Raw genomic sequence first — 67,879 nt, forward strand, 5'->3', positions numbered from 1 at the left:
CTGGGAGACAGTGTGCTGGGGCCTGGGAGACAGTGTGCTGGGGCCTGGTAGACAGTGTGCTGGGGACTGGGAGGCAATGAGGTGGGGCCTGGTTGACAGCGTGCTGGGGCCTGGGAGGCAGTGTGCTGCGTCCTGGGTGGCAGTGTGCTGGGGCCTGGGTGGTAGTGTGCTGGGGCCTGGGAGACAGTGTGCTGCGGCCTGGGTGACAGTGTGCTGGGGCCTGGGAGACAGTGTGCTGCGTCCTGGGTGTCAGTGTGCTGGGGCCTGGTTGGCAGTGTGCTGGGGCGTGGGAGACAGTGTGCTGGGGCCTGGGAGGCAGTGTGCTGATGCCTGCGAGACAGTGTGCTGGGGCCAGCGAGACAGTGAGCTGGGGCCTGGGAGACTGTGTGCTGGGGCCTGGGAGACAGCGTGCTGGGGCCTGGGAGGCAGTGTGCTGGGGACTGGGAGACAGTGTGCTAGGGCCTGCGAGACAGTGTGCTGGGGACTGGGAGACAGTCTGCTGGGGGCTGGGAGACAGTGTGCTGGGGTCTGGGAGACAGTGTGCTGGGGCCTGGGAGACAGTGTGCTGGGGCCTGTGATAGAGTGTGCTGGGGCCTGGGAGACAGTGTGCTGGGGCCTGGGAAACGGTGTGCTTGGGCCTGGGATAGAGTGTGCTGGGGCCTGGGAGACAGTGTGCAGGGGCCTGGGAAACGGTGTGCTGGGGGCTGCGAGACAGTGAGCTGGGGTCTGCGAGACAGTGTGCTGGGGCTTGTGAGACAGTGTGCTGGGGGCTGGCGGACAGTGTGTTGGGGCCTGGGAGACAGTGTGCTGGGGCCTGGTAGACAGTGTGCTGGGGCCTGGGATAGAGTGTGCTTTGGCCTGGGAGACAGTGTGCTGGGGGCCTGGGAGACAGTGTGCTGCGTCCTGGGTGTCAGTGTGCTGGGGCCTGGTTGGCAGTGTGCTGGGGCGTGGGAGACAGTGTGCTGGGGCCTGGGAGGCAGTGTGCTGATGCCTGCGAGACAGTGTGCTGGGGCCAGCGAGACAGTGAGCTGGGGCCTGGGAGACTGTGTGCTGGGGCCTGGGAGACAGCGTGCTGGGGCCTGGGAGGCAGTGTGCTGGGGACTGGGAGACAGTGTGCTAGGGCCTGCGAGACAGTGTGCTGGGGACTGGGAGACAGTGTGCTGGGGGCTGGGAGACAGTGTGCTGGGGTCTGGGAGACAGTGTGCTGGGGCCTGGGAGACAGTGTGCTGTGGCCTGGGAGACAGTGTGCTGGGGTCTGGGAGACAGTGAGGTGGGGCCTGGGAGACAGTGTGCTGGGGCCTGGGAGACAGTGTGCTGGGGCCTTGGAGACAGTGTGCTGGTATCTGGGAGAGAGTGTGCTGAGGCCTGGGAGACAGTGTGCCGGGGTCTGGGAGACAGTGTGCTGGGGCCTGGGAGACAGTGTGCTGGGGCCTGGTAGACAGTGTGCTGGGGACTGGGAGGCAATGAGGTGGGGCCTGGTTGACAGTGTGCTGGGGCCTGGGAGACAGTGTGCTTGGGCCTTGGAGACAGTGTGCTGGTGTCTGGGAGAGAGTGTGCTGAGGCCTGGGAGACAGTGTGCTGGGGCCTGGGAAACAGTGTGTTGGGGCCTGGGAGACAGTGTGCTGGTGTCTCGGAGACAGTGTGCAGGGGCCTGGGAGACAGTGTGCTGGGGGCTGCGAGACAGTGTGCTGGGGCCTGGGAGACAGTGTGCTGGGGATGGGAGACAGTGTGCTGGGGATGGGAGACAGTGTGCTGGGCCTTGCCAGACAGTGAGCAGGGTGCTGGGAGACAGTAAGCTGTGGCCTTGGGGACAGTGTGCTGGGGCCTGAGAAACAGACTGCTGGTGTCTGGGAGACAGTGTGCTGGGGCCTGGGAGACAGTGTGCTGGGGACTGGGAGGCAGTGTGCTGGGGCCTGCGAATCAGTGTGCTGTGGCCTGCCAGACAGTGTGCTGGGGCCTGCGAGACAGAGTGGTGGGGCCTGGGAGCCAGTGTCCTGGGGCCTGGCAGACAGTGTGCTGGGGCCTGGGCGACAGTGAGCTGTGGCCTCAGAGAGAGCGTGCTGGGGATGGGAGACAGTGTGCTGGGGAAGGGAGACAGTGTGCTGGGGCTTGGCAGACAGTGAGCTGGGTCCTGGGAGACAGTGAGCTGGGGCCTGTGAGCCAGTGAGCTGGGGTCTGGGTGACAGTTTTGGGGCCTTGAAGACATTGTGCTGGGACCAGGGAGACAGTGTGTTGGGGCCTTGGAGACAGTGTGCTGGGGCCTGGGAGACAGTGTGCTGGGACCAGGGAGACAGTGTGCTGGGGCCTTGGAGACGGTGTGCTGGGGCCTGGGAGAAAGTGTGCTGGGGCCTGGGAGACAGTGTGCTGGAGCCTGGGGGACAGTGTGCTGGGGACTGGGGGACATTGTGCTGGAGCCTCGGAGACAGTGTGCAGGTGCCTGGGAGACAGTCTGCTGGGGTCTGGGAGAAAGTATGCTGGGGACTGGGATAAAATGTGCTGGGGCCTGGGAGACTGTGTGCCTGGGCCTGTGAGTCAGTGTGCTGGGGCCTGGGAGACAGTGTGCTGGGGCCTGGGAGACAGTGTGCTGGGGCTTTGGAGACAGTGTGCTGGGGCCTGGGAGACAGTGTGCTGGGGCCTGGGAGACAGTGTGCCGGGGCCTGGGAGACAGTGTGCTGGGGCCTGGGAGACAGTGTGCTGGGGCCTGTGATAGAGTGTGCTGGGGCCTGGGAGACAGTGTGCTGGGGCCTGGGAGACAGCGTGCTGGGGCCTGGGAGGCAGTGTGCTGCGTCCTGTGTGGCAGTGTGCTGGGGCCTGGGTGGTAGTGTGCTGGGGCCTGGGAGACAGTGTGCTGCGGCCTGGGTGACAGTGTGCTGGGGCCTGGGAGACAGTGTGCTGGGGCCTGGGAGACAGTGTGCTGGGGCCTGGGAGACAGTGTGCTGGGGCCTGTGATAGAGTGTGCTGGGGCCTGGGAGACAGTGTGCTGGGGCCTGGGAAACGGTGTGCTTGGGCCTGGGATAGAGTGTGCTGGGGCCTGGGAGACAGTGTGCAGGGGCCTGGGAAACGGTGTGCTGGGGGCTGCGAGACAGTGAGCTTGGGTCTGCGAGACATTGTGCTGGGGCCTGGGAGGCAGTCTGCTGCGGCCTGGGTGGCAGTGTGCTGGGGCCTGCGAGACAGTGTGCTGGGGACTGGGAGACAGTGTGCTGGGGCCTGCGAGACAGTGTGCTGGGGACTGGGAGACAGTGTGCTGGGGACTGGGAGACAGTGTGCTGGGGGCTGGGAGACAGTGTGCTGGGGCCTGGGAGACAGTGTGCTGTGGCCTGGGAGACAGTGTGCTGGGGTCTGGGAGACAGTGAGGTGGGGCCTGGGAGACAGTGTGCTGGGGCCTGGGAGACAGTGAGCTGGGGCCTGGGAGACTGTGTGCTGGGGCCTGGGAGACAGCGTGCTGAGGCCTGGGAGACAGTGTGCCGGGGTCTGGGAGACAGTGTGCTGGGGCCTGGGAGATAGTGTGCTTGGGCCTGGTAGACAGTGTGCTGGGGACTGGGAGGCAATGAGGTGGGGCCTGGGAGACAGTGTGCCGGGGCCTGGGAGACAGTGTGCTTGGGCCTTGGAGACAGTGTGCTGGTGTCTGGGAGAGAGTGTGCTGAGGCCTGGGAGACAGTGTGCTGGGGCCTGGGAAACAGTGTGCTGGGGCCTGGGGGACAGTGTACAGGGGTCTCAGAGACAGTGTGTTGGGGCCTGGGAGACAGTGTGCCGGGGTCTGGGAGACAGTGTGCAGGGGCCTGGGAGACAGTGTGCTGGGGCCTGCGAGACAGTGTGCTGGGGGCTGCGAGACAGTGTGCAGGGGCCTGGGAGACAATGTGCTGGGGCAGGCGAGACAGTGTGCTGGGGCCTGGGAGACAGTGTGCTGGTGTCTGGGAGAGAGTGTGCTGAGGCCTGGGAGACAGTGTGCTGGGGCCTGGGAAACAGTGTGTTGGGGCCTGGGAGACAGTGTGCTGGTGTCTCGGAGACAGTGTGCAGGGGCCTGGGAGACAGTGTGCTGGGGGCTGCGAGACAGTGTGCTGGGGCCTGGGAGACAGTGTGCTGGGGATGGGAGACAGTGTGCTGGGGATGGGAGACAGTGTGCTGGGCCTTGCCAGACAGTGAGCAGGGTGCTGGGAGACAGTAAGCTGTGGCCTTGGGGACAGTGTGCTGGGGCCTGAGAAACAGACTGCTGGTGTCTGGGAGACAGTGTGCTGGGGCCTGGGAGACAGTGTGCTGGGGACTGGGAGGCAGTGTGCTGGGGCCTGCGAATCAGTGTGCTGTGGCCTGCCAGACAGTGTGCTGGGGCCTGCGAGACAGAGTGGTGGGGCCTGGGAGCCAGTGTCCTGGGGCCTGGCAGACAGTGTGCTGGGGCCTGGGCGACAGTGAGCTGTGGCCTCAGAGAGAGCGTGCTGGGGATGGGAGACAGTGTGCTGGGGAAGGGAGACAGTGTGCTGGGGCTTGGCAGACAGTGAGCTGGGTCCTGGGAGACAGTGAGCTGGGGCCTGTGAGCCAGTGAGCTGGGGTCTGGGTGACACTTTTGGGGCCTTGAAGACATTGTGCTGGGACCAGGGAGACAGTGTGTTGGGGCCTTGGAGACAGTGTGCTGGGGCCTGGGAGACAGTGTGCTGGGACCAGGGAGACAGTGTGCTGGGGCCTTGGAGACAGTGTGCTGGGGCCTGGGAGAAAGTGTGCTGGGGCCTGGGAGACAGTGTGCTGGAGCCTGGGTGACAGTGTGCTGGGGACTGGGGGACATTGTGCTGGAGCCTCGGAGACAGTGTGCAGGTGCCTGGGAGACAGTCTGCTGGGGTCTGGGAGAAAGTATGCTGGGGACTGGGATAAAATGTGCTGGGGCCTGGGAGACTGTGTGCCTGGGCCTGTGAGTCAGTGTGCTGGGGCCTGGGAGACAGTGTGCTGGGGCCTGGGAGACAGTGTGCTGGGGCTTTGGAGACAGTGTGCTGGGGCCTGGGAGACAGTGTGCTGGGGCCTGGGAGACAGTGTGCCGGGGCCTGGGAGACAGTGTGCTGGGGCCTGGGAGACAGTGTGCTGGGGCCTGTGATAGAGTGTGCTGGGGCCTGGGAGACAGTGTGCTGGGGCCTGGGAGACAGCGTGCTGGGGCCTGGGAGGCAGTGTGCTGCGTCCTGGGTGGCAGTGTGCTGGGGCCTGGGTGGTAGTGTGCTGGGGCCTGGGAGACAGTGTGCTGCGGCCTGGGTGACAGTGTGCTGGGGCCTGGGAGACAGTGTGCTGGGGCCTGGGAGACAGTGTGCTGGGGGCTGCGAGACAGTGTGCTGGGGCCTGTGATAGAGTGTGCTGGGGCCTGGGAGACAGTGTGCTGGGGCCTGGGAAACGGTGTGCTTGGGCCTGGGATAGAGTGTGCTGGGGCCTGGGAGACAGTGTGCAGGGGCCTGGGAAACGGTGTGCTGGGGGCTGCGAGACAGTGAGCTGGGGTCTGCGAGACAGTGTGCTGGGGCCTGGGAGGCAGTCTGCTGCGGCCTGGGTGGCAGTGTGCTGGGGCCTGCGAGACAGTGTGCTGGGGACTGGGAGACAGTGTGCTGGGGCCTGCGAGACAGTGTGCTGGGGACTGGGAGACAGTGTGCTGGGGACTGGGAGACAGTGTGCTGGGGGCTGGGAGACAGTGTGCTGGGGCCTGGGAGACAGTGTGCTGTGGCCTGGGAGACAGTGTGCTGGGGTCTGGGAGACAGTGAGGTGGGGCCTGGGAGACAGTGTGCTGGGGCCTGGGAGACAGTGAGCTGGGGCCTGGGAGACTGTGTGCTGGGGCCTGGGAGACAGCGTGCTGAGGCCTGGGAGACAGTGTGCCGGGGTCTAGGAGACAGTGTGCTGGGGCCTGGGAGATAGTGTGCTTGGGCCTGGTAGACAGTGTGCTGGGGACTGGGAGGCAATGAGGTGGGGCCTGGGAGACAGTGTGCCGGGGCCTGGGAGACAGTGTGCTTGGGCCTTGGAGACAGTGTGCTGGTGTCTGGGAGAGAGTGTGCTGAGGCCTGGGAGACAGTGTGCTGGGGCCTGGGAAACAGTGTGCTGGGGCCTGGGGGACAGTGTACAGGGGTCTCAGAGACAGTGTGTTGGGGCCTGGGAGACAGTGTGCCGGGGTCTGGGAGACAGTGTGCAGGGGCCTGGGAGACAGTGTGCTGGGGCCTGCGAGACAGTGTGCAGGGGCCTGGGAGACAATGTGCTGGGGCAGGCGAGACAGTGTGCTGGGGCCTGGGAGACAGTGTGCTGGTGTCTGGGAGAGAGTGTGCTGAGGCCTGGGAGACAGTGTGCTGGGGCCTGGGAAACAGTGTGTTGGGGCCTGGGAGACAGTGTGCTGGTGTCTCGGAGACAGTGTGCAGGGGCCTGGGAGACAGTGTGCTGGGGGCTGCGAGACAGTGTGCTGGGGCCTGGGAGACAGTGTGCTGGGGATGGGAGACAGTGTGCTGGGGATGGGAGACAGTGTGCTGGGCCTTGCCAGACAGTGAGCAGGGTGCTGGGAGACAGTAAGCTGTGGCCTTGGGGACAGTGTGCTGGGGCCTGAGAAACAGACTGCTGGTGTCTGGGAGACAGTGTGCTGGGGCCTGGGAGACAGTGTGCTGGGGACTGGGAGGCAGTGTGCTGGGGCCTGCGAATCAGTGTGCTGTGGCCTGCCAGACAGTGTGCTGGGGCCTGCGAGACAGAGTGGTGGGGCCTGGGAGCCAGTGTCCTGGGGCCTGGCAGACAGTGTGCTGGGGCCTGGGCGACAGTGAGCTGTGGCCTCAGAGAGAGCGTGCTGGGGATGGGAGACAGTGTGCTGGGGAAGGGAGACAGTGTGCTGGGGCTTGGCAGACAGTGAGCTGGGTCCTGGGAGACAGTGAGCTGGGGCCTGTGAGCCAGTGAGCTGGGGTCTGGGTGACAGTTTTGGGGCCTTGAAGACATTGTGCTGGGACCAGGGAGACAGTGTGTTGGGGCCTTGGAGACAGTGTGCTGGGGCCTGGGAGACAGTGTGCTGGGACCAGGGAGACAGTGTGCTGGGGCCTTGGAGACGGTGTGCTGGGGCCTGGGAGAAAGTGTGCTGGGGCCTGGGAGGCAGTGTGCTGGAGCCTGGGTGACAGTGTGCTGGGGACTGGGGGACATTGTGCTGGAGCCTCGGAGACAGTGTGCAGGTGCCTGGGAGACAGTCTGCTGGGGTCTGGGAGAAAGTATGCTGGGGACTGGGATAAAATGTGCTGGGGCCTGGGAGACTGTGTGCCTGGGCCTGTGAGTCAGTGTGCTGGGGCCTGGGAGACAGTGTGCTGGGGCCTGGGAGACAGTGTGCTGGGGCTTGGGAGACAGTGTGCTGGGGCCTGGGAGACAGTGTGCTGGGGCCTGGGAGACAGTGTGCCGGGGCCTGGGAGACAGTGTGCTGGGGCCTGGGAGACAGTGTCCTGGGGCCTGGGAAACAGACTGCTGGTGTCTGGGAGACAGTTTGTACTTGGTTCGGCAACAGTGTGCTGGAATCTTGGACCTGGAAAACAGTGTTATGGGGACTGGGAAACAGTCTGCTGGGGCCTGGGAAACGGTGTGCTGGGGCCTGAGCGACAGTGTGCTGGGGCCTAGGAGACGGTGTGCTGGGGCCTGGCAGACGGTGGGCTGGGGCCTGGGAGACAGTGTGGTTGGGCCTTGGAGACAGTGTGCTGGGGCCTGGGAGACAGTGTGCTGAGGCCTGGGAGACAGTGTGCTGGGGCCTGGGAAGCAGTGTGCTGGGGCCTGGGGGACAGTGTACTGGGGTCTCAGAGACAGTGTGTTGGGGCCTGGGAGACAGTGTGCTGGTGTCTCGGAGACAGTGTGCAGGGGCCTGGGAGACAGTCTGCTGGGGCCTGCGAGACAGTGTGCTGGGGGTTGCGAGACAGTGTGCAGGGGCCTGGGAGACAATGTGCTGGGGCAGGCGAGACAGTGTGCTGGGGCCTGGGAGACGGTGTGCTGGGGCCTGGGAGACAGTGTGGTTGGGCCTTGGAGACAGTATGCTGGGGCCTGGGAGACAGTGTGCTGGGGCGTGGGAGACAGTGTGCTGGGGCCTGGGAGACAGTGTGCTGGGGCCTGTGATAGAGTGTGCTGGGGCCTGGGAGACAGTGTGCTGGGGCCTGGGAAACGGTGTGCTTGGGCCTGGGATAGAGTGTGCTGGGGCGTGGGAGACAGTGTCCTGGGGCCTGGGAAACGGTGTGCTGGGGGCTGCGAGACAGTGAGCTGGGGTCTGCGAGACAGTGTGCTGGGGCTTGTGAGACAGTGTGCTGGGGGCTGGGGGACAGTGTGTTGGGGCCTGGGAGACAGTGTGCTGGGGCCTGGGAGACAGTGTGCTGGGGCCTGGGATAGATTGTGCTTTGGCCTGGGAGACAGTGTGCTGGGGGCCTGGGAGACAGTGTGCTGCGTCCTGGGTGTCAGTGTGCTGGGGCCTGGTTGGCAGTGTGCTGGGGCGTGGGAGACAGTGTGCTGGGGCCTGGGAGGCAGTGTGCTGATGCCTGCGAGACAGTGTGCTGGGGCCAGCGAGACAGTGAGCTGGGGCCTGGGAGACTGTGTGCTGGGGCCTGGGAGACAGCGTGCTGGGGCCTGGGAGGCAGTGTGCTGGGGACTGGGAGACAGTGTGCTAGGGCCTGCGAGACAGTGTGCTGGGGACTGGGAGACAGTGTGCTGGGGGCTGGGAGACAGTGTGCTGGGGTCTGGGAGACAGTGTGCTGGGGCCTGGGAGACAGTGTGCTGTGGCCTGGGAGACAGTGTGCTGGGGTCTGGGAGACAGTGAGGTGGGGCCTGGGAGAGAGTGAGCTGGGGACTGGGAGACAGTGTGCCGGGGTCTGGGAGACAGTGTGCTGGGGCCTGGGAGACAGTGTGCTGGGGCCTGGTAGACAATGTGCTGGGGACTGGGAGGCAATGAGGTGGGGCCTGGTTGACAGTGTGCTGGGGCCTGGGAGACAGTGTGCTTGGGCCTTGGAGACAGTGTGCTGGTGTCTGGGAGAGAGTGTGCTGAGGCCTGGGAGACAGTGTGCTGGGGCCTGGGAAACAGTGTGCTGGGGCCTGGGGGACAGTGTACAGGGGTCTCAGAGACAGTGTGTTGGGGCCTGGGAGACAGTGTGCCGGGGTCTGGGAGACAGTGTGCAGGGGCCTGGGAGACAGTGTGCTGGGGCCTGCGAGACAGTGTGCTGGGGGCTGCGAGACAGTGTGCAGGGGCCTGGGAGACAATGTGCTGGGGCAGGCGAGACAGTGTGCTGGGGCCTGGGAGACAGTGTGCTGGTGTCTGGGAGAGAGTGTGCTGAGGCCTGGGAGACAGTGTGCTGGGGCCTGGGAAACAGTGTGTTGGGGCCTGGGAGACAGTGTGCTGGTGTCTCGGAGACAGTGTGCAGGGGCCTGGGAGACAGTGTGCTGGGGGCTGCGAGACAGTGTGCTGGGGCCTGGGAGACAGTGTGCTGGGGATGGGAGACAGTGTGCTGGGGATGGGAGACAGTGTGCTGGGCCTTGCCAGACAGTGAGCAGGGTGCTGGGAGACAGTAAGCTGTGGCCTTGGGGACAGTGTGCTGGGGCCTGAGAAACAGACTGCTGGTGTCTGGGAGACAGTGTGCTGGGGCCTGGGAGACAGTGTGCTGGGGACTGGGAGGCAGTGTGCTGGGGCCTGCGAATCAGTGTGCTGTGGCCTGCCAGACAGTGTGCTGGGGCCTGCGAGACAGAGTGGTGGGGCCTGGGAGCCAGTGTCCTGGGGCCTGGCAGACAGTGTGCTGGGGCCTGGGCGACAGTGAGCTGTGGCCTCAGAGAGAGCGTGCTGGGGATGGGAGACAGTGTGCTGGGGAAGGGAGACAGTGTGCTGGGGCTTGGCAGACAGTGAGCTGGGTCCTGGGAGACAGTGAGCTGGGGCCTGTGAGCCAGTGAGCTGGGGTCTGGGTGACACTTTTGGGGCCTTGAAGACATTGTGCTGGGACCAGGGAGACAGTGTGTTGGGGCCTTGGAGACAGTGTGCTGGGGCCTGGGAGACAGTGTGCTGGGACCAGGGAGACAGTGTGCTGGGGCCTTGGAGACAGTGTGCTGGGGCCTGGGAGAAAGTGTGCTGGGGCCTGGGAGACAGTGTGCTGGAGCCTGGGTGACAGTGTGCTGGGGACTGGGGGACATTGTGCTGGAGCCTCGGAGACAGTGTGCAGGTGCCTGGGAGACAGTCTGCTGGGGTCTGGGAGAAAGTATGCTGGGGACTGGGATAAAATGTGCTGGGGCCTGGGAGACTGTGTGCCTGGGCCTGTGAGTCAGTGTGCTGGGGCCTGGGAGACAGTGTGCTGGGGCCTGGGAGACAGTGTGCTGGGGCTTTGGAGACAGTGTGCTGGGGCCTGGGAGACAGTGTGCTGGGGCCTGGGAGACAGTGTGCCGGGGCCTGGGAGACAGTGTGCTGGGGCCTGGGAGACAGTGTGCTGGGGCCTGTGATAGAGTGTGCTGGGGCCTGGGAGACAGTGTGCTGGGGCCTGGGAGACAGCGTGCTGGGGCCTGGGAGGCAGTGTGCTGCGTCCTGGGTGGCAGTGTGCTGGGGCCTGGGTGGTAGTGTGCTGGGGCCTGGGAGACAGTGTGCTGCGGCCTGGGTGACAGTGTGCTGGGGCCTGGGAGACAGTGTGCTGGGGCCTGGGAGACAGTGTGCTGGGGGCTGCGAGACAGTGTGCTGGGGCCTGTGATAGAGTGTGCTGGGGCCTGGGAGACAGTGTGCTGGGGCCTGGGAAACGGTGTGCTTGGGCCTGGGATAGAGTGTGCTGGGGCCTGGGAGACAGTGTGCAGGGGCCTGGGAAACGGTGTGCTGGGGGCTGCGAGACAGTGAGCTGGGGTCTGCGAGACAGTGTGCTGGGGCCTGGGAGGCAGTCTGCTGCGGCCTGGGTGGCAGTGTGCTGGGGCCTGCGAGACAGTGTGCTGGGGACTGGGAGACAGTGTGCTGGGGCCTGCGAGACAGTGTGCTGGGGACTGGGAGACAGTGTGCTGGGGACTGGGAGACAGTGTGCTGGGGGCTGGGAGACAGTGTGCTGGGGCCTGGGAGACAGTGTGCTGTGGCCTGGGAGACAGTGTGCTGGGGTCTGGGAGACAGTGAGGTGGGGCCTGGGAGACAGTGTGCTGGGGCCTGGGAGACAGTGAGCTGGGGCCTGGGAGACTGTGTGCTGGGGCCTGGGAGACAGCGTGCTGAGGCCTGGGAGACAGTGTGCCGGGGTCTAGGAGACAGTGTGCTGGGGCCTGGGAGATAGTGTGCTTGGGCCTGGTAGACAGTGTGCTGGGGACTGGGAGGCAATGAGGTGGGGCCTGGGAGACAGTGTGCCGGGGCCTGGGAGACAGTGTGCTTGGGCCTTGGAGACAGTGTGCTGGTGTCTGGGAGAGAGTGTGCTGAGGCCTGGGAGACAGTGTGCTGGGGCCTGGGAAACAGTGTGCTGGGGCCTGGGGGACAGTGTACAGGGGTCTCAGAGACAGTGTGTTGGGGCCTGGGAGACAGTGTTCCGGGGTCTGGGAGACAGTGTGCAGGGGCCTGGGAGACAGTGTGCTGGGGCCTGCGAGACAGTGTGCAGGGGCCTGGGAGACAATGTGCTGGGGCAGGCGAGACAGTGTGCTGGGGCCTGGGAGACAGTGTGCTGGTGTCTGGGAGAGAGTGTGCTGAGGCCTGGGAGACAGTGTGCTGGGGCCTGGGAAACAGTGTGTTGGGGCCTGGGAGACAGTGTGCTGGTGTCTCGGAGACAGTGTGCAGGGGCCTGGGAGACAGTGTGCTGGGGGCTGCGAGACAGTGTGCTGGGGCCTGGGAGACAGTGTGCTGGGGATGGGAGACAGTGTGCTGGGGATGGGAGACAGTGTGCTGGGCCTTGCCAGACAGTGAGCAGGGTGCTGGGAGACAGTAAGCTGTGGCCTTGGGGACAGTGTGCTGGGGCCTGAGAAACAGACTGCTGGTGTCTGGGAGACAGTGTGCTGGGGCCTGGGAGACAGTGTGCTGGGGACTGGGAGGCAGTGTGCTGGGGCCTGCGAATCAGTGTGCTGTGGCCTGCCAGACAGTGTGCTGGGGCCTGCGAGACAGAGTGGTGGGGCCTGGGAGCCAGTGTCCTGGGGCCTGGCAGACAGTGTGCTGGGGCCTGGGCGACAGTGAGCTGTGGCCTCAGAGAGAGCGTGCTGGGGATGGGAGACAGTGTGCTGGGGAAGGGAGACAGTGTGCTGGGGCTTGGCAGACAGTGAGCTGGGTCCTGGGAGACAGTGAGCTGGGGCCTGTGAGCCAGTGAGCTGGGGTCTGGGTGACAGTTTTGGGGCCTTGAAGACATTGTGCTGGGACCAGGGAGACAGTGTGTTGGGGCCTTGGAGACAGTGTGCTGGGGCCTGGGAGACAGTGTGCTGGGACCAGGGAGACAGTGTGCTGGGGCCTTGGAGACGGTGTGCTGGGGCCTGGGAGAAAGTGTGCTGGGGCCTGGGAGGCAGTGTGCTGGAGCCTGGGTGACAGTGTGCTGGGGACTGGGGGACATTGTGCTGGAGCCTCGGAGACAGTGTGCAGGTGCCTGGGAGACAGTCTGCTGGGGTCTGGGAGAAAGTATGCTGGGGACTGGGATAAAATGTGCTGGGGCCTGGGAGACTGTGTGCCTGGGCCTGTGAGTCAGTGTGCTGGGGCCTGGGAGACAGTGTGCTGGGGCCTGGGAGACAGTGTGCTGGGGCTTGGGAGACAGTGTGCTGGGGCCTGGGAGACAGTGTGCTGGGGCCTGGGAGACAGTGTGCCGGGGCCTGGGAGACAGTGTGCTGGGGCCTGGGAGACAGTGTCCTGGGGCCTGGGAAACAGACTGCTGGTGTCTGGGAGACAGTTTGTACTTGGTTCGGCAACAGTGTGCTGGAATCTTGGACCTGGAAAACAGTGTTATGGGGACTGGGAAACAGTCTGCTGGGGCCTGGGAAACGGTGTGCTGGGGCCTGAGCGACAGTGTGCTGGGGCCTAGGAGACGGTGTGCTGGGGCCTGGCAGACGGTGTGCTGGGGCCTGGGAGACAGTGTGGTTGGGCCTTGGAGACAGTGTGCTGGGGCCTGGGAGACAGTGTGCTGAGGCCTGGGAGACAGTGTGCTGGGGCCTGGGAAGCAGTGTGCTGGGGCCTGGGGGACAGTGTACTGGGGTCTCAGAGACAGTGTGTTGGGGCCTGGGAGACAGTGTGCTGGTGTCTCGGAGACAGTGTGCAGGGGCCTGGGAGACAGTCTGCTGGGGCCTGCGAGACAGTGTGCTGGGGGTTGCGAGACAGTGTGCAGGGGCCTGGGAGACAATGTGCTGGGGCAGGCGAGACAGTGTGCTGGGGCCTGGGAGACGGTGTGCTGGGGCCTGGGAGACAGTGTGGTTGGGCCTTGGAGACAGTATGCTGGGGCCTGGGAGACAGTGTGCTGGGGCGTGGGAGACAGTGTGCTGGGGCCTGGGAGACAGTGTGCTGGGGCCTGTGATAGAGTGTGCTGGGGCCTGGGAGACAGTGTGCTGGGGCCTGGGAAACGGTGTGCTTGGGCCTGGGATAGAGTGTGCTGGGGCGTGGGAGACAGTGTCCTGGGGCCTGGGAAACGGTGTGCTGGGGGCTGCGAGACAGTGAGCTGGGGTCTGCGAGACAGTGTGCTGGGGCTTGTGAGACAGTGTGCTGGGGGCTGGGGGACAGTGTGTTGGGGCCTGGGAGACAGTGTGCTGGGGCCTGGGAGACAGTGTGCTGGGGCCTGGGATAGAGTGTGCTTTGGCCTGGGAGACAGTGTGCTGGGGGCCTGGGAGACAGTGTGCTGCGTCCTGGGTGTCAGTGTGCTGGGGCCTGGTTGGCAGTGTGCTGGGGCGTGGGAGACAGTGTGCTGGGGCCTGGGAGGCAGTGTGCTGATGCCTGCGAGACAGTGTGCTGGGGCCAGCGAGACAGTGAGCTGGGGCCTGGGAGACTGTGTGCTGGGGCCTGGGAGACAGCGTGCTGGGGCCTGGGAGGCAGTGTGCTGGGGACTGGGAGACAGTGTGCTAGGGCCTGCGAGACAGTGTGCTGGGGACTGGGAGACAGTGTGCTGGGGGCTGGGAGACAGTGTGCTGGGGTCTGGGAGACAGTGTGCTGGGGCCTGGGAGACAGTGTGCTGTGGCCTGGGAGACAGTGTGCTGGGGTCTGGGAGACAGTGAGGTGGGGCCTGGGAGAGAGTGAGCTGGGGACTGGGAGACAGTGTGCCGGGGTCTGGGAGACAGTGTGCTGGGGCCTGGGAGACAGTGTGCTGGGGCCTGGTAGACAATGTGCTGGGGACTGGGAGGCAATGAGGTGGGGCCTGGTTGACAGTGTGCTGGGGCCTGGGAGACAGTGTGCTTGGGCCTTGGAGACAGTGTGCTGGTGTCTGGGAGAGAGTGTGCTGAGGCCTGGGAGACAGTGTGCTGGGGCCTGGGAAACAGTGTGCTGGGGCCTGGGGGACAGTGTACAGGGGTCTCAGAGACAGTGTGTTGGGGCCTGGGAGACAGTGTGCTGGTGTCTCGGAGACAGTGTGCAGGGGCCTGGGAGACAGTCTGCTGGGGCCTGCGAGACAGTGTGCTGGGGGCTGCGAGACAGTGTGCAGGGGCCTGGGAGACAATGTGCTGGGGCATGCGAGACAGTGTGCTGGGGCCTGGGAGACAGTGTGCTGGGGCCTGGGAGACAGTGAGCTGGGGCCTGGGAGACAGTGTGCTGGGGGCTGCGAGACAGTGTGCTGGGTCCTGCGAGACAGTGTGCTGGGGGATGGGAGACAGTGTGCTGGGGCTTGCCAGATAGTGAGCAGGGTGCTGGGAGACAGTGAGCTGTGGCCTTGGGGACAGTGTGCTGGGGCCTGGGAAACAGACTGCTGGTGTCCGAGAGACAGTGTGCTGGGGCCTGGGAGACAGTGTGCTGGGGACTGGGAGGCAGTGTGCTGGGGCCTGCGAATCAGTGTGCTGGGGCCTGCCAGACAGTGTGCTGGGGCCTGCGAGACAGAGTGGTGGGGCCTGGGAGCCAGTGTCCTGGGGCCTGGCAGACAGTGTGCTGGGGCCTGGGCGACACTGAGCTGTGGCCTCAGAGAGAGCGTGCTGGGGATGGGAGACAGTGTGCTGGGGAAGGGAGACAGTGTGCTGGGGCTTGGCAGACAGTGAGCTGGGTCCTGGGAGACAGTGAGCTGGGGCCTGTGAGCCAGTGAGCTGGGGTCTGGGTGACAGTTTTGGGGCCTTGAAGACATTGTGCTGGGACCAGGGAGACAGTGTGTTGGGGCCTTGGAGACAGTGTGCTGGGGCCTGGGAGACAGTGTGCTGGGGCCTGGGAGGCAGTCTGCTGCGGCCTGGGTGGCAGTGTGCTGGGGCCTGCGAGACAGTGTGCTGGGGACTGGGAGACAGTGTGCTGGGGCCTGCGAGACAGTGTGCTGGGGACTGGGAGACAGTGTGCTGGGGACTGGGAGACAGTGTGCTGGGGCCTGGGAAACAGTGTGCTGGGGCCTGGGGGACAGTGTACAGGGGTCTCAGAGACAGTGTGTTGGGGCCTGGGAGACAGTGTTCCGGGGTCTGGGAGACAGTGTGCAGGGGCCTGGGAGACAGTGTGCTGGGGCCTGCGAGACAGTGTGCAGGGGCCTGGGAGACAATGTGCTGGGGCAGGCGAGACAGTGTGCTGGGGCCTGGGAGACAGTGTGCTGGTGTCTGGGAGAGAGTGTGCTGAGGCCTGGGAGACAGTGTGCTGGGGCCTGGGAAACAGTGTGTTGGGGCCTGGGAGACAGTGTGCTGGTGTCTCGGAGACAGTGTGCAGGGGCCTGGGAGACAGTGTGCTGGGGGCTGCGAGACAGTGTGCTGGGGCCTGGGAGACAGTGTGCTGGGGATGGGAGACAGTGTGCTGGGGATGGGAGACAGTGTGCTGGGCCTTGCCAGACAGTGAGCAGGGTGCTGGGAGACAGTAAGCTGTGGCCTTGGGGACAGTGTGCTGGGGCCTGAGAAACAGACTGCTGGTGTCTGGGAGACAGTGTGCTGGGGCCTGGGAGACAGTGTGCTGGGGACTGGGAGGCAGTGTGCTGGGGCCTGCGAATCAGTGTGCTGTGGCCTGCCAGACAGTGTGCTGGGGCCTGCGAGACAGAGTGGTGGGGCCTGGGAGCCAGTGTCCTGGGGCCTGGCAGACAGTGTGCTGGGGCCTGGGCGACAGTGAGCTGTGGCCTCAGAGAGAGCGTGCTGGGGATGGGAGACAGTGTGCTGGGGAAGGGAGACAGTGTGCTGGGGCTTGGCAGACAGTGAGCTGGGTCCTGGGAGACAGTGAGCTGGGGCCTGTGAGCCAGTGAGCTGGGGTCTGGGTGACAGTTTTGGGGCCTTGAAGACATTGTGCTGGGACCAGGGAGACAGTGTGTTGGGGCCTTGGAGACAGTGTGCTGGGGCCTGGGAGACAGTGTGCTGGGACCAGGGAGACAGTGTGCTGGGGCCTTGGAGACGGTGTGCTGGGGCCTGGGAGAAAGTGTGCTGGGGCCTGGGAGGCAGTGTGCTGGAGCCTGGGTGACAGTGTGCTGGGGACTGGGGGACATTGTGCTGGAGCCTCGGAGACAGTGTGCAGGTGCCTGGGAGACAGTCTGCTGGGGTCTGGGAGAAAGTATGCTGGGGACTGGGATAAAATGTGCTGGGGCCTGGGAGACTGTGTGCCTGGGCCTGTGAGTCAGTGTGCTGGGGCCTGGGAGACAGTGTGCTGGGGCCTGGGAGACAGTGTGCTGGGGCTTGGGAGACAGTGTGCTGGGGCCTGGGAGACAGTGTGCTGGGGCCTGGGAGACAGTGTGCCGGGGCCTGGGAGACAGTGTGCTGGGGCCTGGGAGACAGTGTCCTGGGGCCTGGGAAACAGACTGCTGGTGTCTGGGAGACAGTTTGTACTTGGTTCGGCAACAGTGTGCTGGAATCTTGGACCTGGAAAACAGTGTTATGGGGACTGGGAAACAGTCTGCTGGGGCCTGGGAAACGGTGTGCTGGGGCCTGAGCGACAGTGTGCTGGGGCCTAGGAGACGGTGTGCTGGGGCCTGGCAGACGGTGTGCTGGGGCCTGGGAGACAGTCTGGTTGGGCCTTGGAGACAGTGTGCTGGGGCCTGGGAGACAGTGTGCTGAGGCCTGGGAGACAGTGTGCTGGGGCCTGGGAAGCAGTGTGCTGGGGCCTGGGGGACAGTGTACTGGGGTCTCAGAGACAGTGTGTTGGGGCCTGGGAGACAGTGTGCTGGTGTCTCGGAGACAGTGTGCAGGGGCCTGGGAGACAGTCTGCTGGGGCCTGCGAGACAGTGTGCTGGGGGTTGCGAGACAGTGTGCAGGGGCCTGGGAGACAATGTGCTGGGGCAGGCGAGACAGTGTGCTGGGGCCTGGGAGACGGTGTGCTGGGGCCTGGGAGACAGTGTGGTTGGGCCTTGGAGACAGTATGCTGGGGCCTGGGAGACAGTGTGCTGGGGCGTGGGAGACAGTGTGCTGGGGCCTGGGAGACAGTGTGCTGGGGCCTGTGATAGAGTGTGCTGGGGCCTGGGAGACAGTGTGCTGGGGCCTGGGAAACGGTGTGCTTGGGCCTGGGATAGAGTGTGCTGGGGCGTGGGAGACAGTGTCCTGGGGCCTGGGAAACGGTGTGCTTGGGGCTGCGAGACAGTGAGCTGGGGTCTGCGAGACAGTGTGCTGGGGCTTGTGAGACAGTGTGCTGGGGGCTGGGGGACAGTGTGTTGGGGCCTGGGAGACAGTGTGCTGGGGCCTGGGAGACAGTGTGCTGGGGCCTGGGATAGAGTGTGCTTTGGCCTGGGAGACAGTGTGCTGGGGGCCTGGGAGACAGTGTGCTGCGTCCTGGGTGTCAGTGTGCTGGGGCCTGGTTGGCAGTGTGCTGGGGCGTGGGAGACAGTGTGCTGGGGCCTGGGAGGCAGTGTGCTGATGCCTGCGAGACAGTGTGCTGGGGCCAGCGAGACAGTGAGCTGGGGCCTGGGAGACTGTGTGCTGGGGCCTGGGAGACAGCGTGCTGGGGCCTGGGAGGCAGTGTGCTGGGGACTGGGAGACAGTGTGCTAGGGCCTGCGAGACAGTGTGCTGGGGACTGGGAGACAGTGTGCTGGGGGCTGGGAGACAGTGTGCTGGGGTCTGGGAGACAGTGTGCTGGGGCCTGGGAGACAGTGTGCTGTGGCCTGGGAGACAGTGTGCTGGGGTCTGGGAGACAGTGAGGTGGGGCCTGGGAGAGAGTGAGCTGGGGACTGGGAGACAGTGTGCCGGGGTCTGGGAGACAGTGTGCTGGGGCCTGGGAGACAGTGTGCTGGGGCCTGGTAGACAATGTGCTGGGGACTGGGAGGCAATGAGGTGGGGCCTGGTTGACAGTGTGCTGGGGCCTGGGAGACAGTGTGCTTGGGCCTTGGAGACAGTGTGCTGGTGTCTGGGAGAGAGTGTGCTGAGGCCTGGGAGACAGTGTGCTGGGGCCTGGGAAACAGTGTGCTGGGGCCTGGGGGACAGTGTACAGGGGTCTCAGAGACAGTGTGTTGGGGCCTGGGAGACAGTGTGCTGGTGTCTCGGAGACAGTGTGCAGGGGCCTGGGAGACAGTCTGCTGGGGCCTGCGAGACAGTGTGCTGGGGGCTGCGAGACAGTGTGCAGGGGCCTGGGAGACAATGTGCTGGGGCATGCGAGACAGTGTGCTGGGGCCTGGGAGACAGTGTGCTGGGGCCTGGGAGACAGTGAGCTGGGGCCTGGGAGACAGTGTGCTGGGGGCTGCGAGACAGTGTGCTGGGTCCTGCGAGACAGTGTGCTGGGGGATGGGAGACAGTGTGCTGGGGCTTGCCAGATAGTGAGCAGGGTGCTGGGAGACAGTGAGCTGTGGCCTTGGGGACAGTGTGCTGGGGCCTGGGAAACAGACTGCTGGTGTCCGAGAGACAGTGTGCTGGGGCCTGGGAGACAGTGTGCTGGGGACTGGGAGGCAGTGTGCTGGGGCCTGCGAATCAGTGTGCTGGGGCCTGCCAGACAGTGTGCTGGGGCCTGCGAGACAGAGTGGTGGGGCCTGGGAGCCAGTGTCCTGGGGCCTGGCAGACAGTGTGCTGGGGCCTGGGCGACACTGAGCTGTGGCCTCAGAGAGAGCGTGCTGGGGATGGGAGACAGTGTGCTGGGGAAGGGAGACAGTGTGCTGGGGCTTGGCAGACAGTGAGCTGGGTCCTGGGAGACAGTGAGCTGGGGCCTGTGAGCCAGTGAGCTGGGGTCTGGGTGACAGTTTTGGGGCCTTGAAGACATTGTGCTGGGACCAGGGAGACAGTGTGTTGGGGCCTTGGAGACAGTGTGCTGGGGCCTGGGAGACAGTGTGCTGGGGCCTGGGAGGCAGTCTGCTGCGGCCTGGGTGGCAGTGTGCTGGGGCCTGCGAGACAGTGTGCTGGGGACTGGGAGACAGTGTGCTGGGGCCTGCGAGACAGTGTGCTGGGGACTGGGAGACAGTGTGCTGGGGACTGGGAGACAGTGTGCTGGGGGCTGGGAGACAGTGTGCTGGGGCCTGGGAGACAGTGTGCTGTGGCCTGGGAGACAGTGTGCTGGGGTCTGGGAGACAGTGAGGTGGAGCCTGGGAGACAGTGTGCTGGGGCCTGGGAGACAGTGAGCTGGGGCCTGGGAGACAGTGTGCTGGGGGCTGCGAGACAGTGTGCTGGGTCCTGCGAGACAGTGTGCTGGGGGATGGGAGACAGTGTGCTGGGGCTTGCCAGATAGTGAGCAGGGTTCTGGGAGACAGTGATCTGTGGCCTTGGGGACAGTGTGCTGGGGCCTGGGAAACAGACTGCTGGTGTCCGAGAGACAGTGTGCTGGGGCCTGGGAGACAGTGTGCTGGGGACTGGGAGGCAGTGTGCTGGGGCCTGCGAATCAGTGTGCTGGGGCCTGCCAGACAGTGTGCTGGGGCCTGCGAGACAGAGTGGTGGGGCCTGGGAGCCAGTGTCCTGGGGCCTGGCAGACAGTGTGCTGGGGCCTGGGCGACAGTGAGCTGTGGCCTCAGAGAGAGCGTGCTGGGGATGGGAGACAGTGTGCTGGGGAAGGGAGACAGTGTGCTGGGGCTTGGCAGACAGTGAGCTGGGTCCTGGGAGACAGTGAGCTGGGGCCTGTGAGCCAGTGAGCTGGGGTCTGGGTGACAGTTTTGGGGCCTTGAAGACATTGTGCTGGGACCAGGGAGACAGTGTGTTGGGGCCTTGGAGACAGTGTGCTGGGGCCTGGGAGACAGTGTGCTGGGGCCTGGGAGCCAGTCTGCTGCGGCCTGGGTGGCAGTGTGCTGGGGCCTGCGAGACAGTGTGCTGGGGACTGGCAGACAGTGTGCTGGGGCCTGCGAGACAGTGTGCTGGGGACTGGGAGACAGTGTGCTGGGGACTGGGAGACCGTGTGCTGGGGGATGGGAGACAGTGTGCTGGGGCCTGGGAGACAGTGTGCTGTGGCCTGGGAGACAGTGTGCTGGGGTCTGGGAGACAGTGAGGTGGGGCCTGGGAGACAGTGTGCTGGGGCCTGGGAGACAGTGTGCTGGGGCCTTGGAGGCAGTGTGCTGGTGTCTGGGAGAGAGTGTGCTGAGGCCTGGGAGACAGTGTGCCGGGGTCTGGGAGACAGTGTGCTGGGGCCTGGGAGATAGTGTGCTGGGGCCTGGGATTCAGTGTGCTGGGGCCTGGGGGACAGTGTACAGGGGTCTCAGAGACAGTGTGTTGGGGCCTGGGAGACAGTGTGCTGGTGTCTCGGAGACAGTGTGCAGGGGCCTGGGAGACAGTGAGCTGGGGCCTGGGAGACAGTGTGCTGGGGGCTGCGAGGCAGTGTGCTGGGTCCTGCGAGACAGTGTGCTGGGGGATGGGAGACAGTGTGCTGGGGCTTGCCAGATAGTGAGCAGGGTTCTGGGAGACAGTGAGCTGTGGCCTTGGGGACAGTGTGCTGGGGCCTGGGAAACAGACTGCTGGTGTCCGAGAGACAGTGTGCTGGGGCCTGGGAGACAGTGTGCTGGGGACTGGGAGGCAGTGTGCTGGGGCCTGCGAATCAGTGTGCTGGGGCCTGCCAGACAGTGTGCTGGGGCCTGCGAGACAGAGTGGTGGGGCCTGGGAGCCAGTGTCCTGGGGCCTGGCAGACAGTGTGCTGGGGCCTGGGCGACAGTGAGCTGTGGCCTCAGAGAGAGCGTGCTGGGGATGGGAGACAGTGTGCTGGGGAAGGGAGACAGTGTGCTGGGGCTTGGCAGACAGTGAGCTGGGTCCTGGGAGACAGTGAGCTGGGGCCTGTGAGCCAGTGAGCTGGGGTCTGGGTGACAGTTTTGGGGCCTTGAAGACATTGTGCTGGGACCAGGGAGACAGTGTGTTGGGGCCTTGGAGACAGTGTGCTGGGGCCTGGGAGACAGTGTGCTGGGGCCTGGGAGCCAGTCTGCTGCGGCCTGGGTGGCAGTGTGCTGGGGCCTGCGAGACAGTGTGCTGGGGACTGGGAGACAGTGTGCTGGGGCCTGCGAGACAGTGTGCTGGGGACTGGGAGACAGTGTGCTGGGGACTGGGAGACAGTGTGCTGGGGGCTGGGAGACAGTGTGCTGGGGCCTGGGAGACAGTGTGCTGTGGCCTGGGAGAGAGTGTGCTGGGGTCTGGGAGACAGTGAGGTGGGGCCTGGGAGACAGTGTGCCGGGGTCTGGGAGACAGTGTGCTGGGGCCTGGGAGATAGTGTGCTGGGGCCTGGTAGACAGTGTGTTGGGGACTGGGAGTCAATGAGGTGGGGCCTGGGAGACAGTGTGCTGGGGCCTGGGAAACGGTGTGCTTGGGCCTGGGATAGAGTGTGCTGGGGCGTGGGAGACAGTGTCCTGGGGCCTGGGAAACGGTGTGCTGGGGGCTGCGAGACAGTGAGCTGGGGTCTGCGAGACAGTGTGCTGGGGCTTGTGAGACAGTGTGCTGGGGGCTGGGGGACAGTGTGTTGGGGCCTGGGAGACAGTGTGCTGGGGCCTGGGAGACAGTGTGCTGGGGCCTGGGATAGAGTGTGCTTTGGCCTGGGAGACAGTGTGCTGGGGGCCTGGGAGACAGTGTGCTGCGTCCTGGGTGTCAGTGTGCTGGGGCCTGGTTGGCAGTGTGCTGGGGCGTGGGAGACAGTGTGCTGGGGCCTGGGAGGCAGTGTGCTGATGCCTGCGAGACAGTGTGCTGGGGCCAGCGAGACAGTGAGCTGGGGCCTGGGAGACTGTGTGCTGGGGCCTGGGAGACAGCGTGCTGGGGCCTGGGAGGCAGTGTGCTGGGGACTGGGAGACAGTGTGCTAGGGCCTGCGAGACAGTGTGCTGGGGACTGGGAGACAGTGTGCTGGGGGCTGGGAGACAGTGTGCTGGGGTCTGGGAGACAGTGTGCTGGGGCCTGGGAGACAGTGTGCTGTGGCCTGGGAGACAGTGTGCTGGGGTCTGGGAGACAGTGAGGTGGGGCCTGGGAGACAGTGTGCTGGGGCCTGGGAGACAGTGTGCTGGGGCCTTGGAGACAGTGTGCTGGTGTCTGGGAGAGAGTGTGCTGAGGCCTGGGAGACAGTGTGCCGGGGTCTGGGAGACAGTGTGCTGGGGCCTGGGAGACAGTGTGCTGGGGCCTGGTAGACAATGTGCTGGGGACTGGGAGGCAATGAGGTGGGGCCTGGTTGACAGTGTGCTGGGGCCTGGGAGACAGTGTGCTTGGGCCTTGGAGACAGTGTGCTGGTGTCTGGGAGAGAGTGTGCTGAGGCCTGGGAGACAGTGTGCTGGGGCCTGGGAAACAGTGTGCTGGGGCCTGGGGGACAGTGTACAGGGGTCTCAGAGACAGCGTGTTGGGGCCTGGGAGACAGTGTGCTGGTGTCTCGGAGACAGTGTGCAGGGGCCTGGGAGACAGTCTGCTGGGGCCTGCGAGACAGTGTGCTGGGGGCTGCGAGACAGTGTGCAGGGGCCTGGGAGACAATGTGCTGGGGCATGCGAGACAGTGTGCTGGGGCCTGGGAGACAGTGTGCTGGGGCCTGGGAGACAGTGAGCTGGGGCCTGGGAGACAGTGTGCTGGGGGCTGCGAGACAGTGTGCTGGGTCCTGCGAGACAGTGTGCTGGGGGATGGGAGACAGTGTGCTGGGGATGGGAGACAGTGTGCTGGGGCTTGCCAGATAGTGAGCAGGGTGCTGGGAGACAGTGAGCTGTGGCCTTGGGGACAGTGTGCTGGGGCCTGGGAAACAGACTGCTGGTGTCTGGGAGACAGTGTGCTGGGGCCTGGGAGACAGTGTGCTGGGGACTGGGAGGCAGTGTGCTGGGGCCTGCGAATCAGTGTGCTGGGGCCTGCCAGACAGTGTGCTGGGGCCTGCGAGACAGAGTGGTGGGGCCTGGGAGCCAGTGTCCTGGGGCCTGGCAGACAGTGTGCTGGGGCCTGGGCGACAGTGAGATGTGGCCTCAGAGAGAGCGTGCTGGGGATGGGAGACAGTGTGCTGGGGAAGGGAGACAGTGTGCTGGGGCTTGGCAGACAGTGAGCTGGGTCCTGCGAGACAGTGTGCTGGGGGATGGGAGACAGTGTGCTGGGGATGGGAGACAGTGTGCTGGGGCTTGCCAGATAGTGAGCAGGGTGCTGGGAGACAGTGAGCTGTGGCCTTGGGGACAGTGTGCTGGGGCCTGGGAAACAGACTGCTGGTGTCTGGGAGACAGTGTGCTGGGGCCTGGGAGACAGTGTGCTGGGGACTGGGAGGCAGTGTGCTGGGGCCTGCGAATCAGTGTTCTGGGGCCTGCCAGACGGTGTGCTGGGGCCTGCGAGACAGAGTGGTGGGGCCTGGGAGCCAGTGTCCTGGGGCCTGGCAGACAGTGTGCTGGGGCCTGGGCGACAGTGAGATGTGGCCTCAGAGAGAGCGTGCTGGGGATGGGAGACAGTGTGCTGGGGAAGGGAGACAGTGTGCTGGGGCTTGGCAGACAGTGAGCTGGGTCCTGGGAGACAGTGAGCTGGGGCCTGTGAGCCAGTGAGCTGGGGTCTGGGTGACAGTTTTGGGGCCTTGAAGACATTGTGCTGGGACCAGGGAGACAGTGTGTTGGGGCCTTGGAGACAGTGTGCTGGGGCCTGGGAGACAGTGTGCTGGGGCCTGGGAGGCAGTCTGCTGCGGCCTGGGTGGCAGTGTGCTGGGGCCTGCGAGACAGTGTGCTGGGGACTGGGAGACAGTGTGCTGGGGCCTGCGAGACAGTGTGCTGGGGACTGGGAGACAGTGTGCTGGGGACTGGGAGACAGTGTGCTGGGGGCTGGGAGACAGTGTGCTGGGGCCTGGGAGACAGTGTGCTGTGGCCTGGGAGACAGTGTGCTGGGGGCTGCGAGACAGTGAGGTGGGGCCTGGGAGACAGTGTGCTGGGGCCTGGGAGACAGTGTGCTGGGCCTTGCCAGACAGTGAGCAGGGTGCTGGGAGACAGTGAGCTGTGGCCTTGGGGACAGTGTGCTCGGGCCTGGGAAACAGACTGCTGGTGTCTGGGAGACAGTGTGCTGGGGCCTGGGAGACAGTGTGCTGGGGACTTGGAGGCAGTCTGCTGGGGCCTGCGAATCAGTGTGCTGGGGCCTGCCAGACAGTGTGCTGGGGCCTGCGAGATAGAGTGGTGGGGCCTGGGAGCCAGTGTCCTGGGGCCTGGCGGACAGTGTGCTGGGGCCTGGGCGACAGTGAGCTGTGGCCTCAGAGAGAGCGTGCTGGGGTTGGGAGACAGTGTGCTGGGGAAGGGAGACAGTGTGCTGGGGCTTGGCAGACAGTGAGCTGGGTCCTGGGAGACAGTGAGCTGGGGCCTGTGAGCCAGTGAGCTGGGGTCTGGGTGACAGTTTTGGGGCCTTGAAGACATTGTGCTGGGACCAGGGAGACAGTGTGTTGGGGCCTTGGAGACAGTGTGCTGGGGCCTGGGAGACAGTGTGCTGGGACCAGGGAGACAGAGTGCTGGGGCCTTGGAGACAGTGTGCTGGGGCCTGGGAGACTGTGTGCCTGGGCCTGTGAGTCAGTGTGCTGGGGCCTGGGAGACAGTGTGCTGGGGCCTGGGAGACAGTGTGCTGGGGCTTGGGAGACAGTGTGCTGGGGCCTGGGAGACAGTGTGCTAGGGCCTGGGAGACAGTGTGCTGGGGCTTGGGAGACAGTGTGCTGGGGCCTGGGAGACAGTGTCCTGGGGCCTGGGAGGCAGTGTGCTGCGTCCTGGGTGGCAGTGTGCTGGGGCCTGGGAGACAGTGTGCTGGGGCCTGGGAGACAGTGTGCTGGGGCCTGGGAGACAGTGTGCTGGGGCCTGGGAGACAGTGTGCTGGGGCTTGGGAGACAGTGTGCTGGTGCCTGGGAGACAGTGTGCTGGGGCCTGGGAGACAGTGTGCTGGGGCCTGGGAGACAGTGTGCTGTGGCCTGGGAGACAGTGTCCTGGGGCCTGGGAAACAGACTGCTGGTGTCTGGCAGACAGTTTGTACTTGGTTCGGCAACAGTGTGCTGGAATCTTGGACCTGGAAAACAGTGTTATGCGGCCTGGGAGACAGTGTGCTGGGGGCTGGGGGACAGTGTGTTGGGGCCTGGGAGACTGTGTGCTGGGGCCTGTGAGTCAGTGTGCTGGAGCCTGGGAGACAGTGTGCTGGGGCCTGGGAGACAGTGTGCTGGGGCCTGGGATAGAGTGTGCTATGGCCTGGGAGACAGTGTGCTGGGGGCCTGGGAGACAGTGTGCTGCGTCCTGGGTGTCAGTGTGCTGGGGCCTGGTTGGCAGTGTGCTGTGGCGTGGGAGACAGTGTGCTGGGGCCTGGGAGGCAGTGTGCTGAGGCCTGCGAGACAGTGTGCTGGGGCCAGCGAGACAGTGAGCTGGGGCCTGGGAGACTGTGTGCTGGGGCCTGGGAGACAGCGTGCTGGGGCCTGGGAGGCAGTGTGCTGAGGACTGGGAGACAGTGTGCTAGGGCCTGCGAGACAGTGTGCTGGGGACTGGGAGACAGTGTGCTGGGGGCTGGGAGACAGTGTGCTGGGGTCTGGGAGACAGTGTGCTGGGGCCTGGGAGACAGTGTGCTGTGGCCTGGGAGACAGTGTGCTGGGGTCTGGGAGACAGTGAGGTGGGGCCTGGTTGGCAGTGTGCTGGGGCCTGGGAGACAGTGTGCTGGGGCCTTGGAGACAGTGTGCTGGTGTCTGGGAGAGAGTGTGCTGAGGCCTGGGAGACAGTGTGCCGGGGTCTGGGAGACAGTGTGCTGGGGCCTTGTAGACAGTGTGCTGGGGACTGGGAGGCAATGAGGTGGGGCGTGGTTGACAGTGTGCTGGGGCCTGGGAGACAGTGTGCTTGGGCCTTGGAGACAGTGTGCTGGTGTCTGGGAGAGAGTGTGCTGAGGCCTGGGAGACAGTGTGCTGGGGCCTGGGAAACAGTGTGCTGGGGCCTGGGGGACAGTGTACAGGGGTCTCAGAGACAGTGTGTTGGGGCCTGGGAGACAGTGTGCTGGTGTCTCGGAGACAGTGTGCAGGGGCCTGGGAGACAGTCTGCTGTGGCCTGTGAGACAGTGTGCTGGGGGCTGCGAGACAGTGTGCAGGGGCCTGGGAGACAATGTGCTGGGGCATGCGAGACAGTGTGCTGGGGCCTGGGAGACAGCGTGCTGGGGCCTGGGAGACAGTGTGCTGGGGCCTGGCAGACAGTGAGCTGAGGCCGGGGAGACAGTGAGTTGGGGCCTGGGAGACAGTGTGCTGGGGGCTGCGAGACAGTGTGCTGGGTCCTGCGAGACAGTGTGCTGGGGGCTGGGAGACAGTGTGCTGGGGCCTGGCAGACAGTGAGCTGAGGCCTGGGAGACAGTGAGCTGGGGCCTGGGAGACAGTGTGCTGGGGGCTGCGAGACAGTGTGCTGGGTCCTGCGAGACAGTGTGCTGGGGGATGGGAGAGTGTGCTGGGGATGGGAGACAATGTGCTGGGGCTTGCCAGATAGTGAGCAGGGTGCTGGGAGACAGTGAGCTGTGGCCTTGGGGACAGTGTGCTGGGGCCTGGGAAACAGACTGCTGGTGTCTGGGAGACAGTGTGCTGGGGCCTGGGAGACAGTGTGCTGGGGACTGGGAGGCAGTGTGCTGGGGCCTGCGAATCAGTGTGCTGGGGCCTGCCAGACAGTGTTCTGGGGTCTGCGAGACAGAGTGGTGGGGCCTGGGAGCCAGTGTCCTGGGGCCTGGCAGACAGTGTGCTAGGGCCTGGGCAACAGTGAGCTGTGGCCTCAGAGAGAGCGTGCTGGGGATGGGAGACAGTGTGCTGGGGCTTGGCAGACAGTGAGCTGGGTCCTGGGAGACAGTGAGCTGGGGCCTGTGAGCCAGTGAGCTGGGGTCTGGGTGACAGTTTTGAGGCCTTGAAGACATTGTGCTGGGACCAGGGAGACAGTGTGTTGGGGCCTTGGAGACAGTGTGCTGGGGCCTGGGAGACAGTGTGCTGGGACCAGGGAGACAGAGTGCTGGGGCCTTGGAGACAGTGTGCTGGGGCCTGGGAGAAATTGTGCTGGGGCCTGGGAGACAGTGTGCTGGAGCCTGGGTGACAGAGTGCTGGGGACTGGGGGACATTGTGCTGGAGCCTCGGAGACAGTGTGCAGGTGCCTGGGAGACAGTCTGCTGGGGTCTGGAAGAAAGTATGCTGGGGACTGGGATAAAATGTGCTGGGGCCTGGGAGACTGTGTGCCTGGGCCTGTGAGTCAGTGTGCTGGGGCCTGGGAGACAGTGTGCTGGGGCCTGGGAGACAGTGTGCTGGGGCCTGGGAGACAGTGTGCTGGGGCTTGGGAGACAGTGTGCTGGGGCCTGGGAGACAGTGTGCTGGGGCCTGGGAGACAGTGTGCTGGGGCCTGGGAGACAGTGTGCTGGGGCCTGGGAGACAGTGTCCTGGGGCCTGGGAAACAGACTGCTGGTGTCTGGGAGACAGTTTGTACTTGGTTCGGCAACAGTGTGCTGGAATCTTGGACCTGGATAACAGTGTTATGGGGACTGGGAAACAGTCTGCTGGGGCCTGGGAAACGGTGGTGCTGGGGCCTGAGCGACAGTGTGCTGGGGCCTAGGAGACGGTGTGCTGGGGCCTGGCAGACGGTGTGCTGGGGCCTGGGAGACAGTATCGTTGGGCCTTGGAGACAGTGTGCAGGGGTCTGGGAGACAGTGTGCTGGGGCGTGGGAGACAGTGTCCTGGGGCCTGGGAGAAGGTGTGCTGGAGCCTGGGTGACGGTGTGCTGGGGCCTGGGAGAAGGTGTGCTGGGGCCTGGGTGATGGTGTGCTGGGGCCTGGAAGCCAGTGTGCTTGGGCCTGGGAGACAGTGTGCTGGGGCCTGGGAGACGGTGTGCTGAGCCTGGGAGACGGTGTGCTAGGGCCTGGGATAGAGTGTGCTGGGGCCTGGGAGACAGTGTGCTGGGGGCCTGGGAGACAGTGAGCTGGGGACTGGGAGACAGCGTGCTGGCCCCTGGGTGGCAGTGTGCTGCGTCCTGGGTGGCAGTATGCTGGGGCCTGGGTGGTAGTGTGCCAGGGCCTGGGAGACAGTGTGCTGGGGCCTGGGAGGCAGTGTGCTGCGGCCTGGGTGACAGTGTGCTGGGGCCTGGGAGACAGTGTGCTGGGGCCTGGGAGACAGTGTGCTGGGGCCTGGGAGACAGTGTGCTGGGGCCTGTGATAGAGTGTGCTGGGGCCTGGGAGACAGTGTGCTGGGGCCTGGGAAACGGTGTGCTTGGGCCTGGGATAGAGTGTGCTGGGGCCTGGGAGACAGTGTGCAGGGGCCTGGGAGACAGTGTGCTGGGGCCTGGGAAACGGTGTGCTTGGGCGTGGGATAGAGTGTGCTGGGGCCTGGGAGACAGTGTGCAGGGGCCTGGGAAACGGTGTGCTGGGGGCTGCAAGACAGTGAGCTGGGGTCTGCGAGACAGTGAGCTGGGGTCTGCGAGACAGTGTGCTGGGGCTTGTGAGACAGTGTGCTGGGGGCTGGGGGACAGTGTGTTGGGGCCTGGGAGACTGTGTGCTGGGGCCTGTGAGTCAGTGTGCTGGAGCCTGGGAGACAGTGTGCTGCGGCCTGGGAGACAGTGTGCTGGGGCCTGGGATAGAGTGTGCTATGGCCTGGGAGACAGTGTGCTGGGGCCTGGGAGACAGTGTGCTAGGGCCTGCGAGACAGTGTGCTGGGGACTGGGAGACAGTGTGCTGGGGGCTGGGAGACAGTGTGCTGGGGTCTGGGAGACAGTGTGCTGGGGCCTGGGAGACAGTGTGCTGTGGCCTGGGAGACAGTGTGCTGGGGTCTGGGAGACAGTGAGGTGGGGCCTGGTTGGCAGTGTGCTGGGGCCTGGGAGACAGTGTGCTGGGGCCTTGGAGACAGTGTGCTGGTGTCTGGGAGAGAGTGTGCTGAGGCCTGGGAGACAGTGTGCCGGGGTCTGGGAGACAGTGTGCTGGGGCCTTGTAGACAGTGTGCTGGGGACTGGGAGGCAATGAGGTGGGGCGTGGTTGACAGTGTGCTGGGGCCTGGGAGACAGTGTGCTTGGGCCTTGGAGACAGTGTGCTGGTGTCTGGGAGAGAGTGTGCTGAGGCCTGGGAGACAGTGTGCTGGGGCCTGGGAAACAGTGTGCTGGGGCCTGGGGGACAGTGTACAGGGGTCTCAGAGACAGCGTGTTGGGGCCTGGGAGACAGTGTGCTGGTGTCTCGGAGACAGTGTGCAGGGGCCTGGGAGACAGTCTGCTGGGGCCTGTGAGACAGTGTGCTGGGGGCTGCGAGACAGTGTGCAGGGGCCTGGGAGACAATGTGCTGGGGCATGCGAGACAGTGTGCTGGGGCCTGGGAGACAGTGTGCTGGGGCCTGGGAGACAGTGTGCTGGGGCCTGGCAGACAGTGAGCTGAGGCCGGGGAGACAGTGAGTTGGGGCCTGTGAGCCAGTGAGCTGGGGTCTGGGTGACAGTTTTGAGGCCTTGAAGACATTGTGCTGGGACCAGGGAGACAGTGTGTTGGGGCCTTGGAGACAGTGTGCTGGGGCCTGGGAGACAGTGTGCTGGGACCAGGGAGACAGAGTGCTGGGGCCTTGGAGACAGTGTGCTGGGGCCTGGGAGAAAGTGTGCTGGGGCCTGGGAGACAGTGTGCTGGGGTCTGGGAGACAGTGAGGTGGGGCCTGGTTGGCAGTGTGCTGGGGCCTGGGAGACAGTGTGCTGGGGCCTTGGAGACAGTGTGCTGGTGTCTGGGAGAGAGTGTGCTGAGGCCTGGGAGACAGTGTGCCGGGGTCTGGGAGACAGTGTGCTGGGGCCTTGTAGACAGTGTGCTGGGGACTGGGAGGCAATGAGGTGGGGCGTGGTTGACAGTGTGCTGGGGCCTGGGAGACAGTGTGCTTGGGCCTTGGAGACAGTGTGCTGGTGTCTGGGAGAGAGTGTGCTGAGGCCTGGGAGACAGTGTGCTGGGGCCTGGGAAACAGTGTGCTGGGCCCTGGGGGACAGTGTACAGGGGTCTCAGAGACAGTGTGTTGGGGCCTGGGAGACAGTGTGCTGGTGTCTCGGAGACATTGTGCAGGGGCCTGGGAGACAGTCTGCTGGGGCCTGTGAGACAGTGTGCTGGGGGCTGCGAGACAGTGTGCAGGGGCCTGGGAGACAATGTGCTGGGGCATGCGAGACAGTGTGCTGGGGCCTGGGAGACAGTGTGCTGGGGCCTGGGAGACAGTGTGCTGGGGCCTGGCAGACAGTGAGCTGAGGCCGGGGAGACAGTGAGTTGGGGCCTGGGAGACAGTGTGCTGGGGGCTGCGAGACAGTGTGCTGGGTCCTGCGAGACAGTGTGCTGGGGGCTGGGGCCTGGCAGACAGTGAGCTGAGGCCTGGGAGACAGTGAGCTGGGGCCTGGGAGACAGTGTGCTGGGGGCTGCGAGACAGTGTGCTGGGTCCTGCGAGACAGTGTGCTGGGGGATGGGAGAGTGTGCTGGGGATGGGAGACAGTGTGCTGGGGCTTGCCAGATAGTGAGCAGGGTGCTGGGAGACAGTGAGCTGTGGCCTTGGGGACAGTGTGCTGGGGCCTGGGAAACAGACTGCTGGTGTCTGGGAGACAGTGTGCTGGGGCCTGGGAGACAGTGTGCTGGGGACTGGGAGGCAGTGTGCTGGGGCCTGCGAATCAGTGTGCTGGGGCCTGCCAGACAGTGTTCTGGGGTCTGCGAGACAGAGTGGTGGGGCCTGGGAGCCAGTGTCCTGGGGCCTGGCAGACAGTGTGCTAGGGCCTGGGCAACAGTGAGCTGTGGCCTCAGAGAGAGCGTGCTGGGGATGGGAGACAGTGTGCTGGGGAAGGGAGACAGTGTGCTGGGGCTTGGCAGACAGTGAGCTGGGTCCTGGGAGACAGTGAGCTGGGGCCTGTGAGCCAGTGAGCTGGGGTCTGGGTGACAGTTTTGAGGCCTTGAAGACATTGTGCTGGGACCAGGGAGACAGTGTGTTGGGGCCTTGGAGACAGTGTGCTGGGGCCTGGGAGACAGTGTGCTGGGACCAGGGAGACAGAGTGCTGGGGCCTTGGAGACAGTGTGCTGGGGCCTGGGAGAAATTGTGCTGGGGCCTGGGAGACAGTGTGCTGGAGCCTGGGTGACAGTGTGCTGGGGACTGGGGGACATTGTGCTGGAGCCTCGGAGACAGTGTGCAGGTGCCTGGGAGACAGTCTGCTGGGGTCTGGGAGAAAGTATGCTGGGGACTGGGATAAAATGTGCTGGGGCCTGGGAGACTGTGTGCCTGGGCCTGTGAGTCAGTGTGCTGGGGCCTGGGAGACAGTGTGCTGGGGCCTGGGAGACAGTGTGCTGGGGCCTGGGAGACAGTGTGCTGGGGCCTGGGAGACAGTGTGCTGGGGCCTGGGAGACAGTGTCCTGGGGCCTGGGAAACAGACTGCTGGTGTCTGGGAGACAGTTTGTACTTGGTTCGGCAACAGTGTGCTGGAATCTTGGACCTGGAAAACAGTGTTATGGGGACTGGGAAACAGTCTGCTGGGGCCTGGGAAACGGTGGTGCTGGGGCCTGAGCGACAGTGTGCTGGGGCCTAGGAGACGGTGTGCTGGGGCCTGGCAGACGGTGTGCTGGGGCCTGGGAGACAGTATCGTTGGGCCTTGGAGACAGTGTGCAGGGGTCTGGGAGAGAGTGTGCTGGGGCGTGGGAGACAGTGTCCTGGGGCCTGGGAGAAGGTGTGCTGGAGCCTGGGTGACGGTGTGCTGGGGCCTGGGAGAAGGTGTGCTGGGGCCTGGGTGATGGTGTGCTGGGGCCTGGAAGCCAGTGTGCTTGGGCCTGGGAGACAGTGTGCTGGGGCCTGGGAGACGGTGTGCTGGGGCCTGGGAGACGGTGTGCTAGGGCCTGGGATAGAGTGTGCTGGGGCCTGGGAGACAGTGTGCTGGCCCCTGGGTGGCAGTGTGCTGCGTCCTGGGTGGCAGTATGCTGGGGCCTGGGTGGTAGTGTGCCAGGGCCTGGGAGACAGTGTGCTGGGGCCTGGGAGGCAGTGTGCTGCGGCCTGGGTGACAGTGTGCTGGGGCCTGGGAGACAGTGTGCTGGGGCCTGGGAGACAGTGTGCTGGGGCCTGGGAGACAGTGTGCTGGGGCCTGTGATAGAGTGTGCTGGGGCCTGGGAGACAGTGTGCTGGGGCCTGGGAAACGGTGTGCTTGGGCCTGGGAAACGGTGTGCTTGGGCCTGGGATAGAGTGTGCTGGGGCCTGGGAGACAGTGTGCAGGGGCCTGGGAAACGGTGTGCTGGGGGCTGCAAGACAGTGAGCTGGGGTCTGCGAGACAGTGTGCTGGGGCTTGTGAGACAGTGTGCTGGGGGCTGGGGGACAGTGTGTTGGGGCCTGGGAGACTGTGTGCTGGGGCCTGTGAGTCAGTGTGCTGGAGCCTGGGAGACAGTGTGCTGCGGCCTGGGAGACAGTGTGCTGGGGCCTGGGATAGAGTGTGCTATGGCCTGGGAGACAGTGTGCTGGGGCCTGGGAGACAGTGTGCTAGGGCCTGCGAGACAGTGTGCTGGGGACTGGGAGACAGTGTGCTGGGGGCTGGGAGACAGTGTGCTGGGGTCTGGGAGACAGTGTGCTGGGGCCTGGGAGACAGTGTGCTGTGGCCTGGGAGACAGTGTGCTGGGGTCTGGGAGACAGTGAGGTGGGGCCTGGTTGGCAGTGTGCTGGGGCCTGGGAGACAGTGTGCTGGGGCCTTGGAGACAGTGTGCTGGTGTCTGGGAGAGAGTGTGCTGAGGCCTGGGAGACAGTGTGCCGGGGTCTGGGAGACAGTGTGCTGGGGCCTTGCAGACAGTGTGCTGGGGACTGGGAGGCAATGAGGTGGGGCGTGGTTGACAGTGTGCTGGGGCCTGGGAGACAGTGTGCTTGGGCCTTGGAGACAGTGTGCTGGTGTCTGGGAGAGAGTGTGCTGAGGCCTGGGAGACAGTGTGCTGGGGCCTGGGAAACAGTGTGCTGGGGCCTGGGGGACAGTGTACAGGGGTCTCAGAGACAGCGTGTTGGGGCCTGGGAGACAGTGTGCTGGTGTCTCGGAGACAGTGTGCAGGGGCCTGGGAGACAGTCTGCTGGGGCCTGTGAGACAGTGTGCTGGGGGCTGCGAGACAGTGTGCAGGGGCCAGGGAGACAATGTGCTGGGGCATGCGAGACAGTGTGCTGGGGCCTGGGAGACAGTGTGCTGGGGCCTGGGAGACAGTGTGCTGGGGCCTGTGATAGAGTGTGCTGGGGCCTGGGAGACAGTGTGCTGGGGCCTGGGAAACGGTGTGCTTGGGCCTGGGATAGAGTGTGCTGGGGCCTGGGAGACAGTGTGCAGGGGCCTGGGAGACAGTGTGCTGGGGCCTGGGAAACGGTGTGCTTGGGCGTGGGATAGAGTGTGCTGGGGCCTGGGAGACAGTGTGCAGGGGCCTGGGAAACGGTGTGCTGGGGGCTGCAAGACAGTGAGCTGGGGTCTGCGAGACAGTGTGCTGGGGCTTGTGAGACAGTGTGCTGGGGGCTGGGGGACAGTGTGTTGGGGCCTGGGAGACTGTGTGCTGGGGCCTGTGAGTCAGTGTGCTGGAGCCTGGGAGACAGTGTGCTGCGGCCTGGGAGACAGTGTGCTGGGGCCTGGGATAGAGTGTGCTATGGCCTGGGAGACAGTGTGCTGGGGCCTGGGAGACAGTGTGCTAGGGCCTGCGAGACAGTGTGCTGGGGACTGGGAGACAGTGTGCTGGGGGCTGGGAGACAGTGTGCTGGGGTCTGGGAGACAGTGTGCTGGGGCCTGGGAGACAGTGTGCTGTGGCCTGGGAGACAGTGTGCTGGGGTCTGGGAGACAGTGAGGTGGGGCCTGGTTGGCAGTGTGCTGGGGCCTGGGAGACAGTGTGCTGGGGCCTTGGAGACAGTGTGCTGGTGTCTGGGAGAGAGTGTGCTGAGGCCTGGGAGACAGTGTGCCGGGGTCTGGGAGACAGTGTGCTGGGGCCTTGCAGACAGTGTGCTGGGGACTGGGAGGCAATGAGGTGGGGCGTGGTTGACAGTGTGCTGGGGCCTGGGAGACAGTGTGCTTGGGCCTTGGAGACAGTGTGCTGGTGTCTGGGAGAGAGTGTGCTGAGGCCTGGGAGACAGTGTGCTGGGGCCTGGGAAACAGTGTGCTGGGGCCTGGGGGACAGTGTACAGGGGTCTCAGAGACAGCGTGTTGGGGCCTGGGAGACAGTGTGCTGGTGTCTCGGAGACAGTGTGCAGGGGCCTGGGAGACAGTCTGCTGGGGCCTGTGAGACAGTGTGCTGGGGGCTGCGAGACAGTGTGCAGGGGCCTGGGAGACAATGTGCTGGGGCATGCGAGACAGTGTGCTGGGGCCTGGGAGACAGTGTGCTGGGGCCTGGGAGACAGTGTGCTGGGGCCTGGCAGACAGTGAGCTGAGGCCGGGGAGACAGTGAGTTGGGGCCTGTGAGCCAGTGAGCTGGGGTCTGGGTGACAGTTTTGAGGCCTTGAAGACATTGTGCTGGGACCAGGGAGACAGTGTGTTGGGGCCTTGGAGACAGTGTGCTGGGGCCTGGGAGACAGTGTGCTGGGACCAGGGAGACAGAGTGCTGGGGCCTTGGAGACAGTGTGCTGGGGCCTGGGAGAAAGTGTGCTGGGGCCTGGGAGACAGTGTGCTGGGGTCTGGGAGACAGTGAGGTGGGGCCTGGTTGGCAGTGTGCTGGGGCCTGGGAGACAGTGTGCTGGGGCCTTGGAGACAGTGTGCTGGTGTCTGGGAGAGAGTGTGCTGAGGCCTGGGAGACAGTGTGCCGGGGTCTGGGAGACAGTGTGCTGGGGCCTTGTAGACAGTGTGCTGGGGACTGGGAGGCAATGAGGTGGGGCGTGGTTGACAGTGTGCTGGGGCCTGGGAGACAGTGTGCTTGGGCCTTGGAGACAGTGTGCTGGTGTCTGGGAGAGAGTGTGCTGAGGCCTGGGAGACAGTGTGCTGGGGCCTGGGAAACAGTGTGCTGGGGCCTGGGGGACAGTGTACAGGGGTCTCAGAGACAGTGTGTTGGGGCCTGGGAGACAGTGTGCTGGTGTCTCGGAGACAGTGTGCAGGGGCCTGGGAGACAGTCTGCTGGGGCCTGTGAGACAGTGTGCTGGGGGCTGCGAGACAGTGTGCAGGGGCCTGGGAGACAATGTGCTGGGGCATGCGAGACAGTGTGCTGGGGCCTGGGAGACAGTGTGCTGGGGCCTGGGAGACAGTGTGCTGGGGCCTGGCAGACAGTGAGCTGAGGCCGGGGAGACAGTGAGTTGGGGCCTGGGAGACAGTGTGCTGGGGGCTGCGAGACAGTGTGCTGGGTCCTGCGAGACAGTGTGCTGGGGGCTGGGGCCTGGCAGACAGTGAGCTGAGGCCTGGGAGACAGTGAGCTGGGGCCTGGGAGACAGTGTGCTGGGGGCTGCGAGACAGTGTGCTGGGTCCTGCGAGACAGTGTGCTGGGGGATGGGAGAGTGTGCTGGGGATGGGAGACAGTGTGCTGGGGCTTGCCAGATAGTGAGCAGGGTGCTGGGAGACAGTGAGCTGTGGCCTTGGGGACAGTGTGCTGGGGCCTGGGAAACAGACTGCTGGTGTCTGGGAGACAGTGTGCTGGGGCCTGGGAGACAGTGTGCTGGGGACTGGGAGGCAGTGTGCTGGGGCCTGCGAATCAGTGTGCTGGGGCCTGCCAGACAGTGTTCTGGGGTCTGCGAGACAGAGTGGTGGGGCCTGGGAGCCAGTGTCCTGGGGCCTGGCAGACAGTGTGCTAGGGCCTGGGCAACAGTGAGCTGTGGCCTCAGAGAGAGCGTGCTGGGGATGGGAGACAGTGTGCTGGGGAAGGGAGACAGTGTGCTGGGGCTTGGCAGACAGTGAGCTGGGTCCTGGGAGACAGTGAGCTGGGGCCTGTGAGCCAGTGAGCTGGGGTCTGGGTGACAGTTTTGAGGCCTTGAAGACATTGTGCTGGGACCAGGGAGACAGTGTGTTGGGGCCTTGGAGACAGTGTGCTGGGGCCTGGGAGACAGTGTGCTGGGACCAGGGAGACAGAGTGCTGGGGCCTTGGAGACAGTGTGCTGGGGCCTGGGAGAAATTGTGCTGGGGCCTGGGAGACAGTGTGCTGGAGCCTGGGTGACAGTGTGCTGGGGACTGGGGGACATTGTGCTGGAGCCTCGGAGACAGTGTGCAGGTGCCTGGGAGACAGTCTGCTGGGGTCTGGGAGAAAGTATGCTGGGGACTGGGATAAAATGTGCTGGGGCCTGGGAGACTGTGTGCCTGGGCCTGTGAGTCAGTGTGCTGGGGCCTGGGAGACAGTGTGCTGGGGCCTGGGAGACAGTGTGCTGGGGCCTGGGAGACAGTGTGCTGGGGCCTGGGAGACAGTGTGCTGGGGCCTGGGAGACAGTGTCCTGGGGCCTGGGAAACAGACTGCTGGTGTCTGGGAGACAGTTTGTACTTGGTTCGGCAACAGTGTGCTGGAATCTTGGACCTGGAAAACAGTGTTATGGGGACTGGGAAACAGTCTGCTGGGGCCTGGGAAACGGTGGTGCTGGGGCCTGAGCGACAGTGTGCTGGGGCCTAGGAGACGGTGTGCTGGGGCCTGGCAGACGGTGTGCTGGGGCCTGGGAGACAGTATCGTTGGGCCTTGGAGACAGTGTGCAGGGGTCTGGGAGACAGTGTGCTGGGGCGTGGGAGACAGTGTCCTGGGGCCTGGGAGAAGGTGTGCTGGAGCCTGGGTGACGGTGTGCTGGGGCCTGGGAGAAGGTGTGCTGGGGCCTGGGTGATGGTGTGCTGGGGCCTGGAAGCCAGTGTGCTTGGGCCTGGGAGACAGTGTGCTGGGGCCTGGGAGACGGTGTGCTGGGGCCTGGGAGACGGTGTGCTAGGGCCTGGGATAGAGTGTGCTGGGGCCTGGGAGACAGTGTGCTGGCCCCTGGGTGGCAGTGTGCTGCGTCCTGGGTGGCAGTATGCTGGGGCCTGGGTGGTAGTGTGCCAGGGCCTGGGAGACAGTGTGCTGGGGCCTGGGAGGCAGTGTGCTGCGGCCTGGGTGACAGTGTGCTGGGGCCTGGGAGACAGTGTGCTGGGGCCTGGGAGACAGTGTGCTGGGGCCTGGGAGACAGTGTGCTGGGGCCTGTGATAGAGTGTGCTGGGGCCTGGGAGACAGTGTGCTGGGGCCTGGGAAACGGTGTGCTTGGGCCTGGGAAACGGTGTGCTTGGGCCTGGGATAGAGTGTGCTGGGGCCTGGGAGACAGTGTGCAGGGGCCTGGGAAACGGTGTGCTGGGGGCTGCAAGACAGTGAGCTGGGGTCTGCGAGACAGTGACCTGGGGTCTGCGAGACAGTGTGCTGGGGCTTGTGAGACAGTGTGCTGGGGGCTGGGGGACAGTGTGTTGGGGCCTGGGAGACTGTGTGCTGGGGCCTGTGAGTCAGTGTGCTGGAGCCTGGGAGACAGTGTGCTGCGGCCTGGGAGACAGTGTGCTGGGGCCTGGGATAGAGTGTGCTATGGCCTGGGAGACAGTGTGCTGGGGCCTGGGAGACAGTGTGCTAGGGCCTGCGAGACAGTGTGCTGGGGACTGGGAGACAGTGTGCTGGGGGCTGGGAGACAGTGTGCTGGGGTCTGGGAGACAGTGTGCTGGGGCCTGGGAGACAGTGTGCTGTGGCCTGGGAGACAGTGTGCTGGGGTCTGGGAGACAGTGAGGTGGGGCCTGGTTGGCAGTGTGCTGGGGCCTGGGAGACAGTGTGCTGGGGCCTTGGAGACAGTGTGCTGGTGTCTGGGAGAGAGTGTGCTGAGGCCTGGGAGACAGTGTGCCGGGGTCTGGGAGACAGTGTGCTGGGGCCTTGCAGACAGTGTGCTGGGGACTGGGAGACAGTGTGCTGGGGCCTTGGAGACAGTGTGCTGGTGTCTGGGAGAGAGTGTGCTGAGGCCTGGGAGACAGTGTGCTGGGGCCTGGGAAACAGTGTGCTGGGGCCTGGGGGACAGTGTACAGGGGTCTCAGAGACAGCGTGTTGGGGCCTGGGAGACAGTGTGCTGGTGTCTCGGAGACAGTGTGCAGGGGCCTGGGAGACAGTCTGCTGGGGCCTGTGAGACAGTGTGCTGGGGGCTGCGAGACAGTGTGCAGGGGCCTGGGAGACAATGTGCTGGGGCATGCGAGACAGTGTGCTGGGGCCTGGGAGACAGTGTGCTGGGGCCTGGGAGACAGTGTGCTGGGGCCTGGCAGACAGTGAGCTGAGGCCGGGGAGACAGTGAGTTGGGGCCTGTGAGCCAGTGAGCTGGGGTCTGGGTGACAGTTTTGAGGCCTTGAAGACATTGTGCTGGGACCAGGGAGACAGTGTGTTGGGGCCTTGGAGACAGTGTGCTGGGGCCTGGGAGACAGTGTGCTGGGACCAGGGAGACAGAGTGCTGGGGCCTTGGAGACAGTGTGCTGGGGCCTGGGAGAAAGTGTGCTGGGGCCTGGGAGACAGTGTGCTGGAGCCTGGGTGACAGTGTGCTGGGGACTGGGGGACATTGTGCTGGAGCCTCGGAGACAGTGTGCAGGTGCCTGGGAGACAGTCTGCTGGGGTCTGGGAGAAAGTATGCTGGGGACTGGGATAAAATGTGCTGGGGCCTGGGAGACTGTGTGCCTGGGCCTGTGAGTCAGTGTGCTGGGGCCTGGGAGACAGTGTGCTGGGGCCTGGGAGACAGTGTGCTGGGGCTTGGGAGACAGTGTGCTGGGGCCTGGGAGACAGTGTGCTGTGGCCTGGGAGACAGTGTGCTGGGGCCTGGGAGACAGTGAGCTGAGGCCGGGGAGACAGTGAGTTGGGGCCTGGGAGACAGTGTGCTGGGGGCTGCGAGACAGTGTGCTGGGTCCTGCGAGACAGTGTGCTGGGGGCTGGGGCCTGGCAGACAGTGAGCTGAGGCCTGGGAGACAGTGAGCTGGGGCCTGGGAGACAGTGTGCTGGGGGCTGCGAGACAGTGTGCTGGGTCCTGCGAGACAGTGTGCTGGGGGATGGGAGAGTGTGCTGGGGATGGGAGACAGTGTGCTGGGGCTTGCCAGATAGTGAGCAGGGTGCTGGGAGACAGTGAGCTGTGGCCTTGGGGACAGTGTGCTGGGGCCTGGGAAACAGACTGCTGGTGTCTGGGAGACAGTGTGCTGGGGCCTGGGAGACAGTGTGCTGGGGACTGGGAGGCAGTGTGCTGGGGCCTGCGAATCAGTGTGCTGGGGCCTGCCAGACAGTGTTCTGGGGTCTGCGAGACAGAGTGGTGGGGCCTGGGAGCCAGTGTCCTGGGGCCTGGCAGACAGTGTGCTAGGGCCTGGGCAACAGTGAGCTGTGGCCTCAGAGAGAGCGTGCTGGGGATGGGAGACAGTGTGCTGGGGAAGGGAGACAGTGTGCTGGGGCTTGGCAGACAGTGAGCTGGGTCCTGGGAGACAGTGAGCTGGGGCCTGTGAGCCAGTGAGCTGGGGTCTGGGTGACAGTTTTGAGGCCTTGAAGACATTGTGCTGGGACCAGGGAGACAGTGTGTTGGGGCCTTGGAGACAGTGTGCTGGGGCCTGGGAGACAGTGTGCTGGGACCAGGGAGACAGAGTGCTGGGGCCTTGGAGACAGTGTGCTGGGGCCTGGGAGAAATTGTGCTGGGGCCTGGGAGACAGTGTGCTGGAGCCTGGGTGACAGTGTGCTGGGGACTGGGGGACATTGTGCTGGAGCCTCGGAGACAGTGTGCAGGTGCCTGGGAGACAGTCTGCTGGGGTCTGGGAGAAAGTATGCTGGGGACTGGGATAAAATGTGCTGGGGCCTGGGAGACTGTGTGCCTGGGCCTGTGAGTCAGTGTGCTGGGGCCTGGGAGACAGTGTGCTGGGGCCTGGGAGACAGTGTGCTGGGGCCTGGGAGACAGTGTGCTGGGGCCTGGGAGACAGTGTGCTGGGGCCTGGGAGACAGTGTCCTGGGGCCTGGGAAACAGACTGCTGGTGTCTGGGAGACAGTTTGTACTTGGTTCGGCAACAGTGTGCTGGAATCTTGGACCTGGAAAACAGTGTTATGGGGACTGGGAAACAGTCTGCTGGGGCCTGGGAAACGGTGGTGCTGGGGCCTGAGCGACAGTGTGCTGGGGCCTAGGAGACGGTGTGCTGGGGCCTGGCAGACGGTGTGCTGGGGCCTGGGAGACAGTATCGTTGGGCCTTGGAGACAGTGTGCAGGGGTCTGGGAGACAGTGTGCTGGGGCGTGGGAGACAGTGTCCTGGGGCCTGGGAGAAGGTGTGCTGGAGCCTGGGTGACGGTGTGCTGGGGCCTGGGAGAAGGTGTGCTGGGGCCTGGGTGATGGTGTGCTGGGGCCTGGAAGCCAGTGTGCTTGGGCCTGGGAGACAGTGTGCTGGGGCCTGGGAGACGGTGTGCTGGGGCCTGGGAGACGGTGTGCTAGGGCCTGGGATAGAGTGTGCTGGGGCCTGGGAGACAGTGTGCTGGCCCCTGGGTGGCAGTGTGCTGCGTCCTGGGTGGCAGTATGCTGGGGCCTGGGTGGTAGTGTGCCAGGGCCTGGGAGACAGTGTGCTGGGGCCTGGGAGGCAGTGTGCTGCGGCCTGGGTGACAGTGTGCTGGGGCCTGGGAGACAGTGTGCTGGGGCCTGGGAGACAGTGTGCTGGGGCCTGGGAGACAGTGTGCTGGGGCCTGTGATAGAGTGTGCTGGGGCCTGGGAGACAGTGTGCTGGGGCCTGGGAAACGGTGTGCTTGGGCCTGGGAAACGGTGTGCTTGGGCCTGGGATAGAGTGTGCTGGGGCCTGGGAGACAGTGTGCAGGGGCCTGGGAAACGGTGTGCTGGGGGCTGCAAGACAGTGAGCTGGGGTCTGCGAGACAGTGACCTGGGGTCTGCGAGACAGTGTGCTGGGGCTTGTGAGACAGTGTGCTGGGGGCTGGGGGACAGTGTGTTGGGGCCTGGGAGACTGTGTGCTGGGGCCTGTGAGTCAGTGTGCTGGAGCCTGGGAGACAGTGTGCTGCGGCCTGGGAGACAGTGTGCTGGGGCCTGGGATAGAGTGTGCTATGGCCTGGGAGACAGTGTGCTGGGGCCTGGGATAGAGTGTGCTATGGCCTGGGAGACAGTGTGCTGGGGCCTGGGAGACAGTGTGCTAGGGCCTGCGAGACAGTGTGCTGGGGACTGGGAGACAGTGTGCTGGGGGCTGGGAGACAGTGTGCTGGGGTCTGGGAGACAGTGTGCTGGGGCCTGGGAGACAGTGTGCTGTGGCCTGGGAGACAGTGTGCTGGGGTCTGGGAGACAGTGAGGTGGGGCCTGGTTGGCAGTGTGCTGGGGCCTGGGAGACAGTGTGCTGGGGCCTTGGAGACAGTGTGCTGGTGTCTGGGAGAGAGTGTGCTGAGGCCTGGGAGACAGTGTGCCGGGGTCTGGGAGACAGTGTGCTGGGGCCTTGCAGACAGTGTGCTGGGGACTGGGAGACAGTGTGCTGGGGCCTTGGAGACAGTGTGCTGGTGTCTGGGAGAGAGTGTGCTGAGGCCTGGGAGACAGTGTGCTGGGGCCTGGGAAACAGTGTGCTGGGGCCTGGGGGACAGTGTACAGGGGTCTCAGAGACAGCGTGTTGGGGCCTGGGAGACAGTGTGCTGGTGTCTCGGAGACAGTGTGCAGGGGCCTGGGAGACAGTCTGCTGGGGCCTGTGAGACAGTGTGCTGGGGGCTGCGAGACAGTGTGCAGGGGCCTGGGAGACAATGTGCTGGGGCATGCGAGACAGTGTGCTGGGGCCTGGGAGACAGTGTGCTGGGGCCTGGGAGACAGTGTGCTGGGGCCTGGCAGACAGTGAGCTGAGGCCGGGGAGACAGTGAGTTGGGGCCTGTGAGCCAGTGAGCTGGGGTCTGGGTGACAGTTTTGAGGCCTTGAAGACATTGTGCTGGGACCAGGGAGACAGTGTGTTGGGGCCTTGGAGACAGTGTGCTGGGGCCTGGGAGACAGTGTGCTGGGACCAGGGAGACAGAGTGCTGGGGCCTTGGAGACAGTGTGCTGGGGCCTGGGAGAAAGTGTGCTGGGGCCTGGGAGACAGTGTGCTGGAGCCTGGGTGACAGTGTGCTGGGGACTGGGGGACATTGTGCTGGAGCCTCGGAGACAGTGTGCAGGTGCCTGGGAGACAGTCTGCTGGGGTCTGGGAGAAAGTATGCTGGGGACTGGGATAAAATGTGCTGGGGCCTGGGAGACTGTGTGCCTGGGCCTGTGAGTCAGTGTGCTGGGGCCTGGGAGACAGTGTGCTGGGGCCTGGGAGACAGTGTGCTGGGGCTTGGGAGACAGTGTGCTGGGGCCTGGGAGACAGTGTGCTGTGGCCTGGGAGACAGTGTGCTGGGGCCTGGGAGACAGTGTGCTGGGGCCTGGGAGACAGTGTCCTGGGGCCTGGGAAACAGACTGCTGGTGTCTGGGAGACAGTTTGTACTTGGTTCGGCAACAGTGTGCTGGAATCTTGGACCTGGAAAACAGTGTTATGGGGACTGGGAAACAGTCTGCTGGGGCCTGGGAAACGGTGGTGCTGGGGCCTGAGCGACAGTGTGCTGGGGCCTAGGAGACGGTGTGCTGGGGCCTGGCAGACGGTGTGCTGGGGCCTGGGAGACAGTATCGTTGGGCCTTGGAGACAGTGTGCAGGGGTCTGGGAGACAGTGTGCTGTGGCGTGGGAGACAGTGTCCTGGGGCCTGGGAGAAGGTGTGCTGGAGCCTGGGTGACGGTGTGCTGGGGCCTGGGAGAAGGTGTGCTGGGGCCTGGGTGATGGTGTGCTGGGGCCTGGAAGCCAGTGTGCTTGGGCCTGGGAGACAGTGTGCTGGGGCCTGGGAGACGGTGTGCTGAGCCTGGGAGACGGTGTGCTAGGGCCTGGGATAGAGTGTGCTGGGGCCTGGGAGACAGTGTGCTGGGGGCCTGGGAGACAGTGAGCTGGGGACTGGGAGACAGCGTGCTGGCCCCTGGGTGGCAGTGTGCTGCGTCCTGGGTGGCAGTATGCTGGGGCCTGGGTGGTAGTGTGCCAGGGCCTGGGAGACAGTGTGCTGGGGCCTGGGAGGCAGTGTGCTGCGGCCTGGGTGACAGTGTGCTGGGGCCTGGGAGACAGTGTGCTGGGGCCTGGGAGACAGTGTGCTGGGGCCTGGGAGACAGTGTGCTGGGGCCTGTGATAGAGTGTGCTGGGGCCTGGGAGACAGTGTGCTGGGGCCTGGGAAACGGTGTGCTTGGGCCTGGGATAGAGTGTGCTGGGGCCTGGGAGACAGTGTGCAGGGGCCTGGGAGACAGTGTGCTGGGGCCTGGGAAACGGTGTGCTTGGGCCTGGGATAGAGTGTGCTGGGGCCTGGGAGACAGTGTGCAGGGGCCTGGGAAACGGTGTGCTGGGGGCTGCAAGACAGTGAGCTGGGGTCTGCGAGACAGTGACCTGGGGTCTGCGAGACAGTGTGCTGGGGCTTGTGAGACAGTGTGCTGGGGGCTGGGGGACAGTGTGTTGGGGCCTGGGAGACTGTGTGCTGGGGCCTGTGAGTCAGTGTGCTGGAGCCTGGGAGACAGTGTGCTGCGGCCTGGGAGACAGTGTGCTGGGGCCTGGGATAGAGTGTGCTATGGCCTGGGAGACAGTGTGCTGGGGCCTGGGAGACAGTGTGCTAGGGCCTGCGAGACAGTGTGCTGGGGACTGGGAGACAGTGTGCTGGGGGCTGGGAGACAGTGTGCTGGGGTCTGGGAGACAGTGTGCTGGGGCCTGGGAGACAGTGTGCTGTGGCCTGGGAGACAGTGTGCTGGGGTCTGGGAGACAGTGAGGTGGGGCCTGGTTGGCAGTGTGCTGGGGCCTGGGAGACAGTGTGCTGGGGCCTTGGAGACAGTGTGCTGGTGTCTGGGAGAGAGTGTGCTGAGGCCTGGGAGACAGTGTGCCGGGGTCTGGGAGACAGTGTGCTGGGGCCTTGTAGACAGTGTGCTGGGGACTGGGAGGCAATGAGGTGGGGCGTGGTTGACAGTGTGCTGGGGCCTGGGAGACAGTGTGCTGGAGCCTGGGAGACAGTGTGCTGCGGCCTGGGAGACAGTGTGCTGGGGCCTGGGATAGAGTGTGCTATGGCCTGGGAGACAGTGTGCTGGGGCCTGGGAGACAGTGTGCTGGGGCCTGGTTGGCAGTGTGCTGGGACGTGGGAGACAGTGTGCTGGGGCCTGGGAGGCAGTGTGCTGAGACCTGCGAGACAGTGTGCTGGGGCCTGCGAGACAGTGAGCTGGGGCCTGGGAGACAGTGTGCTGGGGCCTGGGAGACAGCGTGCTGGGGCCTGGGAGGCAGTGTGCTGCGTCCTGGGTGGCAGTGTGCTGGGGCTGGGTGGCAGTGTGCTGGGGCCTGGGAGACAGTGTGCTGGGGACTGGGAGGCAGTGTGCTGCGGCCTGGGTGGCAGTGTGCTGTGGCCTGGGAGACAGTGTGCTGGGGCCTGCGAGACAGTGTGCTGGGGCCTGGGAGACAGTGTGCTGGGGCCTGCGAGACAGTGTGCTGGGGACTGGGAGACAGTGTGCTGGGGGCTGGGAGACAGTGTGCTGGGGTCTCGGAGACAGTGTGCTGGGGCCTGGGAGACAGTGTGCCGTGGCCTGGGAGACAGTGTGCTGGGGTCTGGGAGACAGTGAGGTGGGGCCTGGGAGACAGTGTGCTGGGGCCTGGGAGACATTTTGCTGGGGCCTTGGAGACAGTGTGCTGGTGTCTGGGAGAGAGTGTGCTGAGGCCAGGGAGACAGTGTGCCGGGGTCTGGGAGACAGTGTGCTGGGGCCTGGTAGACAGTGTGCTGGGGACTGGGAGGCAATGAGGTGGGGCCTGGGAGACAGTGTGCTGGGGCCTGGGAGACAGTGTGCTTGGGCCTTGGAGACAGTGTGCTGGTGTCTGGGAGAGAGTGTGCTGAGGCCTGGGAGTCAGTGTGCTGGGGCCTGGGAAACAGTGTGCTGGGGCCTGGGGGACAGTGTACTGGGGTCTCAGAGACAGTGTGTTGGGGCCTGGGAGACAGTGTGCTGGTGTCTCGGAGACAGTGTGCAGGGGCCTGGGAGACAGTCTGCTGGGGCCTGCAAGACAGTGTGCTGGGGGCTGCGAGACAGTGTGCAGGGGCCTGGGAGACAATGTGCTGGGGCATGCGAGACAGTGTGCTGGGGCCTGGCAGACAGTGAGCTGAGGCCTGGGAGACAGTGAGCTGGCGCCTGGGAGACAGTGTGCTGGGGCCTGGGAGACAGTGTGCTGGGGCCTGGGAGACAGTGTCCTGGGGCCTGGGAAACAGACTGCTGGTGTCTGGGAGACAGTTTGTACTTGGTTCGGCAACAGTGTGCTGGAATCTTGGACCTGGAAAACAGTGTTATGGGGACTGGGAAACAGTCTGCTGGGGCCTGGGAAATGGTGGTGCTGGGGCCTGAGCGACAGTGTGCTGGGGCCTAGGAGACGGTGTGCTGGGGCCTGGCAGACGGTGTGCTGGGGCCTGGGAGACAGTATCGTTGGGCCTTGGAGACAGTGTGCAGGGGTCTGGGAGACAGTGTGCTGGGGCGTGGGAGACAGTGTCCTGGGGCCTGGGAGAAGGTGTGCTGGAGCCTGGGTGACGGTGTGCTGGGGCCTGGGAGAAGGTGTGCTGGGGCCTGGGTGATGGTGTGCTGGGGCCTGGAAGCCAGTGTGCTTGGGCCTGGGAGACAGTGTGCTGGGGCCTGGGAGACGGTGTGCTGGGGCCTGGGAGACGGTGTGCTAGGGCCTGGGATAGAGTGTGCTGGGGCCTGGGAGACAGTGTGCTGGCCCCTGGGTGGCAGTGTGCTGCGTCCTGGGTGGCAGTATGCTGGGGCCTGGGTGGTAGTGTGCCAGGGCCTGGGAGACAGTGTGCTGGGGCCTGGGAGGCAGTGTGCTGCGGCCTGGGTGACAGTGTGCTGGGGCCTGGGAGACAGTGTGCTGGGGCCTGGGAGACAGTGTGCTGGGGCCTGGGAGACAGTGTGCTGGGGCCTGTGATAGAGTGTGCTGGGGCCTGGGAGACAGTGTGCTGGGGCCTGGGAAACGGTGTGCTTGGGCCTGGGAAACGGTGTGCTTAGGCCTGGGATAGAGTGTGTTGGGGCCTGGGAGACAGTGTGCAGGGGCCTGGGAAACGGTGTGCTGGGGGCTGCAAGACAGTGAGCTGGGGTCTGCGAGACAGTGACCTGGGGTCTGCGAGACAGTGTGCTGGGGCTTGTGAGACAGTGTGCTGGGGGCTGGGGGACAGTGTGTTGGGGCCTGGGAGACTGTGTGCTGGGGCCTGTGAGTCAGTGTGCTGGAGCCTGGGAGACAGTGTGCTGCGGCCTGGGAGACAGTGTGCTGGGGCCTGGGATAGAGTGTGCTATGGCCTGGGAGACAGTGTGCTGGGGCCTGGGAGACAGTGTGCTAGGGCCTGCGAGACAGTGTGCTGGGGACTGGGAGACAGTGTGCTGGGGGCTGGGAGACAGTGTGCTGGGGTCTGGGAGACAGTGTGCTGGGGCCTGGGAGACAGTGTGCTGTGGCCTGGGAGACAGTGTGCTGGGGTCTGGGAGACAGTGAGGTGGGGCCTGGTTGGCAGTGTGCTGGGGCCTGGGAGACAGTGTGCTGGGGCCTTGGAGACAGTGTGCTGGTGTCTGGGAGAGAGTGTGCTGAGGCCTGGGAGACAGTGTGCCGGGGTCTGGGAGACAGTGTGCTGGGGCCTTGTAGACAGTGTGCTGGGGACTGGGAGGCAATGAGGTGGGGCGTGGTTGACAGTGTGCTGGGGCCTGGGAGACAGTGTGCTTGGGCCTTGGAGACAGTGTGCTGGTGTCTGGGAGAGAGTGTGCTGAGGCCTGGGAGACAGTGTGCTGGGGCCTGGGAAACAGTGTGCTGGGGCCTGGGGGACAGTGTACAGGGGTCTCAGAGACAGCGTGTTGGGGCCTGGGAGACAGTGTGCTGGTGTCTCGGAGACAGTGTGCAGGGGCCTGGGAGACAGTCTGCTGGGGCCTGTGAGACAGTGTGCTGGGGGCTGCGAGACAGTGTGCAGGGGCCTGGGAGACAATGTGCTGGGGCATGCGAGACAGTGTGCTGGGGCCTGGGAGACAGTGTGCTGGGGCCTGGGAGACAGTGTGCTGGGGCCTGGCAGACAGTGAGCTGAGGCCGGGGAGACAGTGAGTTGGGGCCTGTGAGCCAGTGAGCTGGGGTCTGGGTGACAGTTTTGAGGCCTTGAAGACATTGTGCTGGCACCAGGGAGACAGTGTGTTGGGGCCTTGGAGACAGTGTGCTGGGGCCTGGGAGACAGTGTGCTGGGACCAGGGAGACAGAGTGCTGGGGCCTTGGAGACAGTGTGCTGGGGCCTGGGAGAAAGTGTGCTGGGGCCTGGGAGACAGTGTGCTGGAGCCTGGGTGACAGTGTGCTGGGGACTGGGGGACATTGTGCTGGAGCCTCGGAGACAGTGTGCAGGTGCCTGGGAGACAGTCTGCTGGGGTCTGGGAGAAAGTATGCTGGGGACTGGGATAAAATGTGCTGGAGCCTGGGAGACTGTGTGCCTGGGCCTGTGAGTCAGTGTGCTGGGGCCTGGGAGACAGTGTGCTGGGGCCTGGGAGACAGTGTGCTGGGGCTTGGGAGACAGTGTGCTGGGGCCTGGGAGACAGTGTGCTGGGGCCTGGGAGACAGTGTGCTGGGGCCTGGGAGACAGTGTGCTGGGGCCTGGGAGACAGTGTCCTGGGGCCTGGGAAACAGACTGCTGGTGTCTGGGAGACAGTTTGTACTTGGTTCGGCAACAGTGTGCTGGAATCTTGGACCTGGAAAACAGTGTTATGGGGACTGGGAAACAGTCTGCTGGGGCCTGGGAAACGGTGGTGCTGGGGCCTGAGCGACAGTGTGCTGGGGCCTAGGAGACGGTGTGCTGGGGCCTGGCAGACGGTGTGCTGGGGCCTGGGAGACAGTATCGTTGGGCCTTGGAGACAGTGTGCAGGGGTCTGGGAGACAGTGTGCTGGGGCGTGGGAGACAGTGTCCTGGGGCCTGGGAGAAGGTGTGCTGGAGCCTGGGTGACGGTGTGCTGGGGCCTGGGAGAAGGTGTGCTGGGGCCTGGGTGATGGTGTGCTGGGGCCTGGAAGCCAGTGTGCTTGGGCCTGGGAGACAGTGTGCTGGGGCCTGGGAGACGGTGTGCTGGGGCCTGGGAGACGGTGTGCTAGGGCCTGGGATAGAGTGTGCTGGGGCCTGGGAGACAGTGTGCTGGGGGCCTGGGAGACAGTGAGCTGGGGACTGGGAGACAGCGTGCTGGCCCCTGGGTGGCAGTGTGCTGCGTCCTGGGTGGCAGTATGCTGGGGCCTGGGTGGTAGTGTGCCAGGGCCTGGGAGACAGTGTGCTGGGGCCTGGGAGGCAGTGTGCTGCGGCCTGGGTGACAGTGTGCTGGGGCCTGGGAGACAGTGTGCTGGGGCCTGGGAGACAGTGTGCTGGGGCCTGGGAGACAGTGTGCTGGGGCCTGTGATAGAGTGTGCTGGGGCCTGGGAGACAGTGTGCTGGGGCCTGGGAAACGGTGTGCTTGGGCCTGGGATAGAGTGTGCTGGGGCCTGGGAGACAGTGTGCAGGGGCCTGGGAGACAGTGTGCTGGGGCCTGGGAAACGGTGTGCTTGGGCCTGGGATAGAGTGTGCTGGGGCCTGGGAGACAGTGTGCAGGGGCCTGGGAAACGGTGTGCTGGGGGCTGCAAGACAGTGAGCTGGGGTCTGCGAGACAGTGACCTGGGGTCTGCGAGACAGTGTGCTGGGGCTTGTGAGACAGTGTGCTGGGGGCTGGGGGACAGTGTGTTGGGGCCTGGGAGACTGTGTGCTGGGGCCTGTGAGTCAGTGTGCTGGAGCCTGGGAGACAGTGTGCTGCGGCCTGGGAGACAGTGTGCTGGGGCCTGGGATAGAGTGTGCTATGGCCTGGGAGACAGTGTGCTGGGGCCTGGGAGACAGTGTGCTAGGGCCTGCGAGACAGTGTGCTGGGGACTGGGAGACAGTGTGCTGGGGGCTGGGAGACAGTGTGCTGGGGTCTGGGAGACAGTGTGCTGGGGCCTGGGAGACAGTGTGCTGTGGCCTGGGAGACAGTGTGCTGGGGTCTGGGAGACAGTGAGGTGGGGCCTGGTTGGCAGTGTGCTGGGGCCTGGGAGACAGTGTGCTGGGGCCTTGGAGACAGTGTGCTGGTGTCTGGGAGAGAGTGTGCTGAGGCCTGGGAGACAGTGTGCCGGGGTCTGGGAGACAGTGTGCTGGGGCCTTGTAGACAGTGTGCTGGGGACTGGGAGGCAATGAGGTGGGGCGTGGTTGACAGTGTGCTGGGGCCTGGGAGACAGTGTGCTGGAGCCTGGGAGACAGTGTGCTGCGGCCTGGGAGACAGTGTGCTGGGGCCTGGGAGACAGTGTGCTGGGGCCTGGGATAGAGTGTGCTATGGCCTGGGAGACAGTGTGCTGGGGCCTGGGAGACAGTGTGCTGGGGCCTGGTTGGCAGTGTGCTGGGACGTGGGAGACAGTGTGCTGGGGCCTGGGAGGCAGTGTGCTGGGACGTGGGAGACAGTGTGCTGGGGCCTGGGAGGCAGTGTGCTGAGACCAGCGAGACAGTGTGCTGGGGCCTGCGAGACAGTGAGCTGGGGCCTGGGAGACAGTGTGCTGGGGCCTGGGAGACAGCGTGCTGGGGCCTGGGAGGCAGTGTGCTGCGTCCTGGGTGGCAGTGTGCTGGGGCTGGGTGGCAGTGTGCTGGGGCCTGGGAGACAGTGTGCTGGGGACTGGGAGGCAGTGTGCTGCGGCCTGGGTGGCAGTGTGCTGTGGCCTGGGAGACAGTGTGCTGGGGCCTGCGAGACAGTGTGCTGGGGTCTGGGAGACAGTGTGCTGGGGCCTGCGAGACAGTGTGCTGGGGACTGGGAGACAGTGTGCTGGGGGCTGGGAGACAGTGTGCTGGGGTCTCGGAGACAGTGTGCTGGGGCCTGGGAGACAGTGTGCCGTGGCCTGGGAGACAGTGTGCTGGGGTCTGGGAGACAGTGAGGTGGGGCCTGGGAGACAGTGTGCTGGGGCCTGGGAGACAGTTTGCTGGGGCCTTGGAGACAGTGTGCTGGTGTCTGGGAGAGAGTGTGCTGAGGCCAGGGAGACAGTGTGCCGGGGTCTGGGAGACAGTGTGCTGGGGCCTGGTAGACAGTGTGCTGGGGACTGGGAGGCAATGAGGTGGGGCCTGGGAGACAGTGTGCTGGGGCCTGGGAGACAGTGTGCTTGGGCCTTGGAGACAGTGTGCTGGTGTCTGGGAGAGAGTGTGCTGAGGCCTGGAAGTCAGTGTGCTGGGGCCTGGGAAACAGTGTGCTGGGGCCTGGGGGACAGTGTACTGGGGTCTCAGAGACAGTGTGTTGGGGCCTGGGAGACAGTGTGCTGGTGTCTCGGAGACAGTGTGCAGGGGCCTGGGAGACAGTCTGCTGGGGCCTGCAAGACAGTGTGCTGGGGGCTGCGAGACAGTGTGCAGGGGCCTGGGAGACAATGTGCTGGGGCATGCGAGACAGTGTGCTGGGGCCTGGCAGACAGTGAGCTGAGGCCTGGGAGACAGTGAGCTGGGGCCTGGGAGACAGTGTGCTGGGGCCTGGGAGACAGTGTGCTGGGGCCTGGGAGACAGTGTGCTGGGGATGGGAGACAGTGTGCTGGGGATGGGAGACAGTGTGCTGGGGCTTGCCAGACAGTGAGCAGGGTGCTGGGAGACAGTGTGCTGGGGGCTGCGAGACAGTGTGCTGGGGGCTGCGAGACAGTGTGCTGGGTCCTGCGAGACAGTGTGCTGGGGGCTGCGAGACAGTGTGCTGGGCCCTGGGAGACAGTGTGCTGGGGATGGGAGACAGTGTGCTGGGGATGGGAGACAGTGTGCCTGGGCTTGCCCGACAGTGAGCAGGGTGCTGGGAGACAGTGAGCTGTGGCCTTGGGGACATTGTGCTGGGGCCTGGGAAACAGACTGCTGGTGTCTGGGAGACAGCGTGCTGGGGCCTGGGAAACAGACTGCTGGTGTCTGGGAGACAGTTTGTCCTTGGTTCGGCAACAGTGTGCTGGAATCTTGGACCTGGAAAACAGTGTTATGGGGACTGGGAAACAGTCTGCTGGGGCCTGGGAAACGGTGGTGCTGGGGCCTGAGCGACAGTGTGCTGGGGCCTAGGAGACGGTGTGCTGGGGCCTGGCAGACGGTGTGCTGGGGCCTGGGAGACAGTATCGTTGGGCCTTGGAGACAGTGTGCAGGGGTCTGGGAGACAGTGTGCTGGGGCGTGGGAGACAGTGTCCTGGGGCCTGGGAGAAGGTGTGCTGGAGCCTGGGTGACGGTGTGCTGGGGCCTGGGAGAAGGTGTGCTGGGGCCTGGGTGATGGTGTGCTGGGGCCTGGAAGCCAGTGTGCTTGGGCCTGGGAGACAGTGTGCTGGGGCCTGGGAGACGGTGTGCTGGGGCCTGGGAGACGGTGTGCTAGGGCCTGGGATAGAGTGTGCTGGGGCCTGGGAGACAGTGTGCTGGGGGCCTGGGAGACAGTGAGCTGGGGACTGGGAGACAGCGTGCTGGCCCCTGGGTGGCAGTGTGCTGCGTCCTGGGTGGCAGTATGCTGGGGCCTGGGTGGTAGTGTGCCAGGGCCTGGGAGACAGTGTGCTGGGGCCTGGGAGGCAGTGTGCTGCGGCCTGGGTGACAGTGTGCTGGGGCCTGGGAGACAGTGTGCTGGGGCCTGGGAGACAGTGTGCTGGGGCCTGTGATAGAGTGTGCTGGGGCCTGGGAGACAGTGTGCTGGGGCCTGGGAAACGGTGTGCTTGGGCCTGGGATAGAGTGTGCTGGGGCCTGGGAGACAGTGTGCAGGGGCCTGGGAGACAGTGTGCTGGGGCCTGGGAAACGGTGTGCTTGGGCCTGGGATAGAGTGTGCTGGGGCCTGGGAGACAGTGTGCAGGGGCCTGGGAAACGGTGTGCTGGGGGCTGCAAGACAGTGAGCTGGGGTCTGCGAGACAGTGACCTGGGGTCTGCGAGACAGTGTGCTGGGGCTTGTGAGACAGTGTGCTGGGGGCTGGGGGACAGTGTGTTGGGGCCTGGGAGACTGTGTGCTGGGGCCTGTGAGTCAGTGTGCTGGAGCCTGGGAGACAGTGTGCTGCGGCCTGGGAGACAGTGTGCTGGGGCCTGGGATAGAGTGTGCTATGGCCTGGGAGACAGTGTGCTGGGGCCTGGGAGACAGTGTGCTAGGGCCTGCGAGACAGTGTGCTGGGGACTGGGAGACAGTGTGCTGGGGGCTGGGAGACAGTGTGCTGGGGTCTGGGAGACAGTGTGCTGGGGCCTGGGAGACAGTGTGCTGTGGCCTGGGAGACAGTGTGCTGGGGTCTGGGAGACAGTGAGGTGGGGCCTGGTTGGCAGTGTGCTGGGGCCTGGGAGACAGTGTGCTGGGGCCTTGGAGACAGTGTGCTGGTGTCTGGGAGAGAGTGTGCTGAGGCCTGGGAGACAGTGTGCCGGGGTCTGGGAGACAGTGTGCTGGGGCCTTGTAGACAGTGTGCTGGGGACTGGGAGGCAATGAGGTGGGGCGTGGTTGACAGTGTGCTGGGGCCTGGGAGACAGTGTGCTGGAGCCTGGGAGACAGTGTGCTGCGGCCTGGGAGACAGTGTGCTGGGGCCTGGGATAGAGTGTGCTATGGCCTGGGAGACAGTGTGCTGGGGCCTGGGAGACAGTGTGCTGGGGCCTGGTTGGCAGTGTGCTGGGACGTGGGAGACAGTGTGCTGGGGCCTGGGAGGCAGTGTGCTGAGACCTGCGAGACAGTGTGCTGGGGCCTGCGAGACAGTGAGCTGGGGCCTGGGAGACAGTGTGCTGGGGCCTGGGAGACAGCGTGCTGGGGCCTGGGAGGCAGTGTGCTGCGTCCTGGGTGGCAGTGTGCTGGGGCTGGGTGGCAGTGTGCTGGGGCCTGGGAGACAGTGTGCTGGGGACTGGGAGGCAGTGTGCTGCGGCCTGGGTGGCAGTGTGCTGTGGCCTGGGAGACAGTGTGCTGGGGCCTGCGAGACAGTGTGCTGGGGCCTGGGAGACAGTGTGCTGGGGCCTGCGAGACAGTGTGCTGGGGACTGGGAGACAGTGTGCTGGGGGCTGGGAGACAGTGTGCTGGGGTCTCGGAGACAGTGTGCTGGGGCCTGGGAGACAGTGTGCCGTGGCCTGGGAGACAGTGTGCTGGGGTCTGGGAGACAGTGAGGTGGGGCCTGGGAGACAGTGTGCTGGGGCCTGGGAGACAGTTTGCTGGGGCCTTGGAGACAGTGTGCTGGTGTCTGGGAGAGAGTGTGCTGAGGCCAGGGAGACAGTGTGCCGGGGTCTGGGAGACAGTGTGCTGGGGCCTGGTAGACAGTGTGCTGGGGACTGGGAGGCAATGAGGTGGGGCCTGGGAGACAGTGTGCTGGGGCCTGGGAGACAGTGTGCTTGGGCCTTGGAGACAGTGTGCTGGTGTCTGGGAGAGAGTGTGCTGAGGCCTGGGAGTCAGTGTGCAGGGGCCTGGGAAACAGTGTGCTGGGGCCTGGGGGACAGTGTACTGGGGTCTCAGAGACAGTGTGTTGGGGCCTGGGAGACAGTGTGCTGGTGTCTCGGAGACAGTGTGCAGGGGCCTGGGAGACAGTCTGCTGGGGCCTGCAAGACAGTGTGCTGGGGGCTGCGAGACAGTGTGCAGGGGCCTGGGAGACAATGTGCTGGGGCATGCGAGACAGTGTGCTGGGGCCTGGCAGACAGTGAGCTGAGGCCTGGGAGACAGTGAGCTGGGGCCTGGGAGACAGTGTGCTGGGGGCTGCGAGACAGTGTGCTGGGGCCTGGGAGACAGTGTGCTGGGGATGGGAGACAGTGTGCTGGGGATGGGAGACAGTGTGCTGGGGCTTGCCAGACAGTGAGCAGGGTGCTGGGAGACAGTGTGCTGGGGGCTGCGAGACAGTGTGCTGGGGGCTGCGAGACAGTGTGCTGGGTCCTGCGAGACAGTGTGCTGGGGGCTGCGAGACAGTGTGCTGGGCCCTGGGAGACAGTGTGCTGGGGATGGGAGACAGTGTGCTGGGGATGGGAGACAGTGTGCCTGGGCTTGCCCGACAGTGAGCAGGGTGCTGGGAGACAGTGAGCTGTGGCCTTGGGGACATTGTGCTGGGGCCTGGGAAACAGACTGCTGGTGTCTGGGAGACAGTGTGCTGGGGCCTGGGAAACAGACTGCTGGTGTCTGGGAGACAGTTTGTACTTGGTTCGGCAACAGTGTGCTGGAATCTTGGACCTGGAAAACAGTGTTATGGGGACTGGGAAACAGTCTGCTGGGGCCTGGGAAACGGTGGTGCTGGGGCCTGAGCGACAGTGTGCTGGGGCCTAGGAGACGGTGTGCTGGGGCCTGGCAGACGGTGTGCTGGGGCCTGGGAGACAGTATCGTTGGGCCTTGGAGACAGTGTGCAGGGGTCTGGGAGACAGTGTGCTGGGGCGTGGGAGACAGTGTCCTGGGGCCTGGGAGAAGGTGTGCTGGAGCCTGGGTGACGGTGTGCTGGGGCCTGGGAGAAGGTGTGCTGGGGCCTGGGTGATGGTGTGCTGGGGCCTGGAAGCCAGTGTGCTTGGGCCTGGGAGACAGTGTGCTGGGGCCTGGGAGACGGTGTGCTGGGGCCTGGGAGACGGTGTGCTAGGGCCTGGGATAGAGTGTGCTGGGGCCTGGGAGACAGTGTGCTGGGGGCCTGGGAGACAGTGAGCTGGGGACTGGGAGACAGCGTGCTGGCCCCTAGGTGGCAGTGTGCTGCGTCCTGGGTGGCAGTATGCTGGGGCCTGGGTGGTAGTGTGCCAGGGCCTGGGAGACAGTGTGCTGGGGCCTGGGAGGCAGTGTGCTGCGGCCTGGGTGACAGTGTGCTGGGGCCTGGGAGACAGTGTGCTGGGGCCTGGGAGACAGTGTGCTGGGGCCTGTGATAGAGTGTGCTGGGGCCTGGGAGACAGTGTGCTGGGGCCTGGGAAACGGTGTGCTTGGGCCTGGGATAGAGTGTGCTGGGGCCTGGGAGACAGTGTGCAGGGGCCTGGGAGACAGTGTGCTGGGGCCTGGGAAACGGTGTGCTTGGGCCTGGGATAGAGTGTGCTGGGGCCTGGGAGACAGTGTGCAGGGGCCTGGGAAACGGTGTGCTGGGGGCTGCAAGACAGTGAGCTGGGGTCTGCGAGACAGTGACCTGGGGTCTGCGAGACAGTGTGCTGGGGCTTGTGAGACAGTGTGCTGGGGGCTGGGGGACAGTGTGTTGGGGCCTGGGAGACTGTGTGCTGGGGCCTGTGAGTCAGTGTGCTGGAGCCTGGGAGACAGTGTGCTGCGGCCTGGGAGACAGTGTGCTGGGGCCTGGGATAGAGTGTGCTATGGCCTGGGAGACAGTGTGCTGGGGCCTGGGAGACAGTGTGCTAGGGCCTGCGAGACAGTGTGCTGGGGCCTGGGCGACAGTGAGCTGTGGCCTCAGAGAGAGCGTGCTGGGGATGGGAGACAGTGTGCTGGGGAAGGGAGACAGTGTGCTGGGGCTTGGCAGACAGTGAGCTGGGTCCTGGGAGACAGTGAGCTGGGGCCGGTGAGCCAGTGAGCTGGGGTCTGGGTGACAGTTTTGGGGCCTTGAAGACATTGTGTTGGGGCCTTGGAGACAGTGTGCTGGGGCCTGGGAGACAGTGTGCTGGGGCCTGGGAGACAGTGTGCTGGGGCCAGGGAGACAGTGTGCTGGGGCCTGGGAGACAGTGTGCTGGCGCTTGGGAGACAGCGTGCTGGGGCCTGGGAGACAGTGTCCTGGGGCCTGGGAAACAGACTGCTGGTGTCTGGGAGACAGTTTGTACTTGGTTCGGCAACAGTGTGCTGGAATCTTGGACCTGGAAAACAGTGTTATGGGGACTGGGAAACAGTCTGCTGGGGCCTGGGAGACGGTGTGCTGGGGCCTGAGCGACAGTGTGCTGGGGCCTAGGAGACGGTGTGCTGGGGCCTGGCAGACGGTGTGCTGGGGCCTGGGAGACAGTGTGGTTGGGCCTTGGAGACAGTGTGCTGGGGCCTGGGAGACAGCGTGCTGGGGCCTGGGAGGCAGTGTGCTGCGTCCTGGGTGGCAGTGTGCTGGGGCTGGGTGGCAGTGTGCTGGGGCCTGGGAGACAGTGTGCTGGGGACTGGGAGGCAGTGTGCTGCGGCCTGGGTGGCAGTGTGCTGTGGCCTGGGAGACAGTGTGCTGGGGCCTGCGAGACAGTGTGCTGGGGCCTGCGAGACAGTGTGCTGGGGCCTGCGAGACAGTGTGCTGGGGACTGGGAGACAGTGTGCTGGGGGCTGGGAGACAGTGTGCTGGGGTCTCGGAGACAGTGTGCTGGGGCCTGGGAGACAGTGTGCCGTGGCCTGGGAGACAGTGTGCTGGGGTCTGGGAGACAGTGAGGTGGGGCCTGGGAGACAGTGTGCTGGGGCCTGGGAGACAGTTTGCTGGGGCCTTGGAGACAGTGTGCTGGTGTCTGGGAGAGAGTGTGCTGAGGCCAGGGAGACAGTGTGCCGGGGTCTGGGAGACAGTGTGCTGGGGCCTGGTAGACAGTGTGCTGGGGACTGGGAGGCAATGAGGTGGGGCCTGGGAGACAGTGTGCTGGGGCCTGGGAGACAGTGTGCTTGGGCCTTGGAGACAGTGTGCTGGTGTCTGGGAGAGAGTGTGCTGAGGCCTGGGAGTCAGTGTGCTGGGGCCTGGGAAACAGTGTGCTGGGGCCTGGGGGACAGTGTACTGGGGTCTCAGAGACAGTGTGTTGGGGCCTGGGAGACAGTGTGCTGGTGTCTCGGAGACAGTGTGCAGGGGCCTGGGAGACAGTCTGCTGGGGCCTGCAAGACAGTGTGCTGGGGGCTGCGAGACAGTGTGCAGGGGCCTGGGAGACAATGTGCTGGGGCATGCGAGACAGTGTGCTGGGGCCTGGCAGACAGTGAGCTGAGGCCTGGGAGACAGTGAGCTGGGGCCTGGGAGACAGTGTGCTGGGGGCTGCGAGACAGTGTGATGGGTCCTGCGAGACAGTGTGCTGGGGGCTGCGAGACAGTGTGCTGGGGCCTGGGAGACAGTGTGCTGGGGATGGGAGACAGTGTGCTGGGGATGGGAGACAGTGTGCTGGGGCTTGCCAGACAGTGAGCAGGGTGCTGGGAGACAGTGTGCTGGGGGCTGCGAGACAGTGTGCTGGGGGCTGCGAGACAGTGTGCTGGGTCCTGCGAGACAGTGTGCTGGGGGCTGCGAGACAGTGTGCTGGGGCCTGGGAGACAGTGTGCTGGGGATGGGAGACAGTGTGCTGGGGATGGGAGACAGTGTGCCTGGGCTTGCCCGACAGTGAGCAGGGTGCTGGGAGACAGTGAGCTGTGGCCTTGGGGACATTGTGCTGGGGCCTGGGAAACAGACTGCTGGTGTCTGGGAGACAGTGTGCTGGGGCCTGGGAGACAGTGTGCTGGGGACTGGGAGGCAGTGTGCTGGGGCCTGCGAGACAGAGTGGTGGGGCCTGGGAGCCAGTGTCCTGGGGCCTGGCAGACAGTGTGCTGGGGCCTGGGCGACAGTGAGCTGTGGCCTCAGAGAGAGCGTGCTGGGGATGGGAGACAGTGTGCTGGGGAAGGGAGACAGTGTGCTGGGGCTTGGCAGACAGTGAGCTGGGTCCTGGGAGACAGTGAGCTGGGGCCGGTGAGCCAGTGAGCTGGGGTCTGGGTGACAGTTTTGGGGCCTTGAAGACATTGTGTTGGGGCCTTGGAGACAGTGTGCTGGGGCCTGGGAGACAGTGTGCTGGGGCCTGGGAGACAGTGTGCTGGGGCCAGGGAGACAGTGTGCTGGGGCCTGGGAGACAGTGTGCTGGGGCTTGGGAGACAGCGTGCTGGGGCCTGGGAGACAGTGTCCTGGGGCCTGGGAAACAGACTGCTGGTGTCTGGGAGACAGTTTGTACTTGGTTCGGCAACAGTGTGCTGGAATCTTGGACCTGGAAAACAGTGTTATGGGGACTGGGAAACAGTCTGCTGGGGCCTGGGAGACGGTGTGCTGGGGCCTGAGCGACAGTGTGCTGGGGCCTAGGAGACGGTGTGCTGGGGCCTGGCAGACGGTGTGCTGGGGCCTGGGAGACAGTGTGGTTGGGCCTTGGAGACAGTGTGCTGGGGACTGGGAGACAGTGTGCTGGGGCGTGGGAGACAGTGTCCTGGGGCCTGGGAGAACGTGTGCTGGGGCCTGGGTGACGGTGTGCTGGGGCCTGGGAGAAGGTGTGCTGGGGCCTGGGTGACGGTGTGCTGGGGGCTGGGAGACGGTGTGCTGGGGCCTGGGAGACAGTGTGCTGGGGCCTGGGAGATGGTGTGCTGGGGCCTGGGAGACGGTGTTTTGGGACCTGGGAGACAGTGTGCTGGGGCCTGGGAGACAGTGAGCTGGGGCATGGGAGACAGTGTGCTGGGGCCTGGTAGAAAGTGTGCTGGGGCCTGGGAGACAGCGTGCTGGGGCCTGGGAGACAGTGTGCTTCGACCTGGAAGAAAGTGGACTGGGACCTGGGAGGCGTTGTGCTGGAAACTGTGTGACAGTATGCTGGGGTCGGGGAGAAGGTGTGCTGGGGCCTGGGATCCGGTGTGCTTGGGCCTGGGAGACGGTGTTTTGGGGCCTGCGAAACAGTATGCTGCGTATGGGAGACAGTGTGCTGGCGTATGGGAGACAGTATTCTGGGGTTTGTGAGAAAGTGTGCTGGGGCCTGGGAGACAGTGTGCTGGGGCCTTGGCGACAGTGTGCTGGGGCCTTGGAGACAGTGTGCTGGGACGTGGCAGACCGTGTACTGGGGCCTGGGAGACAGTGTGCTGGGGCCTGGGAGACAGTGTGCTGGGGCCTTGGAGACAGTGTGCTGGGACGTGGCAGACCGTGTGCTGGGGCCTGGGAGACAGTGTGCTGGGGCCTGGGAGACAGTGTGCTGGGGCCTGGGAGACGGTGTACTGGGGACTGGGAGACGCTGTCCTGGGGCCTGGGAGACAGTGTGCTGGGGCCTTGGAGACAGTGTGCTGGGGCCTGGTAGTCAGTGTGCTGGGGTTTGGGAGAAAGTGTGCTGGGGCCTGGGAGACAGAATGCTGGGTATTGGGAGAAAGTGTGCTGGGCCCTGGGAAACATTGTGCTGGGGCCTGGGAGACAGTGTGCTGGGGCCTGGGAGACAGTGTGCTGGGGTCTGTGAGACAGTGTGCTGGGACCTGGGAGACAGTGTGCTGGGGCCTGCGAGACGGTGTGCTGGGGCCTGGGAGACGCTGTCCTGGGGCCTGGGAGACAGTGTGCTGGGGCCTGGGAGACAGTGTGCTGGGGCCTGGGAGACGTTGTGCTGGGGCCTGGGAGACAGTGTGCTGGGACCTGGGAGATGGTGTTTTGGGGCCTGTGAGACAGTGTGCTGGTGTCTGGGGGACAGTGTGCTGGCATCTGGGATACAGTATTCCGGGGGTTTGGGAGAAAGTGTGCTGGGGCCTTGGAGACAGTGTGCTGGGACATGGCAGAGAGTGTGCTGGGGCCTGGGAGACAGTGTGCTGGGGCCTGGGAGACAGTGTGCTGGGGCCTGGGAGAAGGTGTGCTGGGGCCTGGGTGACGGTGTGCTGGCCTCTGGGAGACAGTTCTGGTGTCTGAGGACTGGGAGACCGTGTGCTGGGGCCCGGGAGACAGTCTGCTGGGACCTGGGAGACAGTGACTGGGGCTTGGGAGACAGTGTGCTGGCGTCTGGGTGACAGTGACTGGGGACAGGGAGACAGTGTGCTGAGGACTGGAACACAGGCTGCTAGGGCCTGGGGACTATGATACAATGTACTTGGTTCTGCAACAGTGTGCTGGAGTCTTGGACCTGGAAAAAAGTGTGCTGGGCACTGGGAAACAGTCTGCTGCGGCCTGGGAGACGGTGTGCTGGGGCCTGAGCGACAGTGTGCTGGGGCCTAGGAGACGGTGTGCTGGGGCCTGGCAGACGGTGTGCTGGGGCCTGGGAGACAGTATGGTTGGGCCTTGGAGACAGTGTGCTGGAGCCTGGGAGACAGTGTGCTGGGGCGTGGGAGACACTGTCCTGGGGCCTGGGAGAAGGTGTGCTGGGGCCTGGGTGACGGTGTGCTGGGGCCTGGAAGCCAGTGTGCTTGGGCCTGGGAGACAGTGTGCTGGGGCCTGGGAGACGGTGTGCTGGGCCCTGGGAGACGGTGTTTTGGGACCTGGGAGACAGTGTGCTGGGGCCTGGGAGACAGTGAGCTGGGGCATGGGAGACAGTGTGCTGGGGCCTGGTAGAAAGTGTGCTGGGGCCTGGGAGACAGTGTGCTGGGGCCTGGGAGACAGTGTGCTTCGACCTGGAAGAAAGTGGACAGTGGCCTGGGAGGCGTTGTGATGGAAACTGTAAGACAGTATGCTGGGGTCGGGGATCCGGTGGGCTTGGGCCTGGGAGACGGTGTTTTGGGGCCTTGGAGACAGTGTGCTGGGACGTGGCAGACAGTGTGCTGGGGCCTGGGAGACAGAGTGGTGGGGCCTGGGAGCCAGTGTCCTGGGGCCTGGCAGACAGTGTGCTGGGGCCTGGGCGACAGTGAGCTGTGGCCTCAGAGAGAGCGTGCTGGGGATGGGAGACAGTGTGCTGGGGAAGGGAGACAGTGTGCTGGGGCTTGGCAGACAGTGAGCTGGGTCCTGGGAGACAGTGAGCTGGGTCCTGGGCGACAGTGACCTGGGGCCTGTGAGCCAGTGAGCTGGGGTCTGGGTGACAGTTTTGGGGCCTTGAAGACATTGTGCTGGGACCAGGGAGACAGTGTGTTGGGGCCTTGGAGACAGTGTGCTGGGGCCTGGGAGACAGTGTGCTGGGACCAGGGAGACAGTGTGCTGGGGCCTTGGAGACAGTGTGCTGGGGCCTGGGAGAGAGTGTGCTGAGGCCTGGGAGACAGTGTGCTGGGGCCTGGGAGAAAGTGTGCTGGGGCCTGGGAGACAGTGTGCTGGAGCCTGGGTAACAGTGTGCTGGGGACTGGGGGACATTGTGCTGGGGACTGGGTAACAGTGTGCTGGGGACTGGGGGACAGTGTGCTGGGGACTGGGGGACATTGTGCTGGAGCCTCGGAGACAGTGTGCAGGTGCCTGGGAGACAGTCTGCTGGGGTCTGGGAAAATGTATGCTGGGGACTGGGATAAAATGTGCTGGGGCCTGGGAGACTGTGTGCCTGGGCCTGTGAGTCAGTGTGCTGGGGCCTGGGAGACAGTGTGCTGGGGCCTGGGAGACAGTGTGCTGGGGCCTGGGAGACAGTGTGCTGGGGCCTGGGAGACAGTGTGCTGGGGCCTGGGAGACAGTGTCCTGGGGCCTGGGAAACAGACTGCTGGTGTCTGGGAGACAGTTTGTACTTGGTTCGGCAACAGTGTGCTGGAATCTTGGACCTGGAAAACAGTGTTATGGGGACTGGGAAACAGTCTGCTGGGGCCTGGGAGACGGTGTGCCGGGGCCTGAGCGACAGTATGCTGGGGCCTAGGAGACGGTGTGCTGGGGCCTGGCAGAAGGTGTGCTGGGGCCTGGGAGACAGTGTGCTGGGACGTGGGAGACAGTGTCCTGGGGCCTGGGAGAACGTGTGCTGGGGCCTGGGTGACGGTGTGCTGGGGCCTGGGAGAAGGTGTGCTGGGGCCTGGGTGACGGTGTGCTGGGGCCTGGAAGCCAGTGTGCTTGGGCCTGGAAGACAGTGTGCTGGGGCCTGGGAGACGGTGTGCTGGGGCCTGGGAGACGGTGTGCTAGGGCCTGGGAGCCAGTGTGCTGGGGCCTGGGAGATGGTGTGCTGGGGCCTGGGAGACGGTGTTTTGGGACCTGGGAGACAGTGTGCTGGGGCCTGGGAGACAGTGAGCTGGGGCATGAGAGACATTGAGCTGGGGCCTGGTAGAAAGTGTGCTGGGGCCTGGGAGACAGTGTGCTGGGGCCTGGGAGACAGTGTGCTTCGACCTGGAAGAAAGTGGACTGGGGCCTGGGAGGCGTTGTGCTGGAAACTGTGTGACAGTATGCTGGGGGCGGGGAGACGGTGTGCTGGGGCCTGGTATCCGGTGTGCTTGGGCCTGGGAGACGGTGTTTTGGGGCCTGCGAGACAGTGTGCTGGCGTATGGGAGACAGTGTGCTGGGGCCTGGGAGACAGTGTACTGGGGCCTTGGAGACAGTGTGCTGGGACGTGGCAGACAGTGTGCTGGGGCCTGGGAGACAGTGTGCTGGGGCCTGGGAGACAGTGTGCTGGGGGCTGGGAGACAGTATGCTGGGGTTTGGGAGAAAGTGTGCTGGGGCATGGGAGACAGTGTGCTGGGGCCTTGGAGACAGTGTGCTGGTGCCTTGGAGACAGTGTGCTGGGACGTGGCAGACCGTGTGCTGGGGCCTGGGGGACAGTGTGCTGGGGCCTGGGAGACAGCGTGCTGGGGCCTGGGAGATGGTGTGCTGGGGACTGGGAGACGCTGTCCTGGGGCCTGGGAGACAGTGTGCTGGGACCTTGGAGACAGTGTGCTGGTAAGTGGCAGACAGTGTGCTGGGGCCTGGTAGTCAGTGTGCTGGGGTTTGGGAGAAAGTGTGCTGGGGCCTGGGAGACAGAATGCTGGGTTTTGGGAGAAAGTGTGCTGGGCCCTGGGAGACAGTGTGCTCGGCCCTGGGAGACAGTGTGCTGGGGTCGGTGAGACAGTCTGCTGGGGCCTGGAAGACAGTGTGCTGGGGTCTGTGAGACAGTGTGCTGGGGCCTGGGAGACAGTGTGCTGGGGCCTGCGAGACGGTGTGCTGGGGCCTGGGAGACGCTGTCCTGGGGCCTGGGAGACAATGTGCTGGGGCCTGGGAGACAGTGTGCTGGGGCCTGGGAGACGTTGTGCTGGGGCCTGGGAGACAGTGTGCTGGGACCTGGGAGATGGTGTTTTGGGGCCTGTGAGACAGTGTGCTGGTGTCTGGGGGACAGTGTGCTGGCATCTGGGATACAGTATTCCGGGGGTTTGGGAGAAAGTGTGCTGGGGCCTTGGAGACAGTGTGCTGGGACGTGGCAGACAGTGTGCTGGGGCCTGGGAGACAGTGTGCTGGGGCCTGGCAGAAGGTGTGCTGGGGCCTGGGTGACGGTGTGCTGGCCCCTGGGAGACAGTTCTGGTGTCTGAGGTCTGGGAGACCGTGTGCTGGGGCCCGGGAGACAGTCTGCTGGGGCCTAGTAGACGTTGTGCTGGGACCTGGGAGACAGTGACTGGGGCTTGGGAGACAGTGTGCTGGCGTCTGGGTGACAGTGACTGGGGACAGTGAGACAGTGTGCTGGGGACTGGAACACAGGCTGCTAGGGCCTGGGGACTATGATACAATGTACTTGGTTCTGCAACAGTGTGCTGGAGTCTTGGACCTGGAAAACAGTGTGCTGGGGACTGGGAAACAGTCTGCTGGGGCCTGGGAGACGGTGTGCTGGGGCCTGAGCGACAGTGTGCTGGGGCCTAGGAGACGGTGTGCTGGGGCCTGGCAGACGGTGTTCTGGGGCCTGGGAGACAGTGTGCTGGGGCCTGGGAGACAGTGTGCTGGGGCCTGGGAGAAGGTTTGCTGGGGCCTGGGTGACGGTGTGCTGGCCCCTGGGAGACAGTGTGCTGGGGCCTTGGAGACAGTGTGCTGGGGCCTGGGAGTTGGTCTGCTGGGGCCTGGGAGACGGTCTGCTGGCCCCTGGGAGACAGTGCTGGTGTCTGAGGTCTGGGTGACCGTGTGTTGGGGTCTGGAATACAGTGTGCTGGGGCCTGGGAGACAGTGTGCTGGGGCCTGGGAGACAGTGACTGGGGCTTGGGAGACAGTGTGCTGGGGTCTGGGTGACAGTGACTGGGGCTTGGGAGACAGTGTGCTGGGTTCTGGAAGAACTTGTGCTGGGGCCTGGGAGGCGTTGTCCTGTAACCTGGGAGACAGTCTGCTGGTGCCTGTGACATAGTGTGCTTGGGCCTGGGAGATGGTGTGCTGTGGTCTGGGAGACAGTGTCCTGGGGTCTGGGAGACAGTGGTGGGGCCTGGGAGACGATGTGCTGGGCTCTGTGAAACAGTGTGCTGGGGACAGGGAGACAGTGTGCTGGGGACAGGAACACAGGCTGCTAAGGCCTGGGGTCTATGATACAATGTACTTGGTTCTGCAACAGTGTACTGGAGTCTTGGGCCTGGAAAACAGTGTGCTGGGGACTGGGAGACAGTTTGCTGGGGCCTGGGAGACGGTGTGCTGGGGCCTGAGCGACAGTGTGCTGGGGCCTGGGAGGCGTTGTGCTGGAACCTGGGAGACTGTGTGCCGGAGCCTGGGACACTGTGTGCTGGGGCCTGGGAGACAGTGTGCTGGGACCTGGGAGATGGTGTTTTGGGGCCTGTGAGACAGTGTGCTGGTGTCTGGGAGACAGTGTGCTGGCATCTGGGATACAGTATTCCGGGGGTTTGGTAGAAAGTGTGCTGGGGGCCTTGGAGACAGTGTGCTGGGACGTGGCAGACAGTGTGCTGGGGCCTGGGAGACAGTGTGCTGGGGCCTGGGAGACAGTGTGCTGGGGCCTGGGAGAAGGTGTGCTGCGGCCTGGGTGACAGTGTGCTGGGGCGTGGGAGACAGTGTCCTGGGGCCTGGGAGAAGGTGTGCTGGGGCCTGGGTGACGGTGTGCTGGGGCCTGGGAGCCAGTGTGCTTGGGCCTGGGAGACAGTGTGCTGGGGCCTGGGAGACGGTGTGCTGGGGCCTGGGAGACGGTGTGCTGGGGCCTGGCAGACGTTGTGCTGGGGCCTGGGAGACAGTGTGCTGGGACCTGGGAGGCAGTGTGCTGGGGCTTGGGAGACGGTGTGCTTGGGTCTGGCAGACGTTGTGCTGGGGCCTGGGAGACTGTGTGCTGGGGCGTGGGAGGCAGTGTGCTGGGGCCTGGGAGACTGTGTGCTGGGGAGTCGGAGACTGTGTGCTGGGCCCTGTGAGACAGTGTGCTGGGGCCTGTGAGACAGTGTGCTGGGCCCTGGGTGCCAGTGTGCTGGGGCCTGTGAGACAGTGTGCTGGGGCCTGGGAGACGGTGTGCTGGGGCCTGGGAGACAGTGTGCTGGGGCCTGGGACACAGTGTGCTGGGGCCTGGGAGACAGTGTGCTGGGGCCTGGGAGACAGTGTGCTGGGGCTTGGGAGACAGTGTGCTGGGGCCTGGGAGACAGTGTGCTGGGGCTTGGGAGAAGTGTGTGCTGGGACCTGGGAGACAGTGAACCTGGGCCTGGGAGACAGTGAGCTGGGGCATGGGAGGCAGTGTGCTGGGGCCTGGTAGGAAGTGTGCTGGGGCCTGGGAGACAGTGTGCTGGGTCCTGGAGGACAGTGTGCTTCGACCTGGAAGAAAGTGGACTGGGGCCTGGGAGGCGTTCTGCTGGAAACTGTGAGACAGTATGCTGGGGTCGGGGAGACGGTGTGCTGGGGCCTGGGATCCGGTGTGCTTGGGCCTCGGAGACGGTGTTTTGGGGTTTGTGAGAAAGTGTGCTGGGGCCTGGGAGACAGTGTGCTGGGGCCTTGGAGACAGTGTGCTGGGACGTGGCAGACCGTGTGCTGGGGACTGGGAGACAGTGTGCTGACGTCTGGGAGACAGTGTGCTGGGGCCTTGGGGACAGTGTGCTGGGATGTGGCAACAGTGTGCTGGGGCCTGGGAGACAGTGTGCTGGGGCCCGGGAGACAGTGTGCTGGGGCCTGGGAGACAGTGTGCTGGGGCCTGGGAGATGGTGTTTTGGGGCCTGTGAGACAGTGTGCTGGTGTCTGGGGGACAGTGTGGTGGCATCTGGGAGACAGTATGCAGGGGTTTGGGAGACAGTGTGCTGGGGCCTTGGCGACAGTGTGCTGGGGCCTTGGAGACAGTGTGCTGGGACGTGGCAGACCGTGTGCTGGGGCCTGGGAGACAGTGTGCTGGGGCCTGAGAGACGGTGTGCTGGGGACTGGGAGGCGCTGTCCTGGGGCCTGGGAGACAGTGTGCTGGTCCGTGGCAGACAGTGTGCTGGGGCCTGGGAGACAGTGTGCTGGGGCCTGTGAGACAGTGTGCTGGGGCCTGGGAGACAGTGTGCTGGGGCCTGGGAGATGCTGTGCTGGGGCGTGGGAGACAGTGTGCTGGGGCCTGGTAGTCAGTGTGCTGGGGTTTGGGAGAAAGTGTGCTGGGGCCTGGGAGACAGAATGCTGGGTTTTGGGAGAAAGTGTGCTGGGCCCTGGGAGACAGTGTGCTGGGCCCTGGGAGACAGTGTGCTGGGGCCTGGGAGACAGTGTGCTGGGGTCTGTGAGACAATCTGCTGGGGCCTGGGAGACAGTGTGCTGGGACCTGGGAGATGGTGTTTTGGGGCCTGTGAGACAGTGTGCTGGTGTCTGGGAGACAGTGTGCTGGCATCTGGGATACAGTATTCCGGGGGTTTGGGAGAAAGTGTGCTGGGGCCTTGGAGACAGTGTGCTGGGACGTGGCAGACCGTGTGCTGGGGCCTGGGAGACAGTGTGCTGGGGCCTGAGAGACGGTGTGCTGGGGACTGGGAGGCGCTGTCCTGGGGCCTGGGAGACAGTGTGCTGGTACGTGGCAGACAGTGTGCTGGGGCCTGGGAGACAGTGTGCTGGGGCCTGTGAGACAGTGTGCTGGGGCCTGGGAGACAGTGTGCTGGGGCCTGGGAGATGCTGTGCTGGGGCGTGGGAGACAGTGTGCTGGGGCCTGGTAGTCAGTGTGCTGGGGTTTGCGAGAAAGTGTGCTGGGGCCTGGGAGACAGAATGCTGGGTTTTGGGAGAAAGTGTGCTGGGCCCTGGGAGACAGTGTGCTCGGCCCTGGGAGACAGTGTGCTGGGGTCTGTGAGACAGTCTGCTGGGGCCTGGAAGACAGTGTGCTGGGGTCTGTGAGACGGTGTGCTGGGGCCTGGGAGACGCTGTCCTGGGGCCTGGGAGACAATGTGCTGGGGCCTGGGAGACAGTGTGCTGAGTCCTGGGAGATGGTGTTTTGGGGCCTGTGAGACAGTGTGCTGGTGTCTGGGAGACAGTGTGCTGGCATCTGGGATACAGTATTCCGGGGGTTTGGGAGAAAGTGTGCTGGGGCCTTGGAGACACTGTGCTGGGACGTGGCAGACAGTGTGCTGGGGCCTGGGAGACAGTGTGCTGGGGCCTGGGAGACAGTGTGCTGGGGCCTGGGAGAAGGTTTGCTGGGGCCTGGGTGACGGTGTGCTGGCCCCTGGGAGACAGTGCTGGTGTCTGAGGTCTGGGAGACCGTGTGCTGGGGCCCGGGAGACAGTCTGCTGGGGCCTAGTAGACGTTGTGCTGGGACCTGGGAGACAGTGACTGGGGCTTGGGAGACAGTGTGCTGGCGTCTGGGTGACAGTGACTGGGGACAGTGAGACAGTGTGCTGGGGACTGGAACACAGGCTGCTAGGGCCTGGGGACTATGATACAATGTACTTGGTTCTGCAACAGTGTGCTGGAGTCTTGGACCTGGAAAACAGTGTGCTGGGGACTGGGAAACAGTCTGCTGGGGCCTGGGAGACGGTGTGCTGGGGCCTGAGCGACAGTGTGCTGGGGCCTAGGAGACGGTGTGCTGGGGCCTGGCAGACGGTGTGCTGGGGCCTGGGAGACAGTGTGCTGGGGCCTGGGAGACAGTGTGCTGGGGCCTGGGAGAAGGTTTGCTGGGGCCTGGGTGACGGTGTGCTGGCCCCTGGGAGACAGTGTGCTGGGGCCTTGGAGACAGTGTGCTGGGGCCTGGGAGTTGGTCTGCTGGGGCCTGGGAGACGGTCTGCTGGCCCCTGGGAGACAGTGCTGGTGTCTGAGGTCTGGGTGACCGTGTGTTGGGGTCTGGAATACAGTGTGCTGGGGCCTGGGAGACAGTGTGCTGGGGCCTGGGAGACAGTGACTGGGGCTTGGGAGACAGTGTGCTGGGGTCTGGGTGACAGTGACTGGGGCTTGGGAGAC

Source organism: Mustelus asterias, unplaced genomic scaffold (assembly GCF_964213995.1).
Source record: "Mustelus asterias unplaced genomic scaffold, sMusAst1.hap1.1 HAP1_SCAFFOLD_181, whole genome shotgun sequence".
Lineage (NCBI taxonomy): Eukaryota > Metazoa > Chordata > Chondrichthyes > Carcharhiniformes > Triakidae > Mustelus > Mustelus asterias.